Consider the following 72,089-nt stretch of genomic DNA (forward strand, 5'->3'; position numbering starts at 1 on the left):
CAACCATGCCAACTAAGCGGTACCGTCTGGCCTCCAACAGAGGGCGGAATCCTACAAACAGCACCAACGCGAGCCGCAGAACGGCTCAATGTCTGTCTTTTTTAGGGTGCATTCAGCTCTGAGTTCCGTTTTATGACTGACAATGTGCAACAGCATCGAACAGCGCAGGTGGAGAAAATGTTAGAACGAGCGAATGCTTGACGAATGGTCTGGCCCACCCGTTCCTCGACTTAAGCCCAATGACAAGGCATTGGATGCCTTCGTGAGATGTGTTGCTGTGCGTCCACATGCACCTCTACCAGCCACCAGCTGCTAATCACACTGATGGAGGAATGGAGCGTCTTACCACAAAAATTCAATACAAATCTTGTGACCAGCCTGAGACCACGTTGCACGACACGGATTGTCGTCCATGATGACAACTCGCCTCGTTGAAAACCACATCGTAAATTCGGTGACTTCAAGTAATTATTGCCTTTCTGTTTGCGTCATTGCGTACTTCTTTCAGTTTCTTTCCGACCTATTCTACAGCAGTTCTTCCTGTGTTTATATGGTCCAAGTTTCACAGAGCTGTGGTACTTGGCAGTGACACATCATAGAAAAGTTGCTTTCGTCCGTTTTGCACACCAGTGTGCGTATGAGGGCTTTCCGGTAAGTGAGATCCGATTCGAAACCAAATAAAAAATAAATAAAAGAAATTGATTTGTGACAGGTAGCTAGAAGTGCTCTACCATCGGAGCTACGTAAGCTAGACGCACAACTTCAATTCTGCCAGTACCTCGTCTCCTGCCTTCCAAACTTCAGAGAACCTCTTCTACGAACCTTGCAGAACAAGCACTCCTGGAAGAAAGGATAATGCGGAGACATGGCTAAGCCACAGCCTGGGGGATGTTTCCAGAATGAGATTTTCACTCTGCAGAGGAGTGTGCGCTGATACGAAACTTCTTGGTGGATTAAAACTGTGTGCCGAACCGAGACTCGAACTCGGGACCTTTGCCTTTCGCAGAAGAGCTTCCGTGAAGTTTAGAAGGTAGGATAGGAGGTACTGGCAGAATTGAACCTACGAGGGCGGGTCGTGAATCGTACTTGGGTAGCTCAGATGATAGAGCACTTGCCCGCGAATGACAAAGTTCCCGAGTTCGAGTCTCGGTTTTAATCTGCCACGTAGTTTCACATCAGCGCACACTCCGCTGCAGGATGAAAATCTCATACAGGTAGCTACAACTTCCAACTACTTCTCTACATACTTGCCGCTCAGACTGAGACGTTTGTCGTAGCATTATATGAACTTTCCAGAAGCCTCGTCACAGAGGGAAGATGCCTGAACTTTCCACCCGTACTCTAAGCTAATCTGCAGCTCCTTGCCTGTGCCAAAGTGCTGTCTTCATAGCCAGCAGTTCATATAAAGAGAGATGAAAATCATAGGGAGGCAAATCCGGTCTGTATGATGGGTAATCAAACACTTCCCATCGCAAACACTGCAGGTGCGTCCTCATTGTCCCTGCACTCTGCGGCCGAGAATTGTTATGAAGAAGGTTCAAATGGTTCAAATGGTGCAAATGGCTCTGAGCACTATGGGACTTAACATCTGAGGTTATCAGTCCCCTAGAACGTAGAACTACTTAAACCTAGCTAACCTAAGGACATCACAAAGATCCATGCCCGAGGCAGGATTCGAACCTGCGACCGTAACAATCACGAGGTTCCAGACTGAAGCGCCTAGAAACGCTCGGTCACAACGGCCGGCTACGAACAAGAAATGCATGTCAGTTACGGCGTGTGGGCTCTATGAAATCGGGCGAAATCTCTCACAGGCTTTCATGGGGGAAACACCATTTTCTAGGCATCTTTACATGTTCACTGTGCACTCAAAACTTTAAAGTGACATGATGCTATAAACGGGTATAATAGAGACACCATCCAATGCACCTATGCAAAGCTTCATCTGGTTTTTCAATGTGGTTTCCATTTCGCGAGAGATTCGTCCTTACTTTCCGAATAGCTCTCGTATAAACTGCAATAAATCAGAATCGGTCGTAAAATTGTAGACAGAACTTGAGCGCTTGTTTCTAAATGCTTACGATACGTTCCAGACCCTACAGGAATTTGTGCTGTGTTATACGCGTACGGTGGCAGCGCCATTTTGTAAGTGGCCGTGACCTGCGGGTGGGGCAGAGATGCATCTTGCAGGACGCAGCTTGTCACCGCTGCAGACACAGCTGCAGCTGGTGCCGTGCCGTGTTAACACGGAGGCCACCTCGCCTGCTGCTGCGAAACTCACTAGTAGCACCTTCGTGCCTGAGTGAAAGGGCTGGTTGAGGTCACACAGCAACGTGGGTAGTGCACTGACGACGTACGAAAGATGAAAGCCACATACACGTAGAGCACGTTAACAGCTGTGTGACTGGTCGATGTGTGACTGGTCGAAAGGTCATTTGAAGATCAGTCATAAAACTCAATAATACTCTATTCGCCCGGGTTCCCGGGTTCGATTCCCGGCGGGGTCAGGGATTTTCTATGTCTCGTGATGACTGGGTGTTGTGTGATGTCCTTAGATTAGTTCTAAGTTCTAGGGGACTGATGACCATAGATGTTAAGTCCCATAGTGCTCAGAGCCATTTTAACACTGTTTTACTCTATTCGCACAGTGTTCTTACAGGGAAAAAACATGCTTAGTGATGCTAGACATACGGCTACTGGCCATTAAAATTGCTACACCAAGAAGAAATGCAGATGATAAACTGGTACTCATTGGACAAACGTATTATACTGGAATTGACATGTGATTACATTTTCACGCAATTTGGTTGCATAGTCAAACAGAGCTTGGAAGGCATGTACAGGTACAGCCTCTCATGTAGCTTCAACACGGTACCACAGTTCATCAAGAGCAGTGATTGGCGTTTTGTGATGAGCCACTTACTATGCCACCATTGAGCAGACGTGTTCAATTGGTGAGAGATCTGGAGAATGTGCTGGCCGGGCAGCAGTCCAACATTTCCTGTACCCAGAAAGACCCGTACAGGACCTGAAACATGCGATCGTGCATTATCCTGCTGAAATGTAGGGTTTCGCAGGGATCGAATGAACGGTAGAGCCACTGGTCGCAAGACATCTGAAATGTAACGTCCACTGTTCAAAGTGCCGTCAATGCGAACAAGAGTTGAACGAGACGTGTAACCAATGGCACCCTTTACCATCACGTCGGTTGATACGCCAGTATGGCAATCACGAATACACGCTTCCAATGTGTGTTCACCGCGATGTCGCCAAACACGGATGCGTCCATCATGATCTCTAAGTAGAACTTGGATTCATGCGAAAAGATGAAGTTTTGCCATTCGTGCACCCAGGTGCGTCGTTGAGTACACTATCGCAGGCACTGCTGTCTGTGATGCAGCGTCAAGGGTAACCGCAGCCATGGTCTCCGAGCTGACAGTCCATGCAGCTGCAAACGTCGTCGAACTGTTCGTACAGATGGTCGTCGTCTTGCCAACGTCCCCATCTGTTGACTCAGGGAGCGAGACGTGGTTGCACGATCCGTTACAGCCATGCGGATAAGATGCCTGTTATCTCGACTGCTAGTGGTACGAGGCCGATGGGATCCAGCACGGCGTTCAGAATTGCCCTCCTGAAGCCACGGGTTCCATATTCTGCTAACAGTTATTGGATCTCGACCAATGCGTGCAGCAATGTCGCGATACGATAAACCGCAAACCGACCTTTATCAAAGTTAGAAATGTGATGGTACGCTTTTCTCCTCCTTACACGAGGCATCACAACAACGTTTCACGAGGCAAAGCCGATCAAATGCTGTTTGTGTATGAGAAATCGGTTGGAAACTTTCCCGATGTCAGCACTTTGTGTGAATGCTCTGAAAATCTAATCATCTGAATATCACAGCATCTTCTTCCTGTCGGTTAAATTTCACGTCTGGAGCACGTCATCTTCGTGGTGTAGCAGTTTAATGGCCAGTAGTGTATATTTACAAGACAATATTCATTGTATCCTTCGCATCTTCGCTGCAACACGTGAACTACTTGCCGTAGGACGGACGTCTAAAACACGAGTGGTTGCCCGCGAAACGGTGTTTAGCATCTACATTCTGGAGGAAATACTCTTTACGACAAAAGAAAAATAAATCTACCACACCACGGAGGAATAATATGAATGGGTCCGAAATCGAGAGGTGTGGTGAACATGTATTGACAAACAAATTATTACATTTTCTGAAAATATAGATGATTTCTGCAAGAGAAAGAACTTCACGAACTGAGTAATTCAGCAGCGGGATGGTCTACCTCTGACACTTATGCATTGGTTCATAAAATTGTTCGGTATCCTCTTGAGGGATATCGTTCCAAATTGAGTCCAATTGGCGAGACACGTAATCAGTATCTCAAGCGGGTTGGAGGACCCTGCCCATAATGCTCTAAATGTTCTCAATTGAGGAGAGATCAGGCGACTTTTCGGTCTAAGTTAGGGTTTACAAGTAGCAGAAACTTTCATCGTGTGCAGACGAGGTGGAGTCTCTGTCCGTGTGTGGGCGGGCCTGATGTTGCTGAAATGTAAGCCCAGGATGGCTTCCCATGAAGGGAAACGAAACGGAATATTGTCGACATAACGCTGTACTGTAAGGGTTCAACGGATGACAACCAAAGGGTAAACTTGTTGTAGTCATAAAATTTTTTTGAAGGACATCATCTTTACGCAAGTGACTGTTATAAGTTTTCATTGTACTCTTGTAATTTCGGCCTTAGGCTATTACCAAGTGCTGATACTATGGCTTTAAGCCATGTCAACGTAATGTCAGCTTACATTACGTTGACATGGCTTGAATCCATAATATCAGCACTTAATAATGGCCTAAGGCCGAAATTGCAAGAGTACAATAAAAACGTATAACAGTGACTAGCATAAAGATGATCAAGCAACCAAAGGAATCGTACTATGAAAAGGAATTACATCCCAGATCATCATTCCTGGTTGTCGGGTCTTGTCGTGGGCGATAATAATGTTGGCAACCTACTGTTGTCCGGGGTGTCTACACAATTGTCTTCGGCGTGGAATCTCAAAGACTGCAGTAGAACTGTCTTCACTGTCCTAAATCGAACGGAGCCCCGATGGTCAACAAATAGGTGTCTGTAGACATCCCGAACAATGGTGGAATATCAATGTCACCCGCCATACGTCTCGGAAACCTAGAGGAATGCTCAAAAGTTCAATTTCTTTTCATAGCAGTAACCCTTTGACCGTCGTCCGCAGCACATCTGCAACGCAGTGGTACGCCGACAATACGATATTCTATGCACTGTTTTGTTGCCCTTCATGGTAAGCCATCCTCTGCTTAAATTTCAGCAAAATATTGCCCTCCCGCACACACCAAGAGTTTATACTACTTGTCCTCATGCTTGCCAGACCCTTGGCCACCAGTGTCGACGGGCTCTCCCCAATTGAGAACGTCTGGAGCATTATGGACCAGGCCCTCCAATCAGTTCGGGACCTGGATGATCTATCGCACCAGTTGGCCAGCATTTGGCATTATGTCCCTCAGAAGGATATCGAACAACTCGATCAATCAACGTCAAGCCTAACAACTACCTGTAGAAAAGACAGAGATGGACCAGTGCTCAATTTGTGAAGCTTTCTCTCTTGAATAAATCATCAATTTTTTTTAAAAAAATTGTACTGATTTGCTTCTCTGTACATGTAAATCACATCTACTGATTTCCAACCCACTCGGATAATTCCTTCCTGGTGCATCTTTATTTTCATTTCCCTTCGGCCTGGAAATGGAGAGAACGTAGAGTTTGCATCAAGGCAGACGCACAAATATCATGAATCTTTAGCAGTGCAAGAATCTGAGGCCTGTCGCCTTCAAATTAGTCTCCAGTGGGCTCAACTAGCTTTCGACAACGTACACACGGTCTGATCAGAAGTCCCCGGAAACCCTACATAATGTTGTGTTGCCCACAAGATGATACGACAAGCGGGGAATACCCGTAGGCCTAAAAAGACGGCCGTCAGTAGGGAAGCAATAACAACATAATTGCCCCGTTTAGAGGGCTCATTAACTTGGAGCGTGGACGTCACTGGATGTCTCCTGAGTGTCAGACAGTGTGACCGAGCGGTTCTAGGCGCTTCAGTGTGGAACTGCGCGACCGCTAAGGCCGCAGGTTCGAATCCTGTCTCGGGCATGGATATGTGTGATGCCCTTAGGTTAGTTAGGTTTAAGTAGTTCTAAGTTCCAGGGGACTGATGACTTCAGATGTTAAGTCACTTAGTGTTCAGAGCCTGCTCCTGAGTAAAAACGCCATCAGGAACATTTCAACACTTAGAAAACTGCCCATATTGATTGTTGGCCATTTGACTGTGAAGTGGAAACACGAAGGAACAACCAAAACAAAACCAAGATCAGACAGACCTCATGATCTGTTGGTCAGGAACTGTACAGTAAAGTGGAGGGTGGTTGTAAAATAGAACCTCTGAAGGTAGCAATGATAAAATACAGAGAGAGAAAGGTTGAAAAAAAAAAAACAGACTGCAGCTATAATAACGGTGGGAAGATATGAAAATGAAGCAGTAATTCAGAAGGTAAAGGGACAGGGGTGCGTCTATTTCCGATGTTATTCGATATGTGCGTTCCATAAGCTGTGAGGGAAACCATGCAGAAGTTGGAAAAGTGAATAAAAATGCAGGGAGAAGAAATAAAATTCTTCACTTACGCCGAGGAAATTGCAATTCTGTGAGAGAGCAATTCAATGGAGCGTATACTGTCGTCAGTTTATGAGATGAACTTAAGCAAAAACACAACAACTGCAATGGAATGTGGTAGGATTAAGTAAAGAGATCCTGACGGAATTACATTTACAAATGGCACACCAGAAACAGTAAATGCGTTTTGATATTCGGGCAGTAAAATACCTGATGATGGTGGTATTAGCCGGGATATAAAATGTTGGGTAGGAAGAAAAGCGTTATGGAAGAATATGAAGTTAAACTCGGACGATAAACTGTTCAGACAAGCATAGGAGAATGCTGAAGATTAGAATTGGGAGAAAGGACAGTTGTGACACAACTTGACCAAAACAAGGTTTCGGTTCATCTTAAGGCACAAAGATATCTTCAACATGATAGTGAAAGGAGTCTCCAGGGATAGGATGAGGGACAAAATTTTAGAGGGAAGCAAAAGCTTAAGAACAGTGGATGTAGGTTGCAGTAGTTATGCAGAGACGCCTATTTGAAGGACCAAAATATAGAAAAACAACGATACTTGAACATAAATGCAGATGATACCAAGCTTGCAGATCGCGCTGCTGTATTTGACTACAAACGACACCGGTGCAATGTTCTCAGTACGTTGCAAGTGTCAGTCTTATTGAGGACAAGGTTCTGTGTAGTTATGAGTGCATTATGACGGAACCAAGTGAATTAAAATGTGGGAAAGTTGTTGGTTCCCGAATGGTGGGTGCTTTTGTAACCTAGGGAGCCGAAGCGATTCGTGTCTCAAAAGGCACCATATCGAAGATTTATACCGCATACAGGGAAGTCCGAGAAACATCATCCGCCGTTTCATAACGCGGACGACCTTTTAAGCTGAGTGATAGTGGGAAGTAGTTATTGACAATGACAGAGACCAAAAATGGAGTACTCAAATCATTGGCCATGTCACGTGCTCCTCTGTGTGCATGCGTACCTTGAAGCAAGAGAACTGAATGTGATCCGATCCCCAAACTGATTTTCCTTCCAAACAGTACAATTCCGGTCATGGGTTCCCTGTCTAAACTTCGTCTACTAAGTCCCCTGTACAAGCCATACAAACGTCTAATATGAATTTTGAATCACCGCCTATAAGTAAAACGATTCGTCCGTCCCGTCTGTTATACACTGGAGAGCCAAGGAAACTGGTACATTTGCCCAATATCGTGTTGGGGCCCCACGAACACACAGAAGTGCCGCAGCATAACGTGGCATGGACTCGACTAATGTCTGAAGTGCTGGAATCCTGCAGGCTGTCCGTAATAGTACGAGGGGTGGAGATCTCTTCTAAAAAGCACGTTGCAAGACATACGAGATATGGTCAATGATGTTCATGTCTGGGAAGTTTGGTGGCCGGCGGGAATATTTAAACTCAGTGTTCCTGGATAAATTCTGTAACACATCTACACGTGTGTGGTGTCGCATTGCCCTGGTGGAACTGCCCAAGTCCGCCGAAATGAACATTGGACGTGAATGGATGCAGGAGATCAGACAGGATGCCTACGTACGTGTCACCTGTCAGAATCGTATCTGGACGTATCAGGGGTCCCGGATAACTCCAGCTGCACATGCTCCACAACATTACAGAACCTCCACCAACTTGAAAAGTCCGCTGCTGCCATGTAGAGTCCATGCATTCATGACGTTGTCTCCATACCACAGCGTCTCCATACAATTTGAAACGAGACTCGTCCGACCAGGCAACATATTTCCAGTCATCAACAGTCCAATGTCGGTGTTGACGGGCCCAGACGAGGCGTAAAGTTTTGTGTCGTGCAGTCATCAAGGTTGCACGAGTGGACCTTGGGCTCCGGAAGCCCTTGTCAATGATGTTTCGTTGAATGGTTCGCACGCAGACTCTTGTTGATGACCCAGCATTGAAACCTGCAGCAATTTGCCGAAGGGTTGCACTTCTGTCACGCTCCTCTGTCGTCGTTGGTTCCATTCTTGCGGGATCTTTTTCCGGCATCAGCGATATCGGTGATTTGATGTTTTACCAGAATTCTGATATTCACGGTACACTGGTAAAATGGCCGTTCGGGAAAATACCCACTTCATCGTTACCTAGGAGATGCTGTGTCCCATCGCTCACGATCGGACTGTAACACCACGCTCACACTCACTGCAGTCTTGATAACGTGCCATTGTAGTAACCGATCTAATAACTGCGCTAGACACTTGTTGTCTTATATAAGCGTTGCCGACTGCAGCGTCGTATTTAACCTGTTTACGTATCTTTGTATTTGACAAGAGCAACAGGCTATATTTCGACAGGAGCACACTCTGCCATTTGCAAGGAAAAACTGCAGAAAGTGAGCGCTGTGCAAGCGAATTTAAAATCTGGGTTTTCAGGGAAACTTCGAAAAGACAAATCACACACATTGTAAATACCAGTACCGTCACAAACCACAGGTGACTGACGTCAGAAGTTATCAATAGTGGAACAGAGACGTTAGTTTTCGTTTTAATTTTGCATGAAATCCTGCTCTTTCCCTTGTCAAAAACCAGAGTGACAGAGTTTATGTTGCTTCACCCGTTAAGTTTTAAATTAATCGGTGAGGTACTGCAGACATCGTCACTCTGGGTTTTGACAAGGGGGAGAGCTGGATTCCATATTAAATTTAAACAGAATGTAATCTCTTTATGTAAGTTTACTTCCTAACACAATTTCAACAGCTTCCAAAACAACACTCTCGCTCTAGCTGGATGTGCAAATTAGAATCAGCGTTTTATGATATTCCATAGGATGACCGGTGCCGAGTAAATATCGGATTTGCTCGGCTGTTGTAAGCATGTGTGCCGCTTCTGCTGGGTACAAACGTTATCCACCGCCCTAGTAGCCTTACCAATAAATGACATGCCACAATGGAAAGGAATACGGTAGATAGCTGCTTTGCAGAACCTAACAAGACTTAATCTTAGTTTATCGTCGAAAAGCACGCTTCATATCATATTTCCGCAAAATACGATAGAACTTCTTCGAAGTGTTCCCTGCGTAAGGCAAAAACACTGTGGCTCCACCTTTGTTATTATCAGTGTCGCTCGATAGCGCAACGGACCTTTGACCTGTCTTTCACTATAACCATTATCTGACGACAGGGGTCTTCCAGACCGGCTTACTCACCCGACAATCTTTCAGGGTCCGGGATGACATGGTTCCCGTGAACCACTGTACGGAGTACCCTTTCACGTTCAGCTGGATGCTGACGACGGTCAGCCTGCAGATACAAGTCGTTGTGAGTAGGCTTCCTATAAACGGCATGTCTCTTCGTACCATCCACCTGCCTCCTGACCAACACACTAAGGAAGGGACGACAGCCATCCTTCTCCATCTCCATCGTGAAACAAGTATTCGGATGGACTGAATTCAGGTGTTTTAAAAAGTCGTTGAAATTCTCACTGCCATGGGGTCATGCAACGAAAGTATCGTCTACATGTCTGAAAAAAAGACGAAGGTTTCAAATCCTCCGACTCCGAAGCACGTTCCTTGAAACCCTCCGTAAACAAGTTCTCAATTTTCTCATAGTACTGGCCAATGAATAAATAAAAGTGGAAGTGTACACGTGTCGAAATAGTTTCGTTAAGTCAGCACCAAGCAATCAATTTTAAATACGGTAGAATCCCTCTAATCCGTCTCCTTCGGGACCGGGACTGTGGTCGGAAGGAGAAAAAGGTCGTATTATCCAAAAAATCTAATATTTATGGCAGAAAATGTAAGAAGACATTTAGTGCAAAAAATAAAACGATTTAATAACTAAAAGATGTCTACAGTAATATAAAAAGATGTGTTTTACACAGTGTTAAACAGTATATTAACCAAAAAGCGTCTACACGCACTATAATATGTATTGGTTTTAAAAGGAAAACCGACAAACAAATAACAGCACTGTACCGTACATAATAACGTATAAACGATATATACTGTAAACTAAAAAATGTTTATAGCACTGTATTAAAAAAAGTAATTTTTTACAAAGGAACAAACTACTGTATGTATAAACTAAGAATTGATTGTACTGTATGCGTTGTTTTTACAGTAAAAGCGAAAACAAATCACTTGGAAAAAAAGTCAGGGATACATTTTTGACGAGTTTTCCAAGGATCAATCCAGCCTTCGCAGGCAGCAAATTTACTTTCGGCTTCCAGTTTTTGTGCAGAACTATCGCTTTTTCTTTGAGAATTGGCCCGGATATTGGAGTTCTTTTCGTTCTTTCTTGACAAAACCATATCCACAATGCGGTATGAAGCAGTTCAAGTTTAGGCTTTTCTAATGTTTTGCTATTCTTCAGAGTGTTTTCACCATCAGTCGTAGCTGTATAGGAGTCAATGCCTTTCCGATTCTTCCTCCGATCCTTAATCGTCGTAACACCTTCATTCAGTTTCTTTGCAATTTTTTGGAGCGAATCTCCTTCGTCCACTTTTCGTAGCACTGCTAATTTTTCATTTAGTGAAAGAGGTACGTGTTTACGTTCGAATGCAGACATGTTCAAAAACAGACAACTGTACACACAGTGAATCTACAGCAACAAGTACGGTAGAGAACACGGAATAAAGCAAACAACGAATTTTAATCGCAACAAAGGATAAACCTGCACAATAACGTACAGTATAACAATATGCACAGCGATAGACACCGCAACAATGGCCCGATAGGCGCCCAGTCTGTGACAAGTTGGCAAGGGGCCCGCGCGAGCCTCAGCATAGTCGGAGTAACCGGAGTGACGGACCATCCAAGGTCGGGTTAGAGGGGTTCTACTGTAGAGCGTCAGAGGACCACAAGTATAGGCCGGGCGAGACGCAGGTCTCACATTGGTAACTCTACGGTAGGACCTGTATCGTTGTGCCCATGTCACGTGCGAAACAACGAGTAGTTGTAGTGGGGTCGGGCTGCAACATGTTCCACCACCTCCTCTTCAAAATCGGGTCTATGAGTCGTTCTTGTGTTGCCAGGTCCCTCGTTCATTCTTTCCAATGAATCAGTCTCCCTCATTCATCTACCGAGAGAAATAAACACTCTTCGTGACAGATGATACCTGTTAGGAAATTGTTCCCTCTACAGCCTTTCAGCAACGAGAGCATTGCAACGTATTTCCCCATACAGTTTTGCGAAACTGTACCGCTCCATGTGCCACAGCAAAGATGAGAAGCAAAAGTCTTTATCTTGGTTCCCAAGTCTGCAGCCAGACTACAACTCGTGTAACTTTTTAACTATAGGAGTCAGATTATGCCTTGGCTTTTCAATGTATATTCCCCAAATATGGAACAAAACTTGCTAGGGTAATTTACACATTGTCGGTTTGTACAGCAGTTTCTCACAGAATACACTAGTATATCACAACCACAACATAAACACAGCACACAATACAGTTGTAACTATCAGTACGACGTAGAATCAACACTATTTCATCGCAATTGCGTAAAATCTTCCTAAGTTGTGGCACACGAGGGAACTGTGACTTCTGTTTATGATAAATAACACAATACGGACAAACACAGGGATCAAAATACACGAAGAGTAGAAATTCCTTACTGCATGTAAACAGAAATTTATTTGAATTAAAGCATACTTCTGAAAGAGAGAAAAAAACTGATATCCAGAAGAAACTTTACTTAATGGAGAAAAACTGAAATCAGATCTGAAATCAGCATACCAAAATTATTCACGCAGAGGGAAAACAGTGTGTTGAGCACTGAATTGAACTATTCAATGCCTCCATGTGTACCGTGATGAACTAAGAAGGATCTATATCCTCTACAAGGCAAAGTGTGGAAGTGCTGGTTGCAAATTACCATCTACGTCATTTGCATTGTGTAGTTTAGTTTTTGTTGTTGCCTCCAACTGATGTGATGCAGCTTTTCACATTAGTCTGTCCCGCGTAAGTCCTCTCACCTCCACATAATAGAGACAAACGGGTAATCATCGAGTAGAACAGAAGTGATATTTGGCGTTCCGCAACGCAGTGTCATACGCCCTCTGCTGTTCCTAATTTATATAAATGATCTAGGTGATAATCTGAGCAGCCCCCTTAGACTGTTTGCAGATGACGCTGTAATTTACCGTCTAGTAAAATCATCAGACGATCAATTCCAATTACAAAATGATCTAGAGTGAATTTCTGTACGGTGCGAAAAGTGGCACATGTCACTAAACAAAGAAAAGTGCTAGGTCATCCACATGAGTGGTAAAAGAAATCCGATACATTTTAAATATACTATAAATCGCACAAATCTAAGGGCTGTCAATTCGAATAAATACATAGGAGTTACAATTACGAACAACTTAAATTGGAAAGACCTCACAGATAATATTATGGGGAAGGCTTAACAAAGACTGCGCTTTGTTGGCAGAGCACTTAGAAGATGCGACAAACCCACTAAAGAGACAGCCTACATTACTCTTGTCCGTCCTCTACTGGAATATTGCTGCACTGTATGGGATACTTACCATGTAGGATTGACGGAGGACATGGAAAAAGCGCAAAGAAGGGCAGCTCGTTCCGTGTTATCACGAAATAGGGGTGAGAGTGTCACTGATATGATACGCGAGTTGGGGTGGCAGTCACTGAAACAAAGTCGGTTTTCTTTGCGGCGAGATCTATTTACGTAATTTCAATTACCAACTTTCTCTTACGAATGCGTAAATACACTACTGGACATTAAAATTGCTACACCACGAAGATGACGTGGTACAGGCGCGAAATTTAACCGCCAGGAAGATGATGCTGTGGTATGAAAAAGATTTGCTTTTCAGAGCTTTCAGATAAGGTTGGCGCCTGTGGCGACACCTACAACGTGCTGAAATGAGGAAAGTTTCCAACCGATTTCTCATACACAAACAGCAGTTGACCGGCGTTGCCTGGTGAAACGTTGTTTTGATGCCTCGTGTAAGGAGGAGAAATGCGTACCATTACGTTTCCGACTTTGATGAAGGTCGGATTGTAGCCTATCGGGATTGCGGTTTATCGTATCGCGACATTGCTGCTCGCGTTGATCGAGATCCAATGACTGTTAGTACAATATGGAATCGGTGGGTTTAGGAGGGTAATGCGGAACGCCGTGCTTGATCCCAACGGCCTCGTATTACTAGCAGTCGAGAGGACAGGCATCTTGTCCGCATGGCTGTAACGGATCGTGCAGCCACGTCTCGATCCCTGAGTCAACGGACAACGTTTGCAAGACAACCATCTGCACGAACAGTTCGACGACGTTTACAGCAGCATGGACTATCAGCTTGGAGGCCATGGCTGCGGTTACCCTTGACGCTGCATCGCAGAAAGGAGCGCCTGCGATCGTGAACGACGAACCTGGGTGCACGAATGGCAAAACGTCATTTTTTCGGAAGAATCCAGGTTCTGTTTACGGCATCATGATGGTCGCATCCGTGTTTGGCGACATCGCGGTGAACGTACATTGGAAGTGTGTATTCGTCATCGCCATACTGGTGTATCACCCGGCGTTATGGTACAGGGTGCCACTGGTTACATGTCTCGCTCAGCTCTTATTCGCATTGACGGCGCTTTGAACTGTGGATGTTACATTTCAGATGAGTTATGACCCGTGGCTCTACCCTTCATTCGATCCCTGCGGAACCCTACATTTCAGCAGTATAATGCACGACCGCATGTTGCAGGTCCTGTACGCTCCTTTCTGGACCCACAAAATGTTCGACTGTTACCCTGGCCAGCACATTCTCCAGATCTGTCACGAATTGAAAACGTCTGGTCAATGGTAGCCGAGCAACTGGCCTGTCACAATATGCCAGTCACTAGTCTTGAAGAACTGTGGTATAGTGTAGAAGATGCATGGGCAGCTGTACCTTTACACGCCATCCAAGCTCTGTTTGACTCAATGCCCAGGCGTATCAAGGCCGTTGTTACGGCCAGAGGTGGTTGTTCTGGATACTGATTTCTTAGGATCTATACAAATTGCGTGCAAATGTAGTAACATGTCAGTTCTTGTATAATATATTTGTCCAATGAATACCCGTTTATCGTTTGTATTTCTTCTTGGGTTAGCAATTTTAATGGCCAGTAGTGTATTTTGTTGACACCCATCTAGATAGGGAGAAATGATCATCATAACAAAATAAGAGAAATCAGAGATCGAACGGAAAGATTTAGGTGTTCCATTTTCCCACGCGCTATTCGAGAGTGGAATGGTAGAGAATTAGTATGAAAATGGTTCGATGAACCCTCTGCCAGCCACTTAAGTGTGCATTGCAGAGTAACCATGTACATGTAGATCATTTTTGTAATACACACTGTCAATGTATATTAATGTGACCACCTGTCAAAAGTGTTAATAACCATCTTTTGCAGCACGATCCGCTACGAGGCTTGCAGGAAGTGAGTCAGTGAGGTTTTGGAAGGTACTGACAGGGATCTGTAGCTTTGCTGACTCCAGTGCCGCGACCAGCTGCGTTAAGTTTCTCGACTGAGGATCCATGCGCTAACAGCCCGATCGAGGTGGTCTCAGATTCGCGATTGGGTTTAAATCCTGGTCGCCACGTTAGTGCAGTAAACTCATTCCGGTGCTCTTTGAACAAAGACACATGGTCCCCAAGGACAGATGCATAGCCGGACGCGGTGGTCTTGCGGTTCTAGGCGCGCAGTCCAGAACCGTGCGACTGCTACGGTCGCAGGTTCGATCCTGCCTCGGGCATGGATGTGTGTGATGTCCTTAGGTTAGTTAGGTTTAACTAGTTCTAAGTTCTAGGGGACTAATGACCACAGCAGTTGAGTCCCACAATGCTCAGAGTCATTTGAACCATTATGAACAGATGCATACTTGTGTCGATCCATTGACCCGCAAGAATGACGAGATCACCCGTGAAATGCCTCTAAACATTCCCCAGACCATAGTTGTTGCTGGGGGCCTGCTTTCAGGTATTTCAGATCATACACGCCAAGGGCCAGCAGCCCGATGGGGCTTAAAACGAGATTCATTTGGAAAGGCCACCTGTCGCCACTCAGTGGTCTTCCAGTTGCGGCATTGGCGTGCAGATTCCAGTCTTCGTCGCCGATGGACACCAGTCAGTATGGGTGCATGAAACCAGGCACCTGCTGACGAGGCCCATACATGACAACGTTCGCTGGATGGTCTCTGAGGAGACATCATTGGTAGCCCTTGGTTCATTTGGGCAGACAGTTGTCCAACAGTTGCACGTCTCATCGCCCATACTCGTCTCTAAAGCTCTCGTTCACCTCTGTCATCTATGGCCGACGGTACACCACAGTTACCTCGTTGCCAGTTTTGGATAGTGTCATTTTGCCATGCACGATATACTTTAACCACGGCAGCACACGAACAGATTAGAAACTCACTCGTTTCGGATATGCTTTCACCTTGACCAGAAAGCCAATGATGATGTCCATTTGGACATCAGAGAAAACGACTCTCTGTATGTCCATCGTTTTAGCGTTTTATCGATGGTCGCTGGACTGTTAGAACTACTTACAGACATATTACACATTGTATGGTATAATCCGACACATGTGCTCTTGTGGTTTTTCTGCCCTGTATCATAATATCTTTTCTCTACCCTTGTTTAAGAGCTACATGACATGTAGAGGAAACGACTTTTTTTCTTCTGATTGTAATTGTATCTTTTTGATATCTACATCTACATCCATACTCCGCAGGACACCTGACGGTGTGTGGCGGAGGGTACCTTGAGTACCTCTATCGGTTCTCCCTTCTATTCCAGTCTCGTATTGTTCGTGGAAAGAAGGACTGTCGGTATGCTTCTGTTTGGGCTCTAATCTCTCTGATTTTATCCTCATGATCTCTTCGCGAGATGTACGTAGGAGGAAGCAATATACCGCTTGACCCTTCGGTTAAGGTATGTTCTCGAAACTTCAACAAAAACCCGTACCGAGCTACTGAGCGTCTCTCCAGCAGGGTCTTCCCCTGGAGTTAATCTATCATCTCCGTAACGCTTTCGCGATTACTAAATGATCGTGTAACGAAGCGCGCTGCTCTCCGTTGGATCTTTTCTATCTCTTCTATCAACTCTATCTGGTACGGATCCCACACTGCTGAGCAGTATTCAAGCAGTGGGCAACAAGGTTACTGTAACCTATTTCCTTTGTTTTCGGATTGCATTCCCTTAGGATTCTTCCAATGAATCTCACTCTGGCATCTGCTTTACCAACGATCAACTGTATATGATCATTCCATTTTAAATCACTCCTAATGCCTACTCCCAGATAATTTATGGAATTAACTACTTCCAGTGGCTGACATGCTATTTTGTAGCTAAATGATAAGGGATCTATCTTTCTATGTACATTACACTTGTCTACATTGAGATTCAATTGCCATTCCTTGCAACATGCGTCAATTTGCTGCAGATCCTCCTGCATTTCAGGACAATTTCTATTGTTACAACCTCTCGATATACCACAGCATCATCTGAAAAAAAGCCTCAGTGAACTTTCGATGTCATCCACCAGGTCATTTATGTATATTGTGTATAGCAACGGTCCTTTTACGAACTCTCCTGCGGCACACCTGAAATAATTCCTACTTCGGAAGACTTCTCTCCATTGAGAATGACATGCTGTGTTCTGTTATCTAGGACCTCTTCAATCCAAACACACAATTGGTCTGATAGTCCATATGCTCTTACTTTGTTCATTAAACGACTGTGGGAAACTGTATCGAACGCCTTTCGGAAGTCAAGAAACACGGTATCTACCTGTGAACCCGTGTCTATGGCCTCCTGAGTCTCGTGGACGAATAGCGCGAGTTGGGTTTCACGCGACCGTCTTTTTCTAAACCCATGCTGATTCCTGCAGAGTAGATTTCTAGTCTCCAGAAAAGTCATTATACTCGAACATAATACGTGTTCCAAAATTCTACAACTGATCGCCGTTGGAGATATAGGTCTATAGTTCTGCACATCTGTTTGACGTCCCTTCTTGGAAACTGGGATGACCTGCGCCCGTTTCCAATCCTTTGGAACGCTACGCTCTTCTAGAGACCTACGGTACACCGCTGCAAGAAGAGGGGCACGTTCCTTGTAAAATCGAACTGGTATCCCATCAGGTCCAGTGGCCTTTCCTCTTTCGAGCGATTTTAATTGTTTCTCTATCCCTATGTCGTCTATTTCGATATCTACCATTTTGTCACCTGTGCGACAATCTAGAGAAGGAACTACAGTGCAGTCTTCCTCTGTGAAACAGCTTTGGAGAAAGATATTTAGTATTTCGGCCTTTAGTCTGTCATCCTCTGTTTCAGTACCATTTTGGTCACAGAGTGTCTGGATATTTTGTTTGAACCACCTACCGCTTTGACATAAGACCAAAATTTCTTACGATTTTCTGACAAGTCTGTACACAGAACCTTACTTTCGAATTCATTGAACGCCTCTCGCATAGCCCTCCTCACACTACATTTCGCTTCGCGTAATTTTTGTTTGTCTGCAAGGATTTGGCTATGTGTATGTTTGCTGTGAAGTTCCCTTTGCTTCCGCAGCAGTTTCTAACTCTGTTGTTTTACCACGGTGGCTCTTTTCCATCTCTTACGATCTTGCTTCGCACATACTCACCTAACGCATATTGTACGATGGTTTTGAAATTTGTCCACTGATCCTCAACACTATCTGTAGTGGAGACAAAACATTTTAGTTGAGCCATCAAGTACTGTGAAATCTGCTTTTGGTCACTTTTGCTAAACAGAAAAATCTTCCTACCTTTTTTAATATTTCTATTTACGACTGAAATCATCGATGCAGTAACCGCTTTATGATCTCTGATTCTCTGTTCTGCGTCAACTGTTTCAAATAGTTCAGGTCTGTTTTTCACCAGAAGGTGTAATATGTTATACCCACGAGTCGGTTCTCTGTTTAACTGCTCGAGGTAGTTTTCAGATAAAGCACTTAAAAAATTTCACTGGATTCTTTGTCCCTGCTACCCGTTATGAACGTTTGAGTCTCCCAGTCTGTATCCGGCAAATTAAAATCGCTACCCAGGACTATAACATGGTGGGGAAATCTACTCGAAATATTTTCCAAAGTATCCCTCAGGTGCTGAGCCACAACAGCTGCTGAGACCGGGGGGCCTATAGAGACATCCGATTACCATATCTGAGCCTGCTTTAACCGTGACCTTTACCCAAATTATTTCACATTTCGGATCTCCGTCAATTTCCTTCGATACTATTGGACTTCTTATCATTATAAACACGCCTACCCCTTCACTGTCCAGCCTGTCTCTACGGTATACATTCCAATCTGAGTTTAGGATTTCATTACTGTTTACGTCAGGTTTCAGCCAACTTTCTGTCCCTAGTAGTATATGGGCATTGTGACCGTTTATTATTGAGAGCAGTTCTGGGACCTTTCTATAGACGCTCCTGCAGTTTACTATTAGCACATTAATATTGTTATTCCCTGTTGCATTTTGCCTACTTCTACGTTGCCGCGTCTCAGGAGGTGTCTTGTCGGGCTTAGGGAGGGAATTCTCTAACTTAAAAAACCGACATGTGCACTCCACACATACTCCACTACCCTTGTAGCCACTTCCGGCGTGTAGCGCACGCCTGACCTATTCAGGGGGACCCTACATTTCTGCACCCGATAGCGGAGGTCTAGAAATTTGCACCCCAGATCTCCGCAGAATCGTCTGGGCCTCTGGTATAAAGCCTTCTACTCGGCTCCAAACCAGAGAACCGCTATCGGTTCTGGGAACGATACTACAAATAGTTAGCTCTCATTCCAACCTGCGAGCGAGGCTTTCCGCCTTCACCAACTCCGCCAACCGCCTGTACGAACTGAGGATGACCTCTGCACCCAGACGGCAGGAGTCACTGGTGCCGACATGAGCAACAATTTGCAGACGGCTGTACCCAGTGCTCTCTATCGCCGCCGGTAGGGACTCCTCTACATCTCGGATGAAACCCCCCAGCAAGCAGACAGACTGGTTTCTTCCCCGACCTTTCCGCTATTTCCCTAAGGGGCTCCATCACCCGCCTAACGTTGGAGCTCCGAATAACTAATAAACCCCTCACCCCGTGTGCCTGCTCGGACCTTGCTAAAGGAGCGGCCACATGTCCACTAACAGGCAGAGCGGGCGATGCCACACGGCCAGCCTCCACATTGACCCTCCGCCTCGTGCGCCGTGAACGCCGCTGAACCCGCCACTCCCCTTGGGGAGAGGGTGGCCCAACCGCGCCCAGTACCCGCGAAGATGTTTCGACAGAAGGGACAGTGGGTGAAGCATGTAACACCTGGGGTGTACCATGCGACGCACCAGACTCCCCACTGCCGCCACACTCCGAGACAGCAGCCTGAAGACGGCTGACCGCGGCCATCAACACCTTCAGCTGTTCGCGAACAGTGGCCAGCTCCTCCTGCGTCCGTACACAGCAGTCACACATCCTATCCATCCTAAGCAATCAATTTACTGTAGAGAGTGAATCAACTTCTAACTAGACTGCTAATTCACTAAAGGCGGCTGATAGTTGACTAAACTGTGGTTGCTAGACGCTTCTTGTAGAAAACAATGAAAATAGCACTAACTGTCTCTGGACTGTATTCAAAACAAACACTAGCACTACTGGCAGTATGGCTGACTAAAGGGACTCTCTCTGATGGTATTCAAAACAAACACGAACTCTGTGGAACACTATTATTAGCACTCGACAATTAAAGCTTCCTAAAAGCAAAAACACACGGAAGAAGAAGTGACAAGTAAGAAAAATACAGTTAATACTAAAATAAACGTAGCTCACTTCACAGCAGTCGTGAAGCAGACGGCAGTTACGACGATACTCACGGTTGCCTCGGTGCCGGCTTTTGATAGTATCATTTTGCCATGCACGGTATACTTCAACCACGGCAGCACGCGAACAGATTAGAAACTCAGTCGTTTCGGAAATGCTTTCACTATTGACCCGAAAGCCAATTACGATGTCCATTTGGACATCAGATAAATCGAGTCTCTGTATGTCCTTCGTTTTAGCGATAGTCGCGGGACAGTTAGAACTACTAACAGACATACAACGCATTGTATGGTAGAATCCGATACATGTGCTCTGGTGGTTTTTCTGTCCTGTGTTATACTATCTTTTCTCTGCTCTTGTTTAAGGGCTACATGACATGTAGAGGAAAACACCTTTTCTTTTTCTGATTGTAATTGTATGTTTCTGATACACTGTGTATGCACCGCAACCCTTTTATCCTAATTCCATAACTTATGATTTTGTATCTCACCTAGCCACACGCCTGTTACTGACAGACTTATCACTTTCGTGATAACGTGGTTTTATCTCTTCCAGATTTCAGTATTTGCCGCTTAGTGGGAACTCGTTACGATGCACTACATTAGATTCATAGTTTGATTTATTAGAAATGTTTTATTAAATTGTTGCATCTTATGAGTTGTGATAGATAAATTGCACTGGTGTAGTTTCATTCTCCTTTTATTGATTATTGGTAGTTAATGACGATACACATAGTTATGGGGCTGTCTTCCAGTAAATGGTATAAATTTTACTAATGTATGACAGCATGTAATCAAACGTTTTATGTTCAGTCTGAACTCGTCAGTATATGACAGCATTATTTTACTCCAGTTGCATTAGCATTGTATCGTGATTATCTACGCATAACGTGAAATATTGACCTCCATTTAGTAGATTCCTTTCTTCCGATTATATGACGTATATACTTTGCTCAATAATTTAAGTTAATATCGTGTGCACTGTTCTCTTATCTTGTTTTATTCGTTAATATACACGTAACTATATGTAACTTCCTATTATGGTTCATTTTGTTATTGTTATTTTACCACTGTATATAAGATTTGCGCCCCCCCCCCATTTTGGTCACTTATTTCGTACTGGTACCATTGTTGTCTGTACACAGGGCCTGAATGTTCAAATGTGTGAATTCCTAGGGGACCAAACTGCTGAGGTAATCGGTCCCTAGACTTACACACTACTTAAACTAACGTACGTTAAGGACAACATACACCCATTCTCGAGGGTGGACTCGAACCTCCGGCAGAACGGGCTTCAAACAGCGCACCCACTCCGCGCATCACAAGACCTGAAGATGGCGTAATAAAGGTTGAAAATTGACGGCTGAAAGGTGTTTAACTTGACGTCCTCAAATAAATCGCTCCGTTTCGGCATTACGATAAGGACTGCACAGTTTTCCATGTCCCCTTCCAAACACGCTTTATATAACCTCGACTGCTAGAGTTACCATCTGCCATCTGTGATAGGCTATTGCAAATTGATGCCGAACATAAAGAGTCGTTACATTAATGTGACAGGACGCTGTATATCCACTTCAAACTGTTTACTGTAGTGAATCCTTGATCTCAGTGTAAAAGATTTCCTCATAGACTTCCTCTCCTGTTCCCCTTTACATAAATAACACTTCGGTGCCTGAGGAAATGGCCAATCAATATACCCCTCTTTGCAATGATATAAATTTCTTTTCCTCCCGATTCGGTTCAGTACTTTTTCAAATCTACTGTCACTAGTTTAGTAGTACCAGCATATGAAGGGCAGTCGTAAAGCGTTATCATATCGAAATAATCAATCTGTAGCCATGAATCTTTTTATGGTATTCTTCTCTACACACTCACCCCTCAATATGACATTTTTTGTCACCATCGGGTGACTTGCGCCAGTGAATCCTCTTGTTGCCTTTTGGTAAATTCCTGCCATACAACGGTTTCTTCGTGCAACGAAAGTAGAAGAAGTCACTGGAGATTACGGGGAGAGGGACAATAATTCGACTGCAGCGTATGTCACACTGGGTTCTATGCAGAAGCAAGCTGGGTCGCTGTCGTTGAGTGGAAACGGCCTCTTCGGCAGTGTACCGCGACATTTCGTCTTTCTATCGTCCCGGATCCTCATAAAAAGTTTTCGAGAATATACACCTGTGAATGTTCACTTGTTACTGGCTTAATCTGTTAGTTCGTATGTTACAGTAGTGGTAAAATGCACACGTACATACTGCTCCAGCAACAATCCGGTTAATTTACGAACATTTTCAGCGTTCAAGTTGAAGAACCTAAGATCTTATACACTCAATGTGTGTGCGAGACCACAAGCCATCCCTCGTGCTTTGTGAGAGCACAGGCAGCCCTATTCACCCTTTGAGCTCAGGGAGCTCTATTCACCCATTGACAAAGATGCAAGATGGAAATCAGGATCTTCTTGAGACGCTATCGTCCTCTGGGTCTCTCTGTCGCGGTCTGCAAATGCTTATCCATTGAGACGTTATCTGACTCGAGCTCAAAAGCTATCTGCAGCAGCCATCTTGCACGCCTCCGGCTGCTCGCTACCTCGAGATTAAATGAATTCCTCATTGAACGACCGCTCTAAGTCGTAGATAAAACACAAGTTCTCATATGCTTGAAAGTAGGTGGTTAGGATAGCATGTAGCTTGTATTTCGTCAGTATCAATTTCTTCTGGAAACATTCAGATACGTCGAGAGAAATACACTATAGCTTTCTACTTTTTTCCGTTGCTATTTCTGAAACTGATATCCTTCATAGAAACTTCGAGGCAAAATTAATTAAAAACACACCCTTAATTTAAGTATGTAACATCGACAGCTATAACGTTTTCATATTCTCTGGAATAGCTTCTAATGTTATAGCTGTTGAACTACGTGACACAAAAGTATATCTATTTAAAAAAAGCTGATAAAAATGCTCTTAACGCCTTTTTAAGATACAGTCTTCACTCCTTCCGATCTGATCATGTAAGTGTAGAAAAGTTGTGGAATGTTTTCAAAGAGATAGTATCAACAGCAGTTGAGAGATATATACAACATAAATTCATAAGTGATGGTACTGATCAGCCATGGTACACAAAACGGGTCAGATCGTTATTACAGAAGCAACTAAAAAAGGATGCCAAATTTAAAAGAACGCAAAATCGCCACGATTGGCAAAGTTTTACGGAAGTTCGAAATATGGCGCGTACTTCAATGCGAGATGCTTTTAATAATTTACACAACGAAATTCTGTCTCGAAATCTGGCAGAAAACCCAAAGAGATTCTGGTCATACATAAAGCACACCAGTGGCAAGACACAATCAATACCTTCACTGCGCGATAACAACGTTGAAGTTACTGATGGTTCAAATGGCTCTGAGCACTAGGGGACTTAACGTCTGAGGTCATCAGTTCCCTAGAACTAAGAACTACTTAAACCTAACTAACCTACGTACATCACACACATCCATGCCCGAGGCAGGATATGAATCTGCGACCGTAGCGGTCGTGCGGCTCGAGACTGTAGCACCTAGAACCGCTCGGCCATTTAGGCCGGCAAAGTCACTGATGACAGTGACACTAAAGCAGAGTTATAAACACGGTTTTCCGAAACTCCTTCACCGAAGAAGACGAAGTAATATTCCTGAATTGCAATCAAGAACAACTGCCAAGATTAGAAACATGGGAGTAGACATCCTCGGTATAACAAAGCAGCTTAAATCACTTAAGAAAGGCAAGGCCTCCGGCCCAGATTGTATGCCAGTCAGGTTCCTCTCAGAGTATGCTGATAAAATAGCTCCATATTTACCAATTATATACAACTACTCGCTCACAGAGAGATACGTACCGGAAAATTGCTCAAGTCACACCAATACCCAAAAAGGGAAGTAGGAGTGGTGCGCTGAATTACAAACCTATATCACTGACATCGATTTGCAATAGGGTTTTAGAACATGTACTCCATTCGAACATTATGAAGTACCTCGAAGAAAACGATTTATTGACGTATAGTCAGCACGGATACAGAAAATATCGTTCTTCTGAAACACAAGTAGATCTGTATACTCGTGAAGTTATAGGTGCTATCGACAGGGGATGTCAAATTTATTCCATATTTTTGGATTTCCAGAAGGCTTTCGACACCGTTCCTTACAAGCGTCTTCTAATCAAACTGCTTGCCTACGGAGTATCGCCTCAGTTGTGCGAATGGATTCGTGATTTCCTCTATTGTTCCTGATCTATATTAGCGACATAGGAGACAATCTGAGTAGCCGTCTTAAATTGTTTGCAGATGTTGCTGTCATTTACCGTCTTGTAAAGTCGTCAGATGATCAAAACGACTTGCAAAGCAATTTACATAAGATAGATGTATGGTGCGAAAAGCGGCAATTGACCCTGAGTAAAGAAAAGTGCGAAGTTATTCAGATGAGTACTAAAAGAAATGAGCTAAATTTCGATTACGCGATAGGTCACACGAATCTGAGGGCTGTAAATTCAACTAAATACTTAGGGATTACAATTACAAATAACCTAAATTGCAACGATCACATAGATAATATTGTGGGTAGAGCAAACGAAAGACTGCGATTCATTGGCAGAACACTTAGAAGGTACAACAGGTCTACCAAAGAGACTGCTTACACTACGCTTGTCCGCCCTATTCCTGAGTACTTCTGTGCGGTGTGGGATCCGCATCAGAGGAACTAAATGATGACATCGAAAAAGTGCAGTGAAGGGCAGCTCGTTTTGTATTATCGCGAAATAGGGGAGATAGTGTTACGGACATGATACGTGAATTGGAGTGGCAATCATTAAAACAAAGGCGTTTGTCGTTGCGACGCGATCTTCTCATGAAATTTCAATCACCAGTTTTCTCCTCCGATTGCGAAAACATTCTGTTGGCACCCACCTACATAGAGAGAAATGATCATCACGATAGAGAAACAGCATGAAGGTGGTCCATTGAACCTTCTGCCAGACACTTTATGTGAATAACTGAGTAATCACGTAGATGTAGATGTAGAAATTAATTAATTGGGGGCAACTTCAAAGATAAATGCAGATTGTAGAATGCAGATCCTCAGATAGGCTTCTACTTTTCTCCATTGCTTTTCCTGAAACTGATAGCCTACATATAAACTTCGAAGCAAAATTAATTCAGAACACACAATTAATTTAAATATGTAACATCGACAGCTATAACGTTTTTATATTCTCTGGAATACCTTCTAATGTTGTAGCTGTTGAACCGACTAAGTGAATCTAAAAATGCTTATAGTAATTTCGCTTGCGAGAAAGCTTGTAAATATTTTCTTTAGCAACAGCACACAAGAGATGGCAGTCCGTAAGCTGTTATGTTGGTTCGTGATGTAAATTCGTACAACATTCTGAGGGCACAAGCGACTCAGTTGATTTTTGTTTGCTTCAGCTGTGCATCTTTTTCTTTAATCAGAGATGTATGGATGTCAGCTGCACCCAGTGATCTCTGGACTACTGGGATGATCTCTGATCTCAGAGCATGGGACTTCGATGTGCCTGCCACGTGCATGCAGATTCTTGCATGGAGGTAAACAAAGAATGGAGATGGCACTGTAACTTAAGCTGTACGTCGTTTTGAAGCCAGAGCGGGCGCGGTCTGCCGTGATCTTAAATATCCCAAAACATTTGCAGAATACAGTTTAGGACTGCTTCTTGTCCATTATTTTTATCGTGTGCACGCAACAACTGTTTTAAATACTACAAATTACTGTGCTTACATGAATAATAGGGTGTGGAATGCAATTTCTAACAATTTTCTGATCTTAACTGCGTATTTGCTATAGAAATATGGCACATTTGGCCTCACGAATGGAACTTGTTTTTTGTTGACATATTTCGAATAAGAAATACGAGGAAGAAGTCTTGTGAAAAGAATGCTAACCATTCAGTTCCACTTTTACTGTATTTGTATCGATACTAAATGAAGCTGGAACTCCGAAACCAATGCATGTTTGTTCACTGAGCCTGTTTCTCATTTGTTACATTTTCAGCTTTCAACTCGTGTGCAAAACATTTTTAATGTTCACATTTGCAAAAAAACTTACCTACGTGTTCTTTGCCAGCTCGTAAGCTTGTGCAATGTGGGAAGACTCAAGGCATACTATCTTCTCTTGTGCATATCAACAAAGTGAACGGTTACTGAAATGTCAAAGAAACAGAACCACATAGAGGTATAACTCCATGTAGAACAGAGTACCGTACTTGTTTTATTAGATTGTCAGTGTATTAGTTTCACTGTAGTTTACACGTCTCCTCACTCTGAAATCTCACCTATGATGTATCATTCAGTGTGTGATCAATAACTGCAACTTACGGGGTAAAAAAAGGATTTAATTTTTTAAACACATTCCAACGTTACTATAAATGTATTAACATTCTCGTTTATATTTTGCTTTAACATACATGTAAGTCTTTTTTTAATAACAATAGGCTAATTAGTGTAACATATAGGAGTACTTTTCCAATAGTAGCCTGTCTGCTTCATTTTTCTCAATATTTCTCGCCAGTAACTGTCAGTTTTTCAGGAACGTAGTGTACGTCTACGTCGATCATCTGTTTCATTTTACTTCTGAATTTGATTTTGAGGTTTTCAAAGTACATAAATGTATACGATGCCTTGTGATATATCAATAGTTAGTTAGTTTCACGTTCCATGTATCATTTGCAAGATGAATCGTGATGATGTGAAACGTGTCATTTTATTCTAGTATCAGTCTTTTTTTTATATATTCAAATATTTTTTTATTTCAGTCTTTGATCACAATATGAATTCTTTAGACGATGACAGGTTTCAGTCAGTAATGACCGTCCTCAGATCTTTAGTTTTTTAATATGCCTCCATGCTGATCATTTATTAGTTCTTTTGTTTATTAATTATTATTCGTAAATTCTATCCACTACCGTTTACACATTACAATAATAGTTTTCTGCAGAACAGGAAGATTTGTCAAACAGAAACTTTTTCAGTATAGTTTAAAATTGTACGTTGCTGCCTTTCAGGCACTGTATATCACTGCGTAACTTTTGGTAGCAGCATTAAAAACCTCTGTTTGTGCTACAGACAATCTTAATGTGGCGTAATGAATGTCTTTTATTCTTTTGGTATTGTAATTCTCTACACCACTGTTCCTGCTGAAGTGCAGCGGATTATTTGCAACAAACTTCATGAGGGACTAACTATACTCCCTCCGAGAAGCAGGCAGGCAGGACGAAAAGGGGTTCAAATACGTTTTCGGCCATATTCTTCTTCACAAAGAAAGCAAAGCATACATCCACATTGATAAAATTATACACACAAAACTCACACACACGAGACAGCTGTCACGGCTGTTCTAGCAAGAACAGGAAATGCGAACAATGAATAATTATCGGCGGATGGAATTTAAGGCACCAAAAATCAGTACGATCACCTAGTCGTACGTTGTGCGTGGATCAGGCCGTTGACAGAGTGTGGCGCCGAAGTCGGAGGGTTTGCTGTTTGGAAGGTAAAGCAAAACGCGGGAAACAATAAAAGCAGACAGCGCAACTGTAATTCATGTATACAAAAGAATATATTACTTGAACATCTCCCCTTATTAATGAAATGTATTCTCTTAAACTTTATAATACGATCGGATCGATTCCTACACTCGCAAACGATGCTAGCTGGCCTTTTTAATAAAATGGCTACATCTCCACACAATAAAATCACAGATGTTATTTAGGAAACGACCACAAAAGCCGATAGAAATCCCCAACGCTCGAAAGTGGGCACAGGCACATCAGAGTGACACCACGAGGAAGTATCACCGCGGTGAACCATGTAACTATAAATTAGGTGAACATAATGTTTTGGGCTACATAAGATGGCGGACGTGGGCTTCAAGTTTGTGACATAATGAAAACTTCCATCTTTTTTTATCTCCACGTGTTCTTGTCATCTGCATAGCCCACCGTGTTGTAATTAGGCAAAAAAATTTCCACCGATCTGTTCGCGATAAAGAATTCCTTACTTGTTTCTGTGTCTTTAAACTTTACATCAGTGTGCGAAGAATAGTGTGGAACCAGAATAGAAAAGTATATCCTTTTTGCGTTCTTCTGACATTGTAATTAAGCAAGGAACGATATATGAGTAACTTTGGCCGGCCTATTTCAGATACAATGACTTCAACATATAGGATGTATAGAGATCATTGGCTGCACTCCATGGGTGCACATACCTACCTCTTTACGTACTGATATGAAGAATTATGATGTACTTTCTGTTTCAGCTGTCCCTGATGTATCTAATAAAGTGACTCCTCCTCCTTAAATGTATCGTTAATATCATAGAAGGAAGGTAAATGAATGGTGATCGCTACAATCTGGTAGTTTCTGAAAATCAAATCCCTGTATCACAGTTTATGGCATAATTTTCAATTGAAGTGGATATCAAATTCACACAGACTCTGGTTTCATTCGTAAAAAACGCTCACTCACTTATAAAACGTACACGTGTTGCTCAGTGGTAATTAGTCACATTAAAATCGAGCGGACTATGATGGTCTAACTTACATTTCAGGTTCTCGTGCAGTGATCTCTATACAACTCGTGCAGTGATTCCCGTTCAACATCACTGCCATCCTTTTAAGAAACTTTTTTCCTTGTTTAAGCATACCTCATCAAGTACATGCATACTTAATCAACGGGGTAGATGCTCTGTAATTTGTGTACCTCTCCTGTGTATCTCCCTATTTCTCTGGTTTTTCATTGATATTAATGACTTTCGGCTTAGTGCCTAAATTACATATAAAAATTATTTACTTTGGATAACAGAAAAATGTTAATAATGATGCGTCAACAAATACGCAATGAAAATCCATCTCAATACCATTATGAAGTTTTAATTTTAAATCCTACAGTGAGAGTATACATATAATGAACATCGCTTTGGATAATTATAAAGTGAGAATTTTCTAAGATGTAGCCTTATTTGTTTCAAACAAGAACTAATCACAGAAATAGATCAAATGTAATAAATATCGCTGCATAACTGAGTTAGGAAAACAAATTTTGAGCCAACGAATTAATTTAGTAGGGGAACCCAGGATGAAAAGGGGTACCAGGGCAGAATGAAGATAACTCATTTGCGTGTCAAGAAGGTGCTGCCAACGATCGGCAGTAAGTATAACTAGTTCAGACAAATACTCCTCAACCTTGGCAGCCACATTTGTTTGGTTTTCGTAAACGTTGGATCGTGAAGATTTTGTTGTGCTAATTTTTGCTTCTGGCGAATTGGAAGCACGAAGATACCTACTTATTCACAATACGACTATTGTTAGTAGATGCTTGAAATATGTTTAATAATCTTTAGTTTCATGCGGTGAAATGTTTGTTTTCTTTTTTTGTTTAGTGGCCTTACCTCCATAACCAAAACCATGTACCTGGGGCGGAATGGGGAAGATATCGCTTTTATTAGGCTCCTAATCTATTTTGCTTCTATTTCAGATGGTTCGAGTATATAAGAGAAAAACAAATAGACAGTCATGGTCTACTGAGGCCATGAACAATGCTGTGGAGACAGTTAATTCTGGCCATTGTGGGTATTTGAAGGCTTCAAACCAATTTGACTTTCCCCAGACTATTCTGGAAAGATGACAACTGGCGACACGGCCTCCTCATTTCGTATTTCACCTGAAATTCTGATGCCCCTACCAAAAGTTAACGAAAGCACGAAGAGGGCGAAACATAAGAGGGGGAAGACCGTCGTTTTAACTGATTCCCTCTACAAAAATGAGTTAGAACCATTATTAAGGAAAAAGAAGAAAAGAACTTTGCCAAAGAAGAAAGAGCAAAGAAAAAACTATTTGCGAAAGAGAATAAAATTAATAATCCAAAAGAGAAAGGAAAGGACCTGAAGATAAATGGAAAAAAGGAAAGAGCATCCAATACTAAATAGAGTGATCATAAGGAAAGTTCGACTGTGAATGTTTATATTGTGATGAGTTTTGACCAAAATCAGTTGAAGGTTGGTTCGCTTGTTGCATGTGCAAAAACTGGGCACACGATTCTTGTGCAGGAATAGATAGCGAAGCTGATGAGTCTCACCTGGTGTGTAAATTTTGTAAATAGCCTTAAGAAAAGGATACAATGTATGAAAACTGTAGTTGGACATTCACAGGGCAAATTGGAGCAAATGAAATACCTTTCCGTTTTTGAGTGAAAAACTATTGTTCTTTTTTATGGCAATGTTCCTGTATTTTTGTGATTAATACTTTATAATGTGTTCATATAAAAATTGGTAACTCTCTTATTTAACAATTTTGTACTTCTAATCAATGTTTTCAACTTTGCACCCCGTTCTACTCCGGGTTCCCCTACTCTTATATATTTGCATGTTCAAATGAAATCTCACTTCATTGCAGCAAAGTTCAACATGCAGTACCATTACATTAGGAGCAACTGAGAAGAAACAGTGCTGTTTAATGTTGAAAGCTACAGCGGTAAAATATATAATTCTTGAATGAATCCATTTATCTGTATAGGCTGCTACTTCATTTAAATTCGACCACTTCTTCAGTTTTAAGGTACTTACAGATCTACGAATTGCATTAACAGTAAATAAATAAATAATACAGCGTATCTCACGCACATGTGACAGAATAGCAGCCACTTAGATAAAGTTAGTCTTCATTTCAAATAAAGTAACATAGGGTGAATATAAGCATAGAAAACTACTAAAACTGTTGCAGGTTCTCTTCCACAAGTGCTCTCATGAAAAAAAGCTACACGACATCATTCTAAACGTGTTCTGCAGAACGTACTGAGTTCTCCGCACGAACTAAGACCGTGCTTAGTAGGATAGTAGGGTGTTGTGCCTTGTAGTATAGTCCGCTCATCTACAGAGAGATATGGACATCTGCGCAGCCACGAATTTGATATTATCACACAAGGCAATTTCCCGTACGAAGGTCTCCATTTCAGTGATATTTGGCAATACATGTCAGGCTTCGAAATTGTCAAATCAAAACACGTGCGCTGACACTTTCAGTAGTAAACGATGTTAATATGTGAGGAAAGCGGACCTTTTTTAACTATTAGTTTTGTCTGCACGTTGACAGCAACCGGTCAAAAACTGTGATGGGTATCCTTATCCGAATAATTCATAGCGACAATTGGTGACAAACTCGTGGACTGCGGTTTTCGGTTGTCCTCCGATAAATATTTTTGACGACTGTCCATGCTTTCAAGTACAATAACAGTACGAAAGACAAATATTTAACAACATTTGTAGAAATCATTAAGTTGTGGAATGTTAGCGTGTTGACAAACGAAATGTTTTTCTTTGCATGTTGTTTAATATCTTGCGTTGTTTCTGTTAGATTTTCGACCTCTCATAAAAGTCAGAAGGGTCAGAAGGGACTCTTGAACAGCCATTTCAGTATGTGTGCTTCACTCGTCTTTCGAGCGCTCGTGAGTTGTACGAGAATTTAGTTAGCTCTCATTCAAATAACATCACCGGTCTTACTTAAATCAATATGTGACCATCACGATATTAAGAAAGAAGCGATAGTGACACTAGGTGTTTAATTATGCACTGTTAATAAATAACGAATAATCGATAAAACTGATTAACATTTTGAATACATTATTTCTACCTTTAAATATCATCGTTGTCATTGAAGTTATTTGGCAGGCGTAAAAGTGGCAGAAGTTGTACTACTGTTGAGATCAACGTTAATATTGAAACAGAAAGACATGTATATAGATTAAGTGTGGAAATATATTTATCTCCTCAATGACCGGTTTCTACAGAGTGTAGGTGTCGTCTTTGGGTCTTATGAAAATAATATTGCTTTGCTTAAATCGCACAACCACAATGAGAACACACTCCATTTATAACATAAAGCTTCCTATCATTACAATATAGTGGTCTTCCTTGATGGTCCAATAAAATTATTTCTAGTGGTAAACATGTTCAGTGACTCTTTGTGTAAATGTTAGGCTGCAAAGCCAAAGGTGGCTGAGGCAATGTAACGGTTTTGTTTTTTGCCGAAAAAAAACACTAACAAGAATTCAAGTGTGTGTGTCAGGATTATTGTGATGCAATTTACACGAGTGGTTTTAATACAGCGCTGGTCGTTTACTTCAGACTGTTTCTGGCAAGCGGCGCATAGTTTCCAGGTAGTATATCTTACTAATCGTACGACCATAAGGCAGGTACTCGTTATTCACTATCCCACTGTAATCGAGGGAGACATTGAGGAGAACCTTCACGGCCTACCGAACTAGTCGCCTTTTTTCGGTCCTGGTTTTTCAGGCCGTTTCCATTGGGACGACTGGGAGTTGTATTCGATATAATACCCATATTTTGTAACTTTTTAGAAACTTCTTCAGAGTTCTGAATCATTTCGTCTACTTCATTCAGCAGCTTCTGAGCGATGTGCATGCGACGTCGTTTTCGATCTAAATTCAACATACTGGGAACAAACATCGCCGTTATACATTTCATGCCCAAAACATTCGAAAAAAGCACATACTGTCATCATCAGCAACCTCTCTGATTGCGATTCGCTGATTCTACAGGATCATTTTCTTTATTTTTTCCACATTTTCGTTAGTAATTGATTCGCTAGGGGGTCCAGGGCCGTCGTCAACGTCTCCTCGACCCTCCTTGCAACATTTATACCACGCAAAACCTGTTTTCATACTCAGAGCAGAATCGCAAAAAGCCACAGCCAACATTCATAATGCAGTCCTGCGCTTTATTCCATTTTCCAAGCAAAATTTAATGGAAAATCCTTGATCCATCATTTTCAAAAATAAAAATTCTCCGAGCATTCGAAAACTTGTACAACTCTTTCGACTGATAATAATAAAATAAATATTTAAAACAGCTGAAAATGCAAACATACATCAGGAGCGCGTGCCCGAACGAGACAAAAAAGTGAAAGCCGGATATATAGGTATAGCGATTGTAAAATTAAAAAATTTCAGGACCTTTTGATCACATCTTGTATATACAGACAGCTCTGTCTTTGAATACTTAAAAGAAGAGGTTCATGAAAGCCATTGGGGTATAAAATAAGCCTTTGTCTGTAGAGAATGGAGCACTGTGAATTATTACAAAATGTGCTGCAGACAGCATCGAGAGAGAGCCTTGTTGGTGCTTGCAGGGCAGGAGTGGTGCGACAATCTGGAGGTAGGTCAACGATGAGACGCATTCGCTTGTTTTGTCAGAGATAGTGTTGAACGGGTTCTGCCAGCTGCCACCGGCGGCGACACTGTAGCAGTCCAACAGCTGCCACTGAGGGCGGCAGGGCGTTCCATAAATCACTGCCTGCCGCGATTATCTTCCGACGCAGAATGTAGAGAGTAGCAGATAGTGAGGAGAGAGAAAGAGAGAGAGAGAGAGAGAGAGAGAGAGAGAGAGAGAGAGAGGGAGAGAGGGAGAGAGTGGCACAGGGAGAGAGAGCAGGCCGGGAGAGATAGCTTGGCGGAGAGGTGGTGAGTGGCTTGTGCCAGATCCCCCAGGATTTAATGCAGACTTACTTCCTCTGTAGGATGCGTGAGTGTTCCAGTCTGCATTGTAGCAAACAAGTTTCTGAATAAAACGCATTCAGTAAAAAAATTTTCATCTTTCATTAAATTACACGACGCATTCGGACCCTGTGGATTCTTCTTCAGTTACAAATGGTCTAATACATAATTTATAATCGTTCTCGAGTGAGGCGAAATGCCTTTTTTTTTTTGTACGAGCAAGTTAGATCTTAGGTTTTATATTTCGGAAGCGAGTGCTACAATATGCGGAAAACAGTGGAAAAGACATTGAAAACTTACCGAACAAACAACGAAGACCATTTTTAAACTTTTTAGATCATTGTGATTCGCTTATTTATTCTGTCGTCGCACATGATGTCACTTGAGCCGCAGATTTTCTTTACATATTTCAAATGTACTTCACAGAATGAGTTTAACCTCAAAGATGGTTGGTTGATTTGGAGGGAGGGGACCGAACAGAGAGGTCATCGGTCCTATCGGATTAGGGAAGGGTGGGGAAGGAAGTCGACCCCACCAAGGAACCATCCTCGCACTTTCCTGAAGTGATTTAGGGAGCTCACAATAAACCTAAATCACTATGGCAGGACGCTGGTTTGAACCGAACGTCCTCCCGAATGCGAATCCAGTGTGCTAACCACTGCGCCGCCTCGCTCTGTGATCAAACATGTAGTTTATCACACACTGTCAGAGAACTGAATTTTAAATGGTTTACATATGCTAGGAGAAATTTAATATACATATTTAAAATTACTAACGAAGTATGTCGGTTCATTTAATATGGATTCAGGCTTTTCGATTTTGTGGAGGTATATTTCCAATTGTTCTAGCATGTTTTATATCCTGTTGATAACATGTTAGGTTTCTAGTATAGGCTGTGCATTAACTGATTTTTCAAAGTGATAGAGTATGAAAGCGTTTATATGTTCTTAGAATTGCCATTTGAAATGTCTGCCTATGTCTGCTAAGTACTAGACAGGACAATGTTGGCATGATACTTTATACACTCGACTAATGTTGAATTGTTGGTTATCTGTTTTAATGTTATGGACTAGGAAGTGCCCTAACTCATTATTTGTAGAGAATGCAATTGTTACTTAATTGTTTTACTGTGTTTTGAATAGTTTAGCATTTCTTTCTACATGGAACGCTGACAGTCATGTTTACAAGTGCAAAATATGGATAAAATTATATTAAAACAATAATTTTTCTTCTGCAGACTGGTCTCATACAGTATTACGTAACTTTACGGATCGATATGTGTGCAAGTGGTAAGACAGTTACCGTCAATTATTTGTGTGTGTTTATGGAACGATTGAGCTCTAGGAATTCATTAATAAACTTCATTAGTTAAAATAGTAAGAGTTTTAATAAATAATAATTTCACTTTACGCAATGTGATGGATACATACTATAGAACGACACCCTAAGTGTTTCGATGAATCGTGAAATCGCATGTATCCTCATGAAAGAGGATGTGACCTCAAAAGGAAATGACCTCTGTGTGAACGTAACTAGACCTGTGTTTCACTTCATGCACTTCTTGCTCAAGCTGGAAGAAGGTAACGCAGCATGAATAGGAACAGACACATACAACGCTTTATGCAGGCGGCGGTAGGGCGTTCTTTGCTGTCGGTACCATCACTGCACACTCTTCTTCATTATTTCAAACTTGATCGAGCTCTGCGTGATGTTCTACTGTGTGTACCGATTCTAGAGGGAAAAGGTACTTTGAATTGGGAGGATAATATTCTTCCCAATGAACCTGTAAGCCCAATAACTTCCCATTAGATCCACAAAATGTAAATAAGTTCAGGATTTCCTATCTTGACAGTATAGCGACGATGCTACCACACAATCAGTATTAACATTTTTCTTTTCAAATAATTTTGTCCATTGGACTACGAATAAAAGAATGCCCGTTTTTCTTGTCTTAAATAAACGATGCATAGACTCTCATAATTCTAATTTTACTTCAGTGCTATTAGTCCAGTCGACTGAGAGTTCATTACATTTCAGTTGAATTCGGAAACAATGGTGTAATATATCACATGTAAACGCTCCTCAGATGAGATAGTCATTCAAATAAAATATTGAATTTATTCGACATCATTTTAACATTTATTGCGATTTAGTAACCATGCGTTTTCTTTTTTATTATGACACTGAGTCATTTGAATGGGTATATTCGGTCACACAGCGTAAAGGTACAGTGCAGGCACTTTAATATGTCAATCAGCCACAAGAATAAACAAACGAGAACGCAGACAATCTCAGGGAAGGAGAGGAGCGAAATCAGAACTCTCATATTGTGACAATAAATCGCCCATCCTTTCTGGGTGACTTGAGAGTGATATTTGAATCCATTAGTGGTCCACGATCAATTTCATCACTCATTTTAGAAACACAACACAAAACAAAGCGGAGTACACATAGCATTCGGTAATAGCTACTGTGCAACTGCCTAACAATGGTTACCGTGCAACTGCCTGACTTCGTCCGGTGTCTTACGCAATCGCAGTTCAATCCCCTTCTTTCAGCCCCTCTCCCCGCCTCCCCCACACCTAAAAGTGTCATGTTATAGTGTTAGGACCATAGCCTTCACAATAATAGAATTTTATTGTTGTTGTTTCGCTCCTCGATCTGAATACTGTTTCGATCCTGTTTCCCAGCCAGTTTGTCCTATGCAAGTCACTTCATCACTCTATAAATAGAGGGTTATTCAAAATGATCTACACACTTTCAAGTGATCACAAAAAAATGTTTGTATTGAGCATGAGATTATATGTATAGGAACAGTAATGGAAGTATTATATGATTATATGTACAGAAAAAGTAAATAAAGACGCTTCTTCAGGGCTGATCATAAATGTGTGAACCGTTAGTCACACAGCATACATCCAGTCTGTAGTCCAGTACAGCCCAATCGTGCTCTAAAGTGCACTCATCGATACCAGTCACAGCTGCTCTGGTACATGTTCGAAAGCCAACGATGTTATAGGAAAGTGAAGATGTAAAAACAGTGTCTTTCATGTAACCCCGCAAGTAAAAATCAAAAATCACACAGTGCCAGGTCCGGAGACCAGGGGCCGGAGTGACCGAGCGGTTCTAGGCGCTACAGTCTGGAACCGCGCGACCGCTACGGTCGCAAGTTCGAATCATGCCTCGGGCATGAATGTGTGTGATGTGCTTAGGTTAGTTAGGTTTAAGTAGTCCTAAGTGCTAGGGGACTGATGACCTCAGAAGTTAAGTCCCATAGTGCTCAGAGCCATTTGAACCATTTGATGCACGACTGATCCATTGTCGTATTAGTTTTGTACCCGGAAAGTGACGAACATCGTTGTGGAAGTGCAGTGGGGTCACATCCTGTTGACAAATGAAATTATTGCAGTACACATGCAATTGCGGCACTAAATACGAAGAACGCCTTCTCCGTTGTTCGATATCACAATATTTCTTGGGTTGCTTTCGCCACAGATGCACTACAGGCCGTTAAAATTGCTACACCACGATGATGACGTGCTACAGACGCGAACTTTAACCGACAGGAAGAAGATGCTGTGATATGCAAATGATTAACTTTTCAGAGCATTCACACAAGGTTGGCGCCTGTGGCTGACATGAGGAAAGTTTCCAACCGATTTCTCATACACAAACAGCAGTTGACCGGCGTTGCCTGGTAAAGCGTTGTCGTGATGCCTCGTGTTAGGAGGAGAAATACGTACCATCACATTTCTGACTTTGTTAAAGATCCGGTTGTAGCCTGTCGCGATTGCGGTTCATCGTTCGCGACATTGCTGCTCGCGTTGGTCGAGATCCAGTGACTTTTAGCAGAATATGGAATCGGTGGGTTCAGGAAGGTAATAAGGAGCGCCGCACTGGATCCCAACGGCCTCGTATCACTAGCAGTCGATGTGACAGGCATCTTATCCGCATGGCTGTAACGGATCGTGCAGCCACGTCTCGATCCCTGAGTCAATAGATGGGGACGTTTGCAAGACAACAACCATCTGCACGAGCAGTTCGACAACGTATCCAGCAGCATGGACTATCAGCTCGGAGACATGGCTGCGGCTACCCTTGCCGCTGCATCACAGACAGTAGCGCTGCGAAGGTGCACTCAACGACGAACCTGGGTGCACGAATGGCAAAACGTTATTTTTACGGATGAATCCAGGTTCTGTTTACAGCATCATGATGGTCGCATCAATGTTACCGACATCGCGGTGAACGCACATAGGAAGCGTGTATTCGTCATCGCTGTACTGGCGTATCAACCGGCGTGATGGTATGGGGTATCATTGGTTACACCTCTTGTTCGCAATGACGGCACTTTGAACAGTGTACGTTACATTTCAGATGTGTTGCGACTCGTGGCTCTACCCGTGCGAAACCCTACATTTCAGCAGGATAATGCACGACCGCATGTCCCAGGTCCCGTACGGGACTTTCTCGATACAGAAAATGTTCGACTGCTGCCCTGGCCAGCACATTCTCCAGATCTCTCACCAGTTGAAAACGTCTGGTCAATGGTGGCCGAGCAACTGGCTCGTCACAATACGCCGGTCACTACTCTTGATGAACTATGGTATCGTGTTGAAGCTACATGGGCAACTGTACCTGTACACGTCATCCAAGCTGTATTTGACTCAATGCCCAGGCGAATCAAGGCCGTTACTACGGCCAGAGGTGGTGGTTCTGGGTACTGATTTCTTAGGATCTATGCACCCAAACTGCGTGAAAATGTAATCACATGTCAGCGTTCTAGTATAATATACTTGTCCAATGAATGCCCGTTTATGATCTGCATTTCTTCTTTTGCGTAGCACTTTTAATGGCCAGTAGTATGTAATAATACACTCAGGTGACAAAGGGCATTGAATAGCGATATGCTGATGTACAGTTGGCGAAAGCATCGGATACGCAACGTGTTTCTAAGGACAGTGCATTGAGGAATGGGGGGTGGGGTGTCATTCGTACTCAGGTGATTCATGTGACACAGTTTCCGACGTGGTTATGGCCTCACGACCCGAATCAACAGAATCTGAAAGCGGATTGGTCGTCGGAGCCAGACGCAATATTCCAAGATCCACAGTGGCATGAGTGTTCCGAGAATACCAGATTTCAGGCATTACCGCTCACCACGGATAAGGCAGTGGCTGACGGCCCTCATTCAACGACGAGGAGCAGCGGCGTTTGCGTAGAGTAGTCAGTGGTAACCAGCAAGCAACACTGCGTGAAATAACTTCAGAAATCAGTGTGTAACGAACGGCGAACGAAACGTTAGCGCAGTGCTGCGCGATTTGTCGCTAATGGGCAGGTGACCGTTGCGAGTGTCTTTGCTGACAGCGCGACATCACGTGAAGCGACTTTTCTCGTGACCATATCGGTTGAACGTCAGACGACTGGGAAACCATGGCCTGGCCAGATGAGTCCCGAGTTGACAAGAGCGGATAGTACGCTTCGATTGTTGTGCGAACTGCATGAAGGCTCGGAAACAGGTTGTCAACAAGACGCTGTGCTTGCTGGTGGTTTCTCCATAGTGATGTGGGCTGTGTTTACACCGAATGGACTGCTTCCTCTGGTACAAAAGAACTGATCACTAGCTGGAAGTGGCTATGTTCGGCTGCTTGGAGACTTCATGTTCCCATCAATGATGTAGTTTTTAAGGATCACAAAGCGCCATGTCGCCGAGCCACAATTGTTCGCTATTGATCTGAAGAACATTCTGGTCAATTCGAACTAATGATTGGCCACCCAGATCGGCCGACATGAATCCCATCGAACGTTTTTGGGACATAATCGAGAGGTCAGTTCATGCACAAAACCATGCGCACTTCTGCAGTTACGGATGACTGTAGAGGCAGCATGGCTCAGTATTTCTGTCCAACGACTTGTTGCGTCAATGCTACTTGGAACTGCTTCTCTACGCCGAACATAAGGACGTCCGATCAATATTAGGAAGTCTCCCATGCCTTTTGTCACCTCAATGTGTAATTACCATATCTCAATACAACGATTTTTACAATCCGTTGAAAGCGTCCACATCATTTTGGCCAGCTGCCGAGCGGTTCTAGGCGCTTCAGTCCGTAACCGCGCTGCTGCTGGGTCGCCGGTTCGAATCCTGCCTCAGGCATGATTGTGTGTGATGTCCTTAGGTTAGTTAGGTTTATGTAGTTCTAAGTGTAGGGGACTGATGACCTGAGATGTTAAGTCCCATAGCGCTTAGAGCCATTTGAACCATTTGAACATCATTTTCAATATCCCTGGTGCGACCGCCACAGTTGTTTTATAAAGAATATTTTCGTAAGACAGTCATTGGTTTATATCCTAGTCGGACAGACTACTTTTGGTTGCTCCAGGCTAAAAAGATTTCCTGCCTTCATAATGAAAGTTAGATGCAGTGTGTACCTGTTAAATTAATGGATACAGCAATTGTTAAGTTGCATTAGGTTTTTTGACAGTATATCATATATTTGAACCAATGAGAAGAAGAATGTCCACTGTTCAGTGACGTAGTCCTCAAACGCAGAGTTATGATCGACGCTTACAAGTAAGGACAATTCATTATTCGTTGCAGTCCTCATTCATTTGGCACCTGGTTACAGTAGTTAAGTCTCGTTTTCCCTTTCTCAAAATCTTAGATAGTCTGCTAATAGATGGTGTTAACAATATTTCGCCTCATGCTAGGTTAAATTGTTGAGGTGACACCAGCCACAGGCTCCGGCCATAATACTAAAAAGAAAGGTAGGCCTAGGTTAAAAGGATACGAAAATATCGTTTACCTATTTCTGTATGTGATTCACCTCGCAAGATTAAGGGCTTCAGACAACCATACACCTTTATAGAATTACAGTTGGAATACACTTAGTACATGACTACATATAAAAATAATTAAACTTATAATAATTAATAATGTTATTAACGTCGTTTTAAGTGATTTTTGTTTTATATAATAGACCTGTCGCATAACAGTAATAACAATGCGAAGCAAAATCGAATCCGGAGAGGTGGTTGAAAGGTTCGAGGAAGAGTGAGAAAAAATAAGATGCGGAGGAAAAAAAAATAGAACAGGTATAGGAATGGTGAGGGAATTTGGGGTAGTAGCAATGACAGAAATACTAGTTCACATTTTGACGTGGCAAGACGCTAAAGTATACCGAGGGGGAAGCTACGCCGATAGAAACAGGTAATGCATTCGTCTGTTCTTCGAAGTAGAGCTTTTATCAGACGTACATTGCTAGGAAGTTTGTTCCAGAGTAGACCTTAGTATGCCTTTAACGGAACAGGAGAAAGATGTAGATTTATGTATCGGCAGAGGCAAATGCTGGACGTTTCAGATCTTTTATTGCAGCTATGAAATGACACAACCAAAGAAAAACAACTTATAATTCCATTCAGATCAGCATGCTGCTGCCGGTATTTCTGTCTGTCTCGCAAGAACAGAGAGTTTGGACCCCAAGAGCTAACGTTCGGATTACAACTCAGACCTATTTAATAATGCTGTGGATGGATCAAAGTGCTTAAGAGGCCTGTTTGAATGGTCTCCTGGATAAACATTTTTTACCACAAAAAATGCAGTATTTGGGCTCTGAACAAGCTTCTGGCTGCGTAATGTTCCACTGCTGCATCGAATCTGTAATTAACCAACTACCCGCCGAATGCTATGGTGCTAGTCTTAATGTACGGTGGGAACTACTTGTGTTATCCGTTAACACAGCTCGTTCTCGTTTCCCGGAAGTGGAGAAAAAAACACTGCTTTTAATCTTACAGCACACACAGAAAAGTCCAATGGGGTTAAATCAGTTGGTCGTGATGGTCAGCATGTTGTTCCAACACGCTCAATCCAAGTCGGCATATTCCTACTGAGAGATGCGATAAGTTCACGATGATAATGTAGTGGCGCTCCATCTTGCTTAAAATAATGTTCAAGCATGTCCTGGTACGATATGGCAGTTACAGCTGACTCGGAGTAAATGACAGTGCTGTAAATCTTGCTACACATTATAGCGCAAAAAATCTTTACCTTAGGCTAGTCCCGTAGATGTTCGATTACGTGTTGTAGTTTGTGCCCACACTATATCCGAACATTATGCCGGGCGCTAACGCTGGTACGGAAGCCGGCTTCGTCATTGAGCACAATTTTATTAAGAAATTCATCTTCAGTCAGCATTTTGTTAAACATTTCTACCAAAATTCAGCATGGTTTTCTTTGTCACTTTCTCTAGAGTTTGCAACAGCGCCCACTTGTAAAGTTTGAGTGACAGGCGTTTCAATAATATCTTCCACACTGTACCATATATTCAATTCTGAGCTGCAATGTCTCGTTGATTTACCTAGATTACGAATCTGCTCAACTTGTTTATTCGCTACTTCAGAGACTGCTGACCGACACTGTGTCCTATGTGATACACAGCCAGTTTTGTGAAACGATTGCACCAATTAATAACAATTTGTCTTCGAGGTGGTGCTTGCGTCATTTAGTCCTGAATAACCTCTGAACTGGAGTAGCGGATGTGGATTCATGAAATCATAAGTAACACTGCGTACGGTTTCACGGTTATACGCGACTCCATGATTCTTGGAATAACTCATTCGCGCATGCCATCTAGCGGGAACGTCGGGAACTAACAGTGTTAGGAGGGAATAAAACTTGAAGATACACTGCATTCAGCGCTGTATCACATATTCATGTAAATTATTTATCTTTGCGACAGTTAAAGTTTACTTTTCTATAACTAATTTGTAAACACCTCGTTTAAAATATCTTTTCAGGCAGAGTCTGATATTTACTACCATTTTCTAGAACCCTGAAGCAGAAACAGGCCCTCTGGTCGTGGGGGAACTGCATGGGAAATTAACTGCGTCACTCTGGGAGAGGAAAGGGATACTTTTCGCCGCAAATCTGTTTTGGCTGTCGTAACACGTTTGAACGGCCATATTGCGCAGATATTCATAAAAACACTTCGCTTAGCTCGTCACGAGGGGAATTCATGCAATCAGGTATTCGGTCGCTGCAAATCTGGTTATGAGATGTTTTATTCATAACGCCGTAGACGTCACCGTAAATACGGGCTCTCGAATCGACTTCCCTTTTCACTCGTAGCCGCGTTTTACAGCAGCGCAAAGTAAACCTACACCGTCTTTTCACGTTAAGAATACGCAGCGGTTAACTTAATACAGCAAAATCGAGATTTCTGCCGTCCTGCCGCCCAGTGTTCCAGAATTCCTCTCGATTGTCTTTTGCATTTCTAAGTGGAACCAGTGTTTAATTTCCTTTTCAACGTGTTAAATGTACGTATCTGTGAAATTCCCTTAAAGTCGTTACGGATTCAGGTGCACAGACGTAACGTCTTGTGGAACTCATTCGTGGAAAGTTTCCTGTCTTTAACTTCGGTCTCGCGAAGAAAAAGTCACAATGACAATCTATCAATGTGCAATAAGCGTTCGAGACTTTTGGTTTCTAAGAGATAAAGGGAAACTGGGACGCACGAAATTTCCAATTACAATTTGTGGCTTCAGGCAACTAACGTAACATTACTAGCGATGTTTTGTTCGTGTTATGTACATTTGGTATGCTGTGTTTACCACCAAGACGTTCGCTGCTAAAACATATTGAAACTGTATAGTTTTCAAAATTTATCTAACTTGTCTACACCACGTGAACTATTTCTGAAGCGGTCATTAAGGCACAATTTTCCTTTGTGTCAGTAACTTTTACACATGACACATCGCAAAACCGGGTTATTCCTGAGGATGAATCAGTGCGTATTGGTAATTACCTATCCACTTGGACTAGCCACTTTTTCCCAAAGAAACGGTCATTCAAAAATCGTTCATTACATCAAGCAGATCAACAGTGTGCAAATAGAATTTATTTAATAAATGTACAGAGACGTAAAAAAGTTTGATGCAAGATTTGTGCAGTGTAACTGCAACACTACTGGCACACAAATTGTCAGAAACACTTTTGTAAAACTGAATGCTCGCTCCTGGACCGGTACATCTCTCTGGAAAATAAATTCAGTAATAATGCGATAAAACTTGTAGCATAGGGATTCTGAATATCAACAGTCATAAGAAGTACAGATTTCATTTCCAGAGGGTCTCACATAGGTGTTAGGTAATGAAAGCAACATGTTATATTAACAAGTATCTTCATTACATGTTTAAGATATTCAACCTAGAGAAGTGCAATACGCGTGATGATACAAGGAAGAAATGAAAATTCTTTTACCTTCAGTTTCTTTACGCGTTAACAACTCTCCATGTTGCACTTACTAGCACTGCTCGCGTATCATATAACATCACAATATACACCTACGTCGGGATGTATTTATGTGTCATCCACGTAAAATTGCTAATCAAAATATAACTTATATTTTCAAGTTTTTATGGATAAAATCTTTTCAGTGTGTATGACTAATATTCCAATAGGAATTATCTTCATAGTGCCAGATTTCTGAATTGAGTTGTGAAACAACCAATGTTCCTCAGTCTATCAAAATATACACTGTCATATTTTCATCTAGATCTCCATGTATACTCCACATATCACCTTACCGTGTGTGTCGGAGGGCACTTCTGGTACCACTGCTTTCTGCCCCCTTCCGTGTATGTGAAACGACTGTCGATAAACTTGAAACGAAAGAACTGCGGCCTCCTGAATGTTGCTACCGGTGTAGCACACGCAATGGTAGTTGCTGGCGTTAGGAAAGCTATAAGCACTGTCTTAGAATAACACGTATTACTGGAACCGTTTGACATTGACTTCTACAAATTTATTACAGTCCTTGAAGAGATATCACACAAGAGATATCACATAATTTACAGAAATAGCCTTTCATGTTATGATTTCTGGTTTGTATTTCATTGTAAACAAAATCTAAGAAACATTTATTCCTAATATTATTATGTTGATTACTTAAGTTTCTTGAAGGTATTTTTTTGCCTTTCCTTTCAGTTTTAACGGAAATGGGGCATGATCGTAGCACAGTACAATTTTTCTTCCAAACATATAATATTTTGGAAATCCATCGTAAGTAATTAGTTTGCTGCAGCTTAAGGAAACATAAAAGGTAACAGAGGTATCAAAAATTTGGGAACGAAATGTCATACATTCCATTCTGGCATTTCGAAAGTTTTTAAATCAGTTATTGTTGTGACTGTGCTGATGACGGTCGTTTTTTTCTAATAAATTTAATTTTGTGTTTTCAGGTGATAGCATGTGGTGAGCTCGCTTCCTGATCTGTGTTTACAAGAGCGCTGGTGGCAACGCCCTTAGGTATTTAGAAATGTAGTTCATATTTTCCTTGAAAACTTTTATTACAAATTTATGAACTTTCTACAGTTAGTTTTTCTACTATCAATGGTCAGATGGCTTTATAATTTTTAACTTGTAGCTAAATGTTATGCTTTATGTCCTTTGTGAGCAGCCGTGAAATCACTGAATACTGTAATATTATATCTGTCTAACAGATATTTAAATAGGTAACAGCTAGAAATTATGAAAAAGTGTGGCGCAATCAGTCAAATTCTTCCCTTTCATCCAAACGCTAGCACTTATATTACGCTGAAAGTGAGACCGCTAAGACTTTTACAAAACTGTAATTTGGAGATATGCTTTACATATATTCGAAAATATAGGGTATCGTAAATTTTAGAAAATATACTATAACTCCTCTCCCAAATTTCTGTTCGTTAGAGAAACATGGACTATTAAGTCATTATAATAGCTATATGTAAGGTATAAATTAGAACAGGACAGACATGCACCTTACTGCAGTAGATGCCCCTGCTGATTATGGGTGTAAGTGGAATAATCATGTAAGGTCGACAGTCTTGTGATCACCCCATCACTACAGAGTGAGTGTACTCCATTTTAACCGGAGAAGATTCTCTAATAGCCCACTATTCACCTCGTGGGATATGGAGAATAGCCTAAAAACCATATCCAGGCGGGGTGTTACACCGCCCTCGTCGTTATACCGCTGGACGAGCTCGTACGTTGGCCAACACCCTTATCCGTGTCCCGCTAGTGGCCACTTTAACACACATTGGCATACAAGCGGGAACTGAAATAAATTTGAGCTGTTCTCGTAAGTAGGTTCCTAACAACTGTGCAGTGAAACTTGCTGGGAGATTAAGAGTCTATACATATCGAGACTCGAACACGAGACCTTTGCATTTCGTTGCCAGGTGTTCTAACACCTGAGCTACCCGACCACATCTGACGGTCCGTGCTCACAGCTCTACTTCCGCCAGTACCTCATCTCATAACTTCCAGAAATCGTAGAAGTTCTCCTGCTCAATTTGCGGGATTAGAACTCACGGGAAAGGCGATGGTGTATTGGTGGAAGTAAAGCTGTGAGTAGGGCTTCTGAGTCGTGATCAGATAGCTCAGCTGGTAGAACACTTGCCCACGAAATGCAAAATTCCCAATTTTGAGTTTCGGTCCGGCTCATATTTTAATCTGTCAGAAAGTTTCGTATCAACGCACACTGCACTGTTGAGTGAGGATTCAGTCTCGAAACAGTGCACTGAATTTCACGTTTACCATAATAAAATACGAGTAGAAGACACAAAATACCATGTAGAACAATATGGGAATTATATCAAAATATTAGGAGTCTCAATCAAGCTACAGTAAAACATTATAGGTAGTATTGTACGGTGCTTAAAAACGTTATTAGGAGGACGAAGAGTATGTGGTATGCAAATTCACAGCATAAAATTAAAGCCATATGGTCAGTTGTGAAGGAAGCGTCTGATCAGCAGCACAAGGTTGACGATATGAAGTCAGTTTGTAGTAAAAATTATTTTCTGTTACTGACAAATCAGATATATGTACCGTACTTAACAATCATTTTCTGAACATTACTGGTGAATTAAATAAAAATTTAGTCTCTACAGGCAATCATATAACTCTCTTGGCAAATGCCTTTGCGAGTGTGATATCTGAAATACTCCTCTGTGATTCAGATAAGGGGGACATTGACTCAGTAATTGAATCACTGAAGACTAAGGACTCTCATGCATATGATGCTGTGCCTATAAGAATATTAAATTACTGTGCTGCACATGTTAGCCCTGTAATTAGTCATTAAGGCTCAGTTTTCTGAACGATTAAAGTAAAGCCGTTTTATAAAGAGCAAGAAAGGGATAATGTAGACAATTGTAGATCTATTTTTATGTCATCAGTGTTTGCTAAAGTTATTGAAAAGTCTGTGTGTGTAAGGATAATTGATCATTTTATATCACATAATCAAATGTGCAGTTCGGCTTTAGAAGTCGTTTAGCAACTGAAAATACTACATTCTCTTTTATTTGTGTGGTACTGGATGGGCTAGACAAAAGGTTTGGAGAACTAGGCATTTTTTTTTAAAATAATGCGTTTGATTGTATTCATCACAAAATATTACTCCAGAAGTGGGACCATTACGGAATACCGGGTGTAGCTCACAGCTAGCCCACATCTTACTTTAACAACAGATAGCAAAAGTTTATTATTAATAGTGTTGAGAATGGCTGTGATGTAGGGTCTGCGTGAAGTACAGTCAAATGGCGGTGCTCCAGGAATCAGTGCTGGGGACACTGCTGTTGCTTATTTATATAAATTTTATGTCGCCTAGTATTACCGGTTACTCTAAGTTACTTCTATTTGCTGATGACACTAGCTTTCTAACACATTTCAACAAGACCTGATGTTTTAATTTCACAGAATGGGCATATGATTAGTTAAACTGAACAGTTCAGATTTCTAGGTATTCAGATACATAGCAAACTGTCCTGGAAAGCCCACGTCAGGATGTTGTTCAGAGACTGAACGCTCCCATTTTTACTATTCGAACAGTATCTTAAGTAAGTGATAGTTCGACACAAAAATTAGTCTACATTGATTACTTTCATTCTCTTATGCCATATGGTAAATATATGGTATATATTTTGGGGTAACTCTTCCCATTCTAAAAGGATATTTTTGGCTCAGAAACTGGCGGTTTGGGCAATAAGTGGTGTGAGTTCACGAACCTCGCGAAACTCTCCACACTAGCCTGGGTATTTTGACTCTGGCCTCTCAATATACACTCCTGGAAATGGAAAAAAGAACACATTGACACCGGTGTGTCAGACCCACCATACTTGCTCCGGACACTGCGAGAGGGCTGTACAAGCAATGATCACACGCACGGCACAGCGGACACACCAGGAACCGCGGTGTTGGCCGTCGAATGGCGCTAGCTGCGCAGCATTTCTGCACCGCCGCAGTCAGTGTCAGCCAGTTTGCCGTTGCATACGGAGCTCCATCGCAGTCTGTAACACTGGTAGCATGCCGCGACAGCGTGGACGTGAACCGTATGTGCAGTTGACGGACTTTGAGCGAGGGCGTATAGTGGGCATGCGGGAGGCCGGGTGGACGTACCGCCGAATTGCTCAACACGTGGGGCGTGAGGTCCACACAGTACATCGATGTTGTCGCCAGTGGTCGGCGGAAAGTGCATGTGCCCGTCGACCTGGGACCGGACAGCAGCGACGCACGGATGCACGCCAAGACCGTAGGATCCTACGCAGTGCCGTAGGGGACCGCACCGCCACTTCCCAGCAAATTAGGGACACTGTTGCTACTGGGGTATCGGCGAGGACCATTCGCAACCGTCTCCATGAAGCTGTGCTACGGTCCTGCACACCGTTAGGCCGTCTTCCGCTCACGCCCCAACATCGTGCATCCCGCCTCCAGTGGTGTCGCGACAGGCGTGAATGGAGGGACGAATGGAGACGTGTCGTCTTCAGCGATGAGAGTCGCTTCTGCCTCGGTGCCAATGATGGTCGTATGTGTGTTTGGCGCCGTGCAGGTGAGCGCCGCAATCAGGACTGCATACGACCGAGGCACACAGGGCCAACACCCGGCATCATGGTGTGAGGCGCGATCTCCTACACTGGCCGTACACCTCTGGTGATCGTCGAGGGGACACTGAATAGTGCACGGTACATCCAAATCGTCATCGAACCCATCGTTCTACCATTCCTAGACCGGCAAGGGAACTTGCTGTTCCAACAGGACAATGCACGTCCGCATGTATCCCGTGCCACCCAACGCGCTCTAGAAGGTGAAAGTCAACTTCCCTGGCCAGCAAGATCTCCGGATCTGTCCCCCATTGAGCATGTTTGGGACTGGATGAAGCGTCGTCTCACGCGGTGTGCACATCCAGCACGAACGCTGGTCCAACTGAGGCGTCAGGTGGAAATGGCATGGCAAGCCGTTCCAGAGGACTACATCCAGCATCTGTACGATCGTCTCCATGGGAGAATAGCAGCCTGCATTGCTGCGAAAGGTGGATATACACTGTACTGGTGCCGGCATTGTGCATGCTCTGTTGCCTGTGTCTATGTGCCTGTGATTCTGTCAGTGTGATCATGTGATGTATCTGACCCCAGGAATGTGTCAATAAAGTTTCCCCTTCCTGGGAGAATGAATTCACGGTGTTCTTATTTCAATTTCCAGGAGTGTATATATCAGCTTATTACCAAGAATAAGCAACTTTCTTCTCAATTAATACTCCGCAGTAATCCAACCTGCATTTGGATTGGACTTTCTTAACTCTTGTGCGGGAAGGTGTGCAGTATACTGCTGCATCCACTTTCAAACAGCTACGACAAGAATTCAAAAATCTTAGCAGTGATCCAGGCGCTTTCAAATTGAAGCTGAAGAGTTTCCGCATGGGTCACTCCTTGTATTCTGTAGAGGTATTCTTCTGTTATATTATTGATTGATCTTACTCAAAAGTGTGTCTTAACCTTTTGGTGTTCATATACATTTTATTTTTATGTGTTATTACTTTTAAGTTGTAATTTCATGTACTGACACGTTCCATAATCTTGGAGATTTAGTCCTCAATTTAGACCTACGGAACACGACGTGTAAACAAAAAATAACAATAACAGCACTCGCGGTAGCACTTTGGATATCTTCATTAAAACTGATATAATGTGTTTGATGATATAGCATTTCGATGGAAGCGGGAAACACGTTACTGTATTGAAAATCTCAAATATGAAGAAAAGACGGACTTCGCGCTCAGTAAAGGAATAGGTAAATAACAACTTAGTCATACAGTAATCACTAATGATGTTATAAAATAAATAAGATCCCTTTTCATTAGATTAAGAAGACTTTTTTCATTATCAGAAGACAATTACCAATTTATTACGCATTTAATAGCCGAGGTAACTAACGCACGCCTATATGATGGCTCTCGACTCGGGGTAAGCTGGTTCGAATCCTGGTAGTGTATGAAATTTTCGCTGCCTGCATTTGGCCGGCAAGGGGACGAGATGCGGTGGCCCAAGTTTCCTGATCATCAGTCATAACACCATTGTCTTGGATCAGTCATCACGCCGTTGTCTTGAATTGAGTCTCAAAACTCGCAGCAGTGTCTCTTAAAGTAAGATAATGTAGCACTCATGATGGTGATCCGTTCGTTGGATGGGGACTTTAAGTTTGACGGTCCCCTTGGTGGCATTAGAGAGGAGTAGGCTATGTGGCGGCACCAGAATCCATATTCTAAATGTTCAGATGTGTGTGAAATCTTATGGGACGTAACTGCTAAAGTCATCAGTCCCTAAGCTTACACACTACTTAACAAAAATTATCCTAAGAACAAACACACGCGCCCATGCCCGAGGGAGGACTCGAACCTCCGCCGGAACCAGCCCCAGAAACCATCCCCTCGCTTCGTTGTATAAACATAACAGTACATTACTCACGCATCCTTTGAACTCACCTGAACACCAATACTCATACGACACTACTCTCACATATACGTAAGGAAAGGGAGCAATGTATCCCGTAGAAGAACACTATTTTCGACCATGTCACTGAATCTACTCGGTACGATACTTTCAGCAAACAACGCTTTACGAAATTTAATGTTTACGAAGTTATTACCCTTTTCAAGCTATGAGTGAGTTGTTAACACAAAATAACAAAATATTCTCGATCACCTAGTTTTACAATGAGAACGTACATCTCACTGTCACGAATATTTTAAGTTTCACCTGAATATAACCGATAGACGCAGAACAGGTCTGGATGATGTCATTGGCAAGTATGACACAGTGGCCATTCGGTACAACTTGACTCGTCATGGTGTTCGTTATGTCGTTCTCTGCTGACAACACGAGCATGAGGAAAGGGAAACCGAAGTGCCTTAGACCCCTCTCCGACTTGTGCAATTGAGTGTTACCTCGTCTCGACCAATGAATGGAAAATGTGCAGAGAAGCACCGATACACATGTATACCGTAGCGTCTCACGGTTTTCAGGTTTTCCTAAACTGCGTATAGCGCAGTATTTAATGATGTGCTAACTTCTATTTTAATTGATAACTGTGTTTCATATCTCCAATATATAATTTAAACAAAGTTGGTGATGGACTACCACAACAGGCCGGTGTGGCCGAGCGGTACTAGGCGCTACAGTCTAGAACCGAGCGACCGCTACGGTTGCAAGTTCGAATCCTGCCTCGGGCATGGATGTGTGTGATGCCCTTAGGTTAGTTAGGTTTCAGTACTTCTAAGTTCTAGGGAACTGATGACCTTAGAAGTTTAGTCCCATATTGCTCAGAGCCATTTGAACCATTTTTGGACTACACCGTTGTCGAACACCTTGATTTATTAAAGTTTCATCCGACGATTTCGAACATGAACATACAACTATTTTCGCATTTACATAGAGATTCTTTATGGAATTAATTAAGTGTTTAGGAAAAGATTTTATTTCCAATATTGTCCGAAAGGGTGTCTGACTTTATCAAACGCTTTTTCGTAATTAATAAATTCTCATTGCTTCCCTAAGACGAATCCCCTACATTTTTCAATAATTTGTCTTATTGTAATTATTATCGTTACACGAACGTCCCTGCGTGAAGCATTATGATTCACCTGAGATTATTGGTTCAAATGGCTCTGAGCACTATGGGACTTAACTTCTGAGATCATCTGTCCCCTAGATCTTAGAACTACTTAAACCTAACTAACCTAAGGACATCACACACATCCATGCCCGAGGCAGGATTCGAACCTGCGACCGTAGCGGTCGCGCGGTTCCAGACTGTAGCGCCTAGAACCGCTCAGCCACTACGGCAGGCCACCTGACATTATTACATAGGAGATACTGTATTTTTAGTTGATACTGTGCTTTTACTGCAGTTATTAAAATTACCAATGAAATTTTAAAATATGCTGTCTGTAATATTGTAATTTTACATTGCTAACGGTTTCGGTTCTGAACCATCGTCAACGGCAGCTGTACAGCATACAAAATGGACAAAATAAGAAAAACAGGAAAAGCGTAAAATCAATCAAAATACTGAAAAAAATTATCACATATGTATCACATGTCACACATGCTTGAAAATAAGTTATCACAATTGCCAAGTTAACTTCTTTAGATGCGGTCAGGACTGTCACCATTGATATTGAAGTTCTTTGACTTGTATTGCTGTATATCACTTGCTGTCCTTGTGTCAATATGCCATCATATTTTTATCTCGTTGCCATTTTCGATTTCATATTATCTTGGCAACCATGGTTTCCTGTGATAGCTTATTTTAATGCATGTACATCTGTGACAATTTTCATAAGCATTTTGATCGTTTTTACACTTTCTCTGTTTTTCTTATTTCGTTTGGCATTGTCTCATTGTTCACTTATGTTTGTTGTACAACTGCAGAAACTCGTAGCAAAAGAAAATTACATTGTTACATTTGATGCATTTTTTAAAATTTGTACATGATGTTGACCATCGCCTATGCAATATGTTACTAATGAAAGATATCGTTACGGAGGCCTTGTGAAGCTGGTTACGTCAACGACTCTGACGCGTTAGTAATTTAATGCTTGCTTTCCAAAGTACCGTATAATGAGGACGACATTCGTTTCCCTGAGAGCCTCCACACACGGGTACGTCTGTCGCATTTCTGTACGAAGAACCAGAATAAGTCGGAAAAAAACGACGAGGTTCACAGTATAGTTGTTGGACGCACTCTTTCTCCTGCCGCGTCAAGGGAAGCCTCAACAATGGTCGCCGCACTGCCAGTGCTCGTTCAGACATCGTCGTTCTGCTGTTGTGGACACTTGTCTTGATGCGAACAGGCTTATAATCTGGCTAAAGGAGAGAAACGTGTTTGTGACATTTACCGTCTCGCACCGTAATCATAAGAGACCGTTGATATCCTGGATGGTGCTACTTGTGGTCTCCCTGAACTCATTGATTATGTTCTTCCAGTACAGTCCTGGGATCTGCATCTAAATCTACATCTACATACCTACTCTGCAATTCACATTTAAGTGCTTGGCAGAGGGTTCATCGAACCACAGTCATACTTTCTCCCTACCCTTCCACTCCCGAACAGCGGGCAGGAAAAACGAACACAAAAACCTTTCTGTTCGAGCTCAGATTTCTCGTATTTTATTTTGATGATCATTCCTACCTATGTAGGTTGGGCTCAACAAAATATTTTCGCATTCGGAAGAGAAAGTTGGTGACTGAAATTTCGTAAAAAGATCTCGCTGCGACGAAAAACGTCTTTGCTGTAATGACTTCCATCCTAATTCGTGTATCATATCTGCCACACTCTCTCCCCTATTATGTGATAATACAAAACGAGCTGCCCTTTTTTGCACCCATTCAGTGTCCTCCGTCAATCCCACCTGGTAAGGATCCCACTCCGCGCAGCAATATTCTAACAGAGGACGAACGAGTGTAGTGTAAGCTGTCTCTTTAGTGGACTTGTTGCATCTTCTAAGTGTCCTGCCAATGAAACGCAACCTTTGGCTCGCCTTCCCCACAATATTATCTATGTGGTCTTTCCAACTGAAGTTGTTCGTAATTTTAACACCCAGGTAGTTAGTTGAATTGACAGCCTTGAGAATTGTACTATTTATCGAGTAATCGAATTTCAACGGGTTTCTTTTGGAACTCATGTGCATCACCTCACACTTTTCGTTATTTAGCGTCAACTGCCACCTGCCACACCATACAGCAATCGTTTCTAAATCGCTTTGCAACTGATACTGATCCAGACCAACGTGAACAGTGATACCTGGGAACGGTAACCAACAGTCTTGATAGACTACTATCCTACAGCTATCGAATTTCGAAACGTTCTTTTTTATACACTTGTTTATTCAGGTAGTGGTTGCCGTTGTTAGAGATGTCCATTCCTCTTCAACTGAACTTCCTACTGACCTATTCCGTATCGCAGTATCTGTAGTATCTCCAAGCGCATATCTTCATTCCTTAGTGCTTCCGTGTTCCACTTCTTTTTGCGTAGTGGTTCTTCCTGACTAGTCTGTTAAACTACAGCCAACTCTTCATCACCATTAAATTGTGATCTCAGTGTATATCTGCTCCTGATTTCGCCTTAAAATCCAGTATCTCATTTCGGAATCTTCTCCTGACCATGATGTAATCTAACTGAAATCTTCCAGTATTTCACAGCGTTTTCCAAGTATACCTCCTCCTCTTGTGATTCTAGAACAGAGGACTAACTATAACTAGCTGAAAATTATTGCAGAACTCATCTAGTCTTTCCCCCCTCCCATTCCTGTTCCAAAGCCCATATTCTACCGCAACGCCTTCACCTACAACCACGTTCCAATCCTCCATAACTATTAGGTGTTTCTTTAGGTAATGAATTACTCGTTCAAAATCGTCAAATACTTTCTCTATCTCTTTACTCTCGGCTTGCGACGTCGTCATGTATACGCGAACTATCGTTGTCGGTGATGGTCTGTTGTCGATTCTGATGAGGATAACCCTATCACTGAACTGTTCACTGCAGCAACTCATTCTCTGTCCTACCTATCTATTCAAAAAGAATCATACTCCCGTTATACCATTTCCTGCTGCTATTGCTATTATCCTATACTCTACAGACCAAGATTCTTTTTCTTCTTACCCTTTTCATTTCACTGACCCCCCACTATATCTAGTTTGAGATTTAGCATTTCCTATTTCAGAATTTCTATCTTCCCTATAACGTTCACGCTTATGACATTCCACGCCCCGACTGCGTTATCATTTTGCTAGTTACTCAATCTGTTTTACAATAATAATTTTTTTACAATAGTGACAGTGTACAATAGTTACTATGCACACATTTATTATCGTAACAAATTGTTACTATTATGGTGGGCTCTCATGCTGTTTATGCCAGCTTAGTTTGATAATGGTCACACGACCGAAACTACAAGCGAAATGCACAAAATAAAGGATAACTGAAGATTCACTTTGAATTTTAACAATTATTTCGGTGCTGAATATCCCACAAGCATACATGAATACGTACGTCCTTGTGGTGTGAGTACTGTAAGACCTTCTGTACATACACCATCAGTTTATTTGACTTGTCGCTCTAACGAAGTAGGCGAGTGTCAGCAATATGTCTCGTGGTCTTATCGTGGCGTGTTTATCTTCTGCCGTTAGGTCAGATGATAGAAATGCCACTTGGGTGCTAAGAGTAGCAGATTGACGGTGACAAACTTTAAACAGAACTTGATTAATTTTCACATACATTTATTAAAATAATAACAAGCATAAAATTACTTAACTTGATTCTCGATGCTATTTACAATTGACAATCTGAAGCTTGGTCTTGGTACGTTAATCTTATTCTCACATATCTCTGTTACTTGACAAAGTGTCTATACATTTCTCTTCATGACTATGTACAGGAATATGATAATCTTATAAGGTGCAGACTGAAACTTGACTATAGACTCGTGTAGACTACCAGACTCGTACCGACTGGTGCAGACAAATGCAGACTGCTCAATCGGAGGTCTGTACACTCGTTATAATACCTCGCATGTTCAGGTATCGCTGCGAGAGTGTGATCCGTGAGGAGAAAAGGTTCTACAGTAGCAGCAATCTCATTGGCTGCGTTACATATTAATACGCGGATCGGCGGAAGCAGAATTTTGTTCGTCTCTATGGCAGCGCCATCTCGTAGTGCGGAGACGGACGAGCGCTGCGCCTGCGCTGTTGTGCTTAGCGAGGCGCGCTCTAGTGGGAAAGTTGTGTACGCGCTGACTACGCAGAACTATGTACACATCAGTCATCCACCAGCGACAGCTGGTATGTCAAGTATACATACCTGCACCGAAAAGAAGTACTAACACATGTTCAGTGGAATGTTGCTGGAATCCGGATAAACTTATCTGTCGATCTTAGAGCAAAATACTTGACATTGTGGAGAACACATGGTAAAAGTTTGCGAGACCAGAACTGCAGGGAAAACAACTCGTGATCAAGTACTATTATCTTGAGAGGCAGCAGATATTTATAACATCGTAATTCCAAAGATAATCATATGCATTCAGCGTCACATGACCAATGGTAGTTCCTGTTTGTAGCTCATAATACACCTATTAGTTCTGGATCCGTTGAGCTTTCAACTGACACATCAATTTGATTTCTGAAGATATCCCTGGAAATTGGAATGAAACATTAACAAACAGATTTGCAAATCGGTGTCACAAACTAGAAGTTTTACCAGAAAATGAATTCACTTCTTCAATTACGTGATGCGATTCCTGAGTTAGGCATAAAACTCGTGCCGCTATATATCTGCGTCACCAACGAGAGTCCGAACCTCCATCGTGCGACGACCTGATTCGAGAGTGCGCTGCCGGCACCTCGTCCTTCGACGTTGGTTAACGAAGGCAATCTGGCGGACCCTCAGCTCTCACATATCACGAAAGCCACCTAACGAAAGTCTCGCCGATGGATGCAGTTCCAGCATTTTCTTGAATTTCCTGTAGCAGTTCTAGTAAGTTCTCCGTGAGGGAGACGTTTAGTAGCCCTCGAGACCCTCCGCAAATGTTGATTGTATTTGAACTGAAATAAAACGCTCCAGCTGCCAGATAAATTGTAGCTGTGTTTCCACAACACTGTTGAATTACATTATGAGTACTTTCTATTCACCTTAACGTTTATGCCGAATGAAAGACGCTCACGTAAAGAACTTGTGTGTTAAGACCACAGGCGTCTTGTTAGTTGGACTAAGAATTGGCGTAAGTACTTAAATTACTTCACACGCTTCAAATATTGTTGACAATACTGTTGTAAGAAGCTAAAACTACACTGTCACGGGAGAGTTTGATTTCTGTAAATTTAGGTAGGTGTTGGTGGTCTTAGCTATTTTTGTTAGCTGTTCCTGCTCATCACGTACACTGAAGAACCAAAGAAACTGGTACACCTACCTAGTAATGTGTAGGGTTCCCTCGAGCACGCAGAAGTGCCACAACACGACGTGAAATGCACTCCACTAATGGAGGGAACTGACAAAATGAATACTGCGGGGCTGTCCATAAATCCGTAAGTGTACGAAGGGGTGGAGATCTCTTCTGAATAACAAGCTGCAAGGCATCCCAGATATGCTCAATAATGTTCATGTCTTGGAAGTTTGGTGGTCAACGGAAATGTTTAAACTCAAGAGTGTTCCTGGAGACACTGTGTAGCAATTCTACACGTGTGTGGTGTCACATTGTCCTGCTGGAATTTCCCAAGTCTGTCGGAATGCACACTGGACATAAATGGATGCAGGAGATCAGACAGGATGCATACGAACGTGTAGCCTGTCAGAGTCCTATATAGAAATATCCAACTGCACACACCCCGCACCGTTACGGAGTCTCCACCAGCTTGAACAGTCCCCTACTGACATGAAGGGTCCATGGATTCAGGAGGTTGTCTCCATACCCGTACACGTCCATCCGCTCGATACAGTTTGAAACGAGACTCTTCAGGCCATGTAACATGTTTCCAGTCATCAACAGTCCAATGTCCGTGTTGACGGGTCCAGGCGAGACGTAAAGCTTTGTGTCGTGCGGTCATGAAGGACACACGAGTGGGCCTTCGGCTCCGAAAGTCCATATCCATGATGTTTCGTTGAATGGTTCGCACGGTGACACTTGTTGATGGCACAGAATGAACATCAGCAAGAATTTGCAGAAGGGTTGCACTTCTGTCACGTTGAACGACTCTCTACAGTAGTCGTTGGTCCCGTTCTTGCAGGATCTTTTTCCAGCCGCAGCGATATCGGTGCTTTGATGTTTCGCCGGAATCCCGATAGTCACGGTACACTTGTGAAATTTCCGTTTCGCCACCTCGGAAATGCTGTGTCCCATAGCTCGTGCGCCGACTAAAACAGCAAGTTCAAACTCACTTAAATCTGAATAACCAGCCATTGTAGCAACAGTAACCCGTCTAAAAACTGCGACTGGACCTTGCTGCCTTATATAGGCGTTGCTGACAGCTGCGCCGTATTCTTCTTCTCAACATATTTCTGTATTTTTATACGCATCCATGTACCAGTTTCTTTGGAGCTTCAGTGTGTATTAGTAAACTGCTACAGCCACTCATGCGCAGTTACAGGTCGCCTGACGCTTTCCAGAGGAAACAAAAGCTTGATCTTAAATCTTTTATATAAAATTTAAAAATTTAAAATGCCATCAAATCTGCTCGCTAAGACATATTATCTTACATTACAGATTCAACACAATAAGGCAAAGTACTGATATTAGAAACGGCGTATGCAACTTCAGGCAGCGTAACCCACGGTGCACGATTTCCTCAAACTGTACTCATACAGTATTTGAGAATGAGCGCTCTTACCGACTTGCAACAATCGTTAAACTGCTTCAGATCTTTTAATTTTTTTCCTCTCTGGCACCATCACAGAACACTGGAAGTTAATCGCCTACCGCATGTTTGCTGCTCATACAGTAAAACCTGAGAATCATGAATGACGTTTTAGTTTAATCAATTGTAACAATACAAGCTTGATTTTTCTACTCAGCTGCGTTGACTTACACCTTTACACGTATAGAATAAACTGCTATACATCACACCTAATATAAATTGTGTTCAGATCCTCCTGTATCGTCCTACACTCACTCAACAAAAACACTCTATCGTACAGCACAGCATAACCAGCAAACGATCACTAATCGTTGCCTACCCTTTCTCTCGAATCGTTTATATCTATAGAGACTAAGTGTGGTCCTACCACACGTCTCTGTTGACGATACCTTTGTCTAGGACTATCACTCATCGTCCAGGAGAAAGGACTGGGATTTATTAATGAAAAAGTCTTCGAGCCACTTACGCGTCTCAGAAGTGGTTATGTATGCTCAGGCCTCCCGTAATATTTCCAGTGGGACACTGTGTTAAAATCTTTCCAGAAATCTAGGAACATGAAATCTGGTCGTAGTCCTTTATCCATGATTCACTGGATATCTTGAGAGCAAAGGGCAAGTTAATTTCTAAGGTGTGGTGCTTTCTGGACGCATCTCGCCTTACTCACAAATATTCCGTCATGATTAAGTGGGTCGTCTCAGGTAAATCAGTACCGCCACAAACGCGAACCGCTTACGACTACCGTCAAATGTACGCATACATCAGACGTAAACTCATTTCCATAGCAATTCATCGCCGTAGAGACACAGTGAGTCCAGCAGGAGACACGTGTGTTGATAGCATCACGTTTCAATGTAACCAGATCAGCTAAAAGTACTGATTATGGAATTCTGTTGCCTTTTATTTCGAAATACGTTAAATATAAACTTCCATTAATCTCCAAAACATGAATGATTTTCGGACATTTGTTTGGATGGGCATGTTTCCTTGTTTCGGTATGAAGGATCCGCCTCCAAGCTTTATAGCAGTATTTCTGTTACAATGTGAGTGAATGCACTAACATTAATCTTGTATTCATTGGGAAAAACTCATTTTATGAATTATTGTCCTCATATTGATGCAAGCCAATTCGAAACTTTTGTCCCCGTGGAAGGACGTCCCGGGAGAAATATCTCAGCTGCTATTTATATAGAATACTGTATGTCGAATGAAAAACTGCGTTCAAGGGAGTAATTTCGGGGAAATCCTCGTTTATTGAGCTGTACTCATAGAGAAGGGACGTTCATTCATTTGTAATCAGTTTTTCTGTTTCTAGGAAATGACTGAAGCCCGAGCGTTTTCGCTGACCTGGTTATTATGAATGGATTGCTGCCATAATAAATATTCTGCAAGAAATGTATCACAGTATCAAACTGATTATGATGTTTTTGGAACAGTTAGAAGATGTATTCTGTATCCCCTTTGTGGGCTCAAATCCTTGACGAAGGCTGTTTCGCTTATATTCTATTAGGCATAATAATTTCACACGTACACGCTGCAAGGAAAACTTAATGACTAGTAATGCGATCGCGTCGTCGTATGGGTGTGCATCTTTTCTTCAAATATTACGTCAGTTTCATAGACTACGTCGTATCAAAGGTGGCGTTTAACTTATTTTGCTCTTTATGGTAAAGTAAGGTTCCATGGCGTTTAGCACATCTGGTTAATACCAACGACACGTTTCATAAATGTTGCTCTCTATTGTAAATCGAGTTACCGCGCTGTTTAACACAGTGAAATTGGAGAGGGGTTCAAATAACCCTTGTGACCACTCAGATTCCTGATTTCCATAGTTTTCCTATACCACTTAACGTTTCTTTTAAACGAATACGGAAGCGCTTTTGTATTAATCTTTTGTCTATTCGACATTCTACTCCGTCTTTAACGACTTTGTCATTGATTAGTCTTCAGGCCGTATCCTCTTTCCTTCGTTTTTGTTCTGTACTTTCGTCTTTTATGTAATTAATTTTATTTAAGATGTCTATGATTTCAACATCCTCTATGAATTGTTTAATTTGACTATTCCAATACAGAATAGACAAAAAGTATTACGATAGTGTATTTGGAAGCGTTTCTACAGCTGTGTCTCATGAATTAGTTACTCTGAATCATCAGTATAGCGGAGATGCTGAGTTGTAGACAGCACAAGTTTCTCAATTAAAGCTTTCGGCTGTTGGCCTTCGTCAGCGCGCACACACACACACACACACACACACACACACTGTGGTGTCACCGCCAGACACCACACTTGCTAGGTGGTAGCCTTTAAATCGGCCGCGGTTCGGTAGTATACGTCGGACCCGCGTGTCGCCACTATCAGTGATTGCAGACCGAGCGCCGCCACACGGCAGGTCTAGAGAGACTTCCTAGCACTCGCCCCAGTTGTACAGCCGACTTTGCTAGCGATGGTTCACTGACTTCTACGCTCTCATTTGCCGAGACGACAGTTAGCATAATCTTCAGCTACGTTATTTGCTACGACCTAGCAAGGCGCCGGTATCCGTACTATTGATATTGTGAATCATGTACCATAAAGAGCGACGTTCGTCATTAATGGATTAAAGTTAAGTATTCCACCATCTACGTCCGTTTTTCTCAATTCTAATTCCCTTGTCATGTTCCAGACCTCACGCCAGCATGCGTGAGCTAAAACGCGTGGATTTCGACCTCCTTTACTAACCCTGGTTGGCTCTCCTGCCAACCACAACACACACACACACACACACACACACACACACACACACACACACACACACACACACACACACACACGAGCGCACGCGCGCGCAAACGCAGCTCACACACACGACTGCAGTTTAAAAAAAAAATGGTTCAAATGGCTCTGAACACTATGGGACTCAACTGCTGAGGTCATTAGTCCCCTAGAACTTAGAACTACTTAAACCTAAGTAACCTACGGACACCACATACATCCATGCCCGAGGCAGGATTCGAACCTGCTACCGTAGCGGTCTCACGGTTCCAGACTGCAGCGCCTCGAAACGCGCGGCCACTTCGGCTGGCAACACGACTGCAGTCTCAGGCAATTTGGAGAAGTTACTAAACGGGTCTCTAATACTCCTAACATTTTTATCACACGAAACGTCGAGGAAACTAGATAATCTAAACTATGTTACTCTAAAACTGAGTACGAAGATGACGTAAACATTTGTAGCTCAACTTTGACGTTTGAGCTGCAGCCATGATCTCTAATTACGCATTTCTCACAAAAAAATCAACCGCACTGAACATGCAGTTGCATTGCGGCCAGAAACGTGTTTTCAGTGATTATGGAACATTGTAATGCAATGGACAAGAGTTGACGCTTCTCTCAGTTCTTGCACTTAGCAACCTTTTTTTTTATCAGACTCCTACAACAGTGACTCGTTAGTATGTTAATATTGCCAATAATTATACTAAATCATCGGTTCCTGGCAGACCTCGGTGACACACTCTCTGAAACTCTGCTCCCAATATCGGTTTCCGTCATCCGTCTGTTCGTCAGAGACATTCAAGCAGCCCTCTCATCTCCGAATGCTGTATTCCTTCTGGAAGGACCCGCGCTTACCCTTCTTCCCACAGTGCTGTCGTGAGTCCATCTCGTCACGAATCGTTCTCCACTCTCTGTACAACAGCCAATAGTCTGCGATATGGCGATGTGAATCCTCGTGGCCCTGATGCGTCCTCCTGGGAACGCTTTGATGCGTTATCCACCTGAAAAGTTCCAGTAACGATAGACGACCCGACAGCAACCACATACTTTCACTACTTTTCATCTGTCTGAATGTTTTCTGTTACTGAATATACTGAACAGAGCCTCGTGTGTTAATAAGATTTTTATCATCATGTCCCATAGGCATGGAAATTCAATAAAACTGACAGCGTTCTTCATCTATAAAGATGGCTTTTTCCTATATTGAAAATAGTTGAAATGAGACCGCATTACGTCAGTGACCTCTACTGTATTTAGACTGAGCCTTTGTGTTTCACTCTTCAGCTTTTCTAGTTTTCCTACTACGTTCAACCTTCTGCCACTCCATCCCCCGATTCGTATTAATGTTATTCTCTTGTTGCTCGATGTAGAAAAAGCATTCGACAAGAGGAATGATGCAAGACGTTCGAAATTTAGAGAAGCAGAGGAGTAACCTATGGGGAAAGACAGCTGGATACAATATCTACACAAACAAAGGGCAACCGATAAGACTGGAAGACCAAGAAGAAGTGCTCGGATTAAAAAGAGTGTAGCACAAGGATGCAATCTTTCGCCCCTAATGTTCAACCCATACAACGAAGAAACAATGAAACAATGATTCAAATAAAAGAAAGCTTCAAGAGTGGGATCGAAATTCAAGCCGAAAGTATATCAGTGATAGTATTTGCTGTTGTCATTGCTATTCTCGGTGAAAGCGAAGAACAATTACAAGAGCTATTGAATCTAGAGTCTTATGAACACGGAATATGGACTGAGAGCAAAGTGGAGAAAAGCGAAAGTAGCGATAAGTATCGGAAATGAGAATAGTGTGAAACTTAGCATCAAAATTGGTGTTCAAGAAGTAAACGAAGTTAGGGAATTTTGTTTCCGCCGAACCAAAATCAACCGTGACGGACGAGAAAAGGAGGACACAAAAACCAAGAAAGCACAGGTAAAGAGGGTAATCCTCGCCAAGAGACGTCGACAGGTATCAAACATTGGCCTTACTTAATTTGAGGAAGAATTTTTGAGCACAGCATTGTATGGTAGTGATTCAAGGACCATAGGGAAAGCGTAACAGCAAAGAATTGAAATGTTTAAAATCTGGTGAGATAGAAGAATGTTCAAAATCAGGTGGACTGGTAAGGAATGAGGAGGTTCTCCGCAGAATAGGACAAAAGAAGATCATATGGAAAATACTCACAAGGAGAATGGACAAGATAATGGGACACGTTTTATGGCGTAAAGGTCTAACATCCTTGGTGCTAGAGGGAGCTGTAGAGGGTAATAACTGTAGGGAAAGACAGATTTTGAATACATCCAGTCAATAATGGAAGAAGTATGTTGCCAGGGCTACCCTGAAAAGAAAAGGTTGGTGCGGGTGAGGAATTTGTGTTGGACAGCACATAGAAAACCGATGACTCTAAAAAAAAGGAACAAAAATGAATTAGCAAATCTCAGAGCCACAGACTTAATGACACATCCCTTTGGTAATTTGCGGGAAAGAAGTAGTATTATACATGTCTTGTGGGGTTTGGCGTCTCAGTCAGTGCCCTTCCCCACCCATTTGCATAAAATCGTTCTACATGCACCTTACTCCCAGTGTGGTAACCGAACAGTCGGTGATGTAAACCACAACACCATCCGGTTAGAACTGCACGAGCAAGTCTATGAAGAAGTTCTGAAGCTTTCGGCACTATGTAAGAGATCGGCTGGTTATCCACCATACCGCCACTCTGTGCGTGGTACTGGCTGGATTGTGCAGTAACTATAACACTTCCCGTTAATCCTGTATGTTCAATTTACTTAAACCGTAGAAGATGGGAATACTATGTATAATTTAATGGAAGGGTGGACGTCCAAATAATCCACCATTCATTGAAGTTCAAGTTACGTACGGTATTTTCATTCGTAGGATTATAATCTCCAAACGCCATATTCACTGCACATGAAAACATAATGTTTAACACAATACCGCATACTAATCGTTCACGTCTACATCTACATATATATTCCGCTATCGACCAAGCGGTGTGTGGCAGAGGGCACAATTCGCGTCAAAGTCATATCACCTCCCCCCCCCCCTCCCCCCCCCCCCCCCCCCTCTGTTCCACTCGCGGATCGCAAGAGGGAAAAACGACTGTCTGAACTCCTCAGTACGAGCTCTTATTATTACCCTTATCTTTGAATGACGATCATTACGCGATTTAAAATTGGTGGTAATAATATATGCTCTACATTCTCGGTGAAGATTGGATTTCGCAATTTAGATAGCAGCCCCTTCTTTTTAGCGCGTCGTCTATCTGCAAGTGTGTCCCACTTCAAACTTTCTATGAGATTTGTAACGCTCTCTCGATGACTAAATGTACCAGTCACGAATCTTGCCGCTCTTCTTTGGAGCTTCTCAACTTCTTGAATCGGACCCAACTGGTAAGAGTCTCATACAGACGAACAATACTCTAAGACTGGACGAACTAACGTCCCGTTACTTCTGTAATCTGATCATTCCATTTGAGATCATTTCGAATATTAACGCCCAGATACTTGACTGATGTTACCGCTTCCAAAGACTGATCATTTATTTTATACTCATACATTAATGGGGATTTTCGCCTTGTTATACGCAGCAGGTTACACCTACTAATATTGAGAGATAACTGCCAGTCATTCACCACGCATTTATTTTCTGCAAATCCTCATTGATTTTTTCAGAACTTTCGTGTGATACTACTTTCCTGTAGACTACAGCATCATCGGCAAACAGTCGAAGGCCGCTCTCAATACCATCAACCAGATCGTTTATGTAAATAGTAAAAAGCAGAGGACCTATTACGCTGCCCTGGAGCACACCTGAAGTTACTCTCCTTTCTGTTGAAGTTACCCCGTTCAGGACGACATACTGCTCCCTGCCTGTTAGAAAACTTTCTATCCAACCGCATATGTCACTGGACAGCACGTTTTGTACAAGCGACAGTGAAGAACTGAGTCGAACGCCTTTCGAAAGTCGAGAAATATGGCATCAACCTGGGAGCCGGCATCTAGATCCTGTTGTATATCATGCACAAAGAGAGCCAGCTGTGTCTCGCATAACCGCTGTTTCCTAAAACCGTGCTGGTTTCTGCAGATGAGCTTCTCAGAGCTTAGAAAGGTCACAATGTCTGAACACTGCAAGCGACTAAATCTTCGTTGCTTTGCTCGATACCTCATACGTTTATTTAGAAATAACTGTTCTGGTCATTCCGGACGGTGGGGGATCGGGAGGGTGTCGGGTGGGGGCCGACAGGCAGGAGAAATTAACAGCACACTACTGGCAATCGACTGGCTCGCAGTGTTCGTACGCCCCATGTGGGTGGCCACATAAAATAAACACCAAGGAACCAAATAATTTAAACCGTAGTTAATCACGAGCGTTCTCTCACAATCACGACAAAATTAAGGAACCGACATGAGGCAACGTATCGATATCTGCAACGTATTGGCTTACATATCTCCCTCGTATCATGTGTTATGGTTAACGAGAACACTGCATGAAAAGATCTTAAGAAATAACTTTGGGTTGAGGTATTAGACAATTTAAGCAAGCACTGGAACAGTGGTATATCAGCGTGGTATCATAAGCGACCTGAAATACTGTCTATTGCCACATGTAACTCATCACTAAGAAAGTACATTTTATTCTCTAAGAAAATTACGTATGGAGATTGGTGAGTTAGAAAGAATCATTGAAGTAATTTGAATACAAGAAGGAACCAGGTGGGGTACATTAAATGACATACGTTTGACTATGTACAAACACACAAGAAAGAAAACTTGCTGTAGATACAAAACAAATTACATCATGAAATATCAGAAAAGTTATACCTATGTTAGTTAAATTAATACATAGATTCTATTTGAAGCTACCAGAAATCACATCCTCCTAGCCACTGCGGTTGCAATCACAAAGTCGCATTGAATAATATTGCCGATTAATAATCACACCACACCGAGAAACAACGCGAAAATAGTGATAAAGCAGATTTAAAGCGGAAAACGCTGCAAAAATGTTAACTGCGCCTGTCTAATCTCACATCCGAAAATTATCAACTCTGATAGAATTTCGATGTAGAGGAACATCTTATTCTCCCACCTCAGCCAAGTCCGAAGAGAAAGTGTCTGCCCCTTTCTCTAGACGCCTGCACCTGTGCCCCTCAGCTAGCCAGTGTGTTAAAGGTCACCGTAAAACACATGACCCATGACAACACCTGCTGTTGTTGAATGGAAAAAAAAACCACGTGCTCCTTGTGATCGGTGATTGAACCCAGCGGCTCGGTATCTACAAGTGACCTATATACAAAGATACCTCTCATCACGTGTGCCGGTTGACGAAACCAAACATGCTACGTGTTCTTACACATACCGCTGAGTCTGGTCCCTTCAACCCCACAAACCAACCAACCGACCTACAGCTGAATGCCAGGATTTTTTAAAAGATGCTCATTCATTGCCACAACTATTGCTACTTCAAACTGACAAAAGTGGGGTGGATACCCTACGCCACGCGCTGCTTGCGAAGTATATATGTGTAGATGTAGATGAATGGCCTGTCTACCAGCAGATATCAGTTATTTCTATTGTTTTTATTCCGCAGAGTCTCTTTCACACAAAGCGAAGTTATTTTAGTCTTCAAAGATATGAAACAAGTCAGATTCGGCAGATGCCTTTCAATTATTTTCAGTTTTTCACTGTTTCAGATAATGGAGATCGAGAAATATTTGCTTATGCTACCGTATCTATGATCATGGAAAAGGGTTACACTCAATTTTAAAAGTAAGTGTCGATGTTATATTGCAGGAAATCAATTTTTTTGTACGTAAAATTCTAAAAATAAGTTCACACTAGTATGAATTTTTTTAGCGTCACAATAAGAATATCGTTTTCATCAACTCGTTCTTTCTGCAGCCTACTTCTGGCATCGTCCGCTATGCTACAGCACTACCGCTTTATCAGCAGAGAAAATGATGGTGTCGGTACTGTCTGGTTCAAATGGCTCTGAGCATTATGGGACTCAACTGCTGTGGTCATCAGTCCCCTAGAACTTAGAACCACTTAAACCTAACAAACCCAAGGACATCGCACACATCGATGCCCTAGGCAGGATTCGAACCCGCGACCGTAGCAGTCTCACGGTCTCGGACTGCGCGCCTAGAACCGCGAGACCACCGCGGCCGGCGGTACTGTCTGTTATGTCAGTACTTCCCCGGTCTTCCCTATCAATTCGTTCACGAGGTAACACTTTCCATGCCCGTCTTTAAATTTACAATACGTGTTTCATTTATTATAATATTTTTAAACTAACTTAAAAGCGTCAGCTGTGTGCTCCAACTACGTTAGACAGTCCAGTAGTTTGGCTTCTATGTAAAATTTGGATATAGAGGTTGATTCTGTGATGGTGACACAAAATTTCAGGGATAATGGAGGAGGATAAATGTATGAATTTGATGGAAGGGACTCTGGTATGGAAACGACGGAGTCGATTGTTATAAGTAAAAATTGCACTCATGCAACAGTACACCTCTTCTACTGCAAGTTGTTTGCTTTCCATATTTTGGGGCTAGGTAGTACAGATTAAAACAAGAAGAAAGTGTTACGCAAACATGCGCTCTAAAATGCATAGCTAAAGAGCTATGAATTCTTGTTCAGTAGAAGAGCGCTGTTTCACAGCAACAAACAGTCGTAGCACTAGGTGGAAAACATGAGTGCCAAGTGCCGGCACACCTAAAAACTATGGAAGCCGACCGCACTTCGAGATGTAAGTGGAAATCAGGCAAGAAAGATACCACTGAGGATGTTTTAAATCAATAAAACGAAGACTTAGGCAAAATGAAGAAATGTTGATAAGATCTGTCAACCTAGAAACTGTTGAATAGTGAAAAATATTTGAAATTCTCAGGAGAATAGGCGTAAGCTATATGGAAAGACGTATAATATACATTACGCACAAGGACGAAGAGGGAAAAACTATCACTTAAGATAAGTGCTCGGATTAGAGAAGGTATGTAAACGATGAACTAGTACTTTTGAATCTGTACATCGAAGAAGGAATGGCACTACAATAAGAAAAATTCGGTAGTGTGACTAATATTCAGGGTCAAAGGATATCGCGGGAGGCACTACTATGTTTAGTGAAAGTGTGGGAGAACTACAGGACCTGCTACATGGTATGAACAACATAGTGAACACATAATATGGATTGAGAGTAAACCTAAGAAGGAAGAAAGTCATGAAGGGTATCAGAAGTGAGTTGAATCAATATGTATATAAAAATTATGGAATGTGGAGTGCACGAAATGAAGGAATTCTTCTTCCTTTGAAATAATCTGCAATATGATATACGAAACAAGGAGATGAAAAGCAGACTCGGGGACGCAAACAAGTCATTCGTGGTCAAAAGAAAAATATCTAGCTCAATAATAGGAATAAACGCGAAAATACGTACAGAATTGTTTGGAAGTGAATCATAGATTGTGGGAAAACGGAAAAGTAAGCTGGAGGAGTTTAATTTTTAATAAAAACTCAATTACTCAGTTACGAAAGTAGAAAATAATAATTTAGTGTGGCTTAATGGTCTGGTGGAAGTCTTTCCATCTGACGCAACTTTGGCGACTTGCATATCCCTAATCTGCTTAAACTTTTCAATCAAGGGAAGGGGACTTACGGTTTAACGTGGATAAGAACCAGACGTTTTTTCTGGGACTCCTCACTTCGTCGAGAAGCGAAGGCTAGATTAAAGCGACGAGCGGAAAACCTGTGGTCTTGGATACTGCGACGTCTCAGTTTCCAAAGACGCTCTCTACCTCTAGGCCACGAGGGCCGACGTTATATCGATAGTTTATGTTGTGACGAGTGACTGTCTAACAAAATATGTGACACATAGGCAGTATCTTTTGATTACATTGATGAAGAAGCTTAAATTATTTCCACCGATAAGTGAATGTAGGCTTTAGTATGTGATATAAATTTCAACTTGATACCAATAAGTGTTCCTGAGGAGAGAAGTCTTAACAACTGACGGTAAACGGCAATAAATTGTTTTTATATGATACAATAACAAATTAACCATTTTTGGAATTTTTTCTTCATTTATGCTGTGAATCTTGCTTCTTGTCCAATTTTTGTGATTGTACCTCAATGAGAAGTAGCCTAAGTTTGCCAGTATCGAAATGTGATTAAAATAGGGGTTACCTTTTGATTGGATTGACTTAGAAACTTGAATTTTTCACACCAGCAAGAGCACAGTATGTGTTAAAATAAGAGTTCCGATTTTAGAGACTGAGTTGCGGCACCCTAAAAACGGACATGGTAACGTAAGTATACATTTTCTGGTAGTTGAAAAGGCGGACTTTAAAAACCTTGAATGCGTAAAATGCTACGATTTAAGAAGACGACAATGAACTTGAATAATGGAGCCCAGATCGTTTCGCCAGTGCAGTTGCGGAAAGGTAGGTGCTGTGTTGCGGCAGCTGACGCTGTTGTCTACATGTTACGCCTGGCGCGCTGGCAGCCCGCAACGCAGCGCAGCACAGCAGCACAATGCATACAGGGGCCGCGACGGCAGAAGCCTGATTTTTCATCCGGCTGCGGTGCGGCGCGGCGCGGCGAAGCTCGGTTCTCGTCTGCTCATCGACTGCGAGCCAGCCAATGAGCCGTGCGTCGCACGTAGCGTCGCCCCGGGACGCCGGCTGGCTACCTTGCACTGCCGACGTATTGACACGACACACTTAAAGCCGAGCGGCCGCAGCGTACCGTAGGGGGCCCACGGTGGTACTTACGCCAACACCGGCTCTAAGGAAATAGGCCACTTCTATAGCGTGGTGCAACAGAAAGATGCATTCGATTGGACTGACGAGTTCCTAGAACACAGAAGGCAGCATGTCATTCCCAATGGAGAGAAGTCTCTGAAGTAAGAGTGATTTCAAGTGTGCCGTTGCTATACCGTTGCTATTGTTATCCACCAGGTATATATATATATATATATATATATATATATATATATATATATATATATATATATATATATATATATATATATATATACCTGGTGAATTACATCGGAAGTTCACTGAGGCTTTTTGTGTATGATGCTGTAGTATATAAAGAGGTTGTAACAATGGAAAATTGTACTGAAATTCAGGAGGATCTTCATCGAATTGACGCATGTTGCAGGGAATGGCAATTGTAGACAGGGGTAATGTGTTGCGAATACATAGAAAGGAAGATCCTTTATCACTTAGCTACAATATAGAAGGTCAGCAACTGGAAGCAGTTAATTCTATAAATTACGTGGGAGTAGGAATTAGGAGTGATTCATTGCAAGAATCCTAAGGAAATGCAGACCGAAAACAAAGGAAGTAGGTTACAGTACCTTGTTCGCCCACTGCTTGAATACTGCTCTCCGGTGTCACATCCGCACCATATAGGGTTGATAGAAGAGATGGAGAAGATCCAACGGAGAGCAGCGCGCTTCGTTACAGGATCATTTAGTAATCGCGAAAGCGTTACGGAGATGGTAGATAAACTCCAGTGGAAGACTCTGCAGGAGAGACGCTCAGTAGCTCGGTACGGGCTTTTGTTGAAGTTTCGAGAACATGCCTTCACCGAGGAGTCAGGCTGTATATTGCTCCCTTCTACGTGTATCTCGCGAAGAGACCATGAGGATAAACAGAGAGATTAGAGCCCACACAGAGGCATACCGACAATCTTTCTTTCCACGAACAATACGAGACTCGAATAGAAGGGAGAACCGAAAGAGGTACTCAAGATACCCTCCGCCACACACCGTCAGTCGGCTTGCGGAATATGGGTGTAAATGTAAATGTAGATTTCAGAAGACTATATCTCCGAGGTGAATGAAGACAGAAACTAGCATTGATTTTTGGCTCAGTCATTAAAACTAAAAGTTTGCTTTGAATAAACGCTATACTGTCTTGGAGATTAAGTGATTATCATGTTCTCATATTTTAATTTTAAATATAATTCTTATGATAAAGCCACATCACCTGCCTTGGTAGTTTCGACCAGGCGGTGCTCACCTTCAGACCCTCAGTGGACAAGATAAGGATACAGAGACTTCTAGTATAATCTACAATTTCTCCCAAGTATCTACTTACGTAATGGTGAAAAATGAAACCATGTCTAAAGGTGCCTGCTGCAAGCATTTTCTGTCTCGTGATTAACAATGCTGAAGGTAGAGCTCAAGGTTTTGTAGACAGAGTGGTACCCTAACTTTACCAATCCATGTACATCTCGACGTTCACGGTACTGGAAGCAGAAAGGACGAATAAAGAAGTGCTTTAAAATGTGTACATTAAGAGCTATGTGAAATTGCTCGGTAGAAGCAATGTGTTTCACACTACCAAATGGAGAAGTACGAAGGATAATTGCTCCTAAGTTATGCACTTTAGAGCGCACGTTTACTTGACTTTTATCTTTGCTTTGGTCGACACTTCCATCTCTCAAGATATGGAAAGCAAAGAGATTGCAATAGAAGAGATTTGTTTCACATTATTGAAGATTAAGAATTGCCCATGGCTCTTAAGATATGCACATTCGGGTACACGTTTAC

This window comes from Schistocerca gregaria, chromosome 6 (assembly GCF_023897955.1).
Source record: "Schistocerca gregaria isolate iqSchGreg1 chromosome 6, iqSchGreg1.2, whole genome shotgun sequence".
Classification (NCBI taxonomy): domain Eukaryota; kingdom Metazoa; phylum Arthropoda; class Insecta; order Orthoptera; family Acrididae; genus Schistocerca; species Schistocerca gregaria.